The sequence below is a fragment of the Macaca fascicularis genome, chromosome 7 (genome assembly GCF_037993035.2).
Source record: "Macaca fascicularis isolate 582-1 chromosome 7, T2T-MFA8v1.1".
Lineage (NCBI taxonomy): Eukaryota > Metazoa > Chordata > Mammalia > Primates > Cercopithecidae > Macaca > Macaca fascicularis.
Window position 1 is genome coordinate 60,549,395 of NC_088381.1, and position 72,089 is coordinate 60,621,483.

Below are 72,089 nucleotides of genomic sequence, written 5' to 3' on the forward strand. Positions count from 1 at the left end.
TTATCGGAGGATATTTCCTTTGCCCATATCGTCTTCAAAGGGATCCGAAATATCTGTTCTCAGATTCCACAGAAAAAAGGCTAGCAAAGAGATCCACGACATACAGATGTAACTCTGTGAGATGAATTAACAGAACACTAAGCAGTTTCCAGAAATCTTCTTTCCAGATTTCATCTGAGGATATTTCCTTTTTCACCATAGCCCTTCATGGGCTTCCAAATATCACTTTGACAATTCCACAAGAACTGTCTTAGCGAAAGGCTTCTTGAGGGGAAAGCTGTAACTCTGTGAGGTGATTTCACAGAACTCAAAGAAGTTTCTCAGAAAGCTTCTTTCTCTTTGTTATCGGAGGATATTTCCTTTGGCCCTATAGTCTTCAAAGGGATCCGAAATATCTTTTCTCAGATTCCACAGAAATAAGGCTAGCAAAGAGAACCACGAAATACAGATGTAACTCTGTGAGATGAACTAATAGAACACTAAGCAGTTTCTCAGAAAGCTTCTTTCCATATTTCATCTGAGGATATTTCCTTTTTCACCATAGCCCTCTAAGGGCTTCCAAATATCACCTTGCCAATTCCACAAGAACTGACTTAGCGAAGGCTACTTGAGGGGGAAGCTCTAACTGTGTGAGATGATTTCACAGAACACAAAGAAGTTTCTCGGAAAGCTTCTTTCTCTTTGTTATCGGAGGATAGTTCCTTTGGCCCTATCGTCTTCAAAGGGATCCGAAATATCTGTTCTCAGATTCCACAGAAATAAGGCTAGCAAATATATCCACGAAATACAGATGTAACTCTGTGAGATGAATTAACAGAACACTCAGCAGTTTCTCAGAAAGCTTCTTTCCAGATTTCATCTGAGGATATTTCCTTTTTCACCATAGCCCTCTATGGGCTTCCAAATATCACTTTGCCAATTCCACAAGAACTGTCTTAGCGAAAGGCTTCTTGAGGGGAAAGCTGTAACTCTGTGAGATGATTTTAAAGAATACAAAGAAGTTTCTCAGAAAACTTCTTTCTCTTTGCTATCGGAGGATATTTCCTTTGGCCCTATAGTCTTTAAAGGGATCCGAATTATCTGTTCTCAGATTCCTCAGAAATAAGGCTAGCAAAGGGATCCACGATATACAGATGTAACTCTATGAGATGAATTAACAGAACACTCAGCACTTTCTCAGAAAGCTTCTTTCTAGATTTCATCTGAGGATATTTCCTTTTTCACCATAGCCCTCTATGGGCTTCCAAATATCACCTTGCCAATTCCACAAGAACTGTCTTAGCGAAAGGCTTCCTGAGTGGAAAGCTGTAACTCTTTGAGATGATTTCACAGAACACAAAGAAGTTTCTAGGAAAGCTTCTGTCTCTTTGTTATCGTAGGATATTTCCTCTGGCCCTATAGTCTTCAAAGGGATCTGAAATATCTGTTCTCAGATTCCACAGAAATAAGGCTAGCAAAGAGATCCACGAAATAGAGATGTAACTCTGTGAGATGAATTAACAGAACACTCAGCAGTTTCTCAGAAAGCTTCTTTCCAGATTTCATCTGAGGATATTTCCTTTTTCACCATAGCCCTCTATGGGCGTCCAAATATCACTTTGCCACTTCCACAAGAACTGTCTTAGCGAAAGGCTTCTTGAGGGGAAAGTTGTAACTGTGTGAGATGATTTCACAGAACACAAAGAAGTTTCTGGGAAAGCTTCTTTCTCTTTGTTATCGGAGGATATTTCCTTTCGCCCTATCGTCTTCAAAGGTATCCGATATATCTGTTCTCAGATTCCACAGAAATAAGGCTAGCAAAGAGTTCCTCGAAATACAGATGTACCTCTCTGAGATGAACTAACAGAACACTAAGCAGTTTCTCAGAAAGCTTCTTTCCAGATTTCATCTGAGGATATTTCCTTTTTCACCATAGCCCTCTATGGGCTTCCAAATATCACTTTGCCAATTCCACAAGAACTGTCTTAGCGAAAGGCTTCTTGAGGGGAAAGCTGAAACTCTGTGAGATGATTTCACAGAACACAAAGAAGTTTCTCAGAAAGCTTCTTTCTTTTTGTTATCGGAGGATATTTCTTTTGGCCCTACAGTCTTCAAAGGGATCCGAAATATCTGTTCTCAGATTCCACAGAAATAAGGCGAGCAAAGAGATCCACGAAATACAGATGTAACTGTGTGAGATGAATTAACAGAACACTCAGCAGTTTCTCAGAAAGCTTCTTTCCAGATTTCATCTGAGGACATTTCCTTTTTCACCATAGACTTCTACGGGCTTCCAAATATCACTTTGCCAATTCCACAAGAACTGTCTTAGCGAGAGGCTTCTTGAGGGGAAAGCTGTAACACTGTGAGACGATTCCACAGAACACAAAAAGTTTCTCAGAAAGCTTCTTTCTCTTTGTTATCGGAGGATATTTCCTTTGGCCCTATAGTCTTCAAAGGGATCCGAAATATCTGTTCTCAGATTCCACAGAAATAAGGCTAGCAAAGAGATCAACGAAATACAGATGCAACTCTGTGAGATGAATTAACAGAACACTCAGCGGTTTCTCAGAAAGCTTCTTTCCAGATTTCATCTGAGGATATTTCCTTTTTCACCATAGCCCTCTATGGGCGACCAAATATCACTTTGCGAATTCCACAAGAACTGTCTTAGCGAAAGGCTTCTTGAGGGGAAAGCTGTAACTCTGTGAGATGATTTTAAAGAATACAAAGAAGTTTCTCAGAAAACTTCTTTCTCTTTGCTATCGGAGGATATTTTCTTTGGCCCTATAGTCTTCAAAGGGATCCGAAATATCTGTTCTCAGATTCCTCAGAAATAAGGCTAGCAAAGAGATCCACGAAATACAGATGTAACTCTGTGAGATGAATTAACAGAACACTCAGCACTTTCTCAGAAAGCTTCTTTCTAGATTTCATCTGAGGATATTTCCTTTTTCACCTTAGCCCTCTATGGGCTTCCAAATATCACTTTGCCAATTCCAGAAGAACTGTCTTAGCGAAAGGCTTCTTGAGGGGAAAGCTGTAACTCTTTGAGATGATTTCACAGAACACAAAGAAGTTTCTCGGAAAGCTTCTTTCTCTTTGTTATCGGAGGATATTTCCTCTGGCCCTATAGTCTACAAAGGGATCTGAAATATCTGTTCTCAGATTCCACAGAAATAAGGCTAGAAAAGAGATCCACAAAATACAGATGTAACTCTGTGAGATGAATTAACAGAACACTCAGCAGTTTCTCAGAAAGCTTCTTTCCAGATTTCATCTGAGGATATTTCCTTTTTCACCAGAGCCCTCTATGGGCTTCCAAATATCACTTTGCCAATTCCACAAGAACTGTCTTAGCGAGAGGCTTCTTGAGGGGAAAGCTGTAACTCTGTGAGACGATTTCACAGAACACAAAGAAGTTTCTCAGAAAGCTTCTTTCTCTTTGTTATCGGAGGATATTTCCTTTGGCCCTATAGTCTTCAAAGGGATCCGAAATATCTGTTCTCAGATTCCACAGAAATAAGGCTAGCAAAGAGATCCATGAATTACAGATGTAACTCTGTGAGATGGATTAACAGAACACTCTGCAGTTTCTCAGAAACCTTCTTTCCAGATTTCATATGAGGATATTTCCTTTTTCACCATAGCCGTCTATGGGCTTCCAAATATCACTTTGACAATTCCATAAGAACTGTCTTAGCGAAAGGTTTCTTGAGGGGAAAGCTGTAACTCTGTGAGGTGATTTCACAGAACACAAAGAAGTTTCTCAGAAAGCTTCTTTCTCTTTGTTATCGGAGGATATTTCCTTTGGCCCTATCGTCTTCAAAGGGATCCGAAATATCTGTTCTCAGATTCCACAGAAATAAGGCTAGCAAAGAGATCCACGAAATACAGATGTAACTCTGTGAGATGAATTAACAGAACACTAAGCAGTTTCTCAGAAATCTTCTTTCCAGATTTCATCTGAGGATATTTCCTTTTTCACCATAGCCCTCTAAGGGCTTCCAAATATCACTTTGACAATTCCACAAGAACTGTCTTAGCGAAATTCTTCTTGAGGGGAAAGCTGTAACTTTGTGAGGTGATTTCACAGAACACAAAGAAGTTTCTCAGAAAGCTTCTTTCTCTTTGTTATCGGAGGATATTTCCTTTGGCCCTATAGTCTTCAAAGGGATCCGAAATATCTGTTCTCAGATTCCACAGAAATAAGGCTAGCAAAGAGATACACGAAATACAGACGTAACTCTGTGAGATGAACTAACAGAACGCTAAGCTGTTTCTCAGAAAGCTTCTATCCAGATTTCCTCTGAGGATATTTCCTTTTTCACCAGAGCCCACTATGGGCTTCCAAATATCACTTTGCCAATTCCACAAGAACTGTCTTAGCGAAAGGCTTCTTGAGGGGAAAGCTGAAACTCTGCGAGATGATTTCACAGAACACAAAGAAGTTTCTCAGAAAGCTTCTTTCTCTTTGTTATCGGAGGATATTTCTTTTGGCCCTATAGTCTTCAAAGGGATCCGAAATATCTGTTCTCAGATTCCACAGAAATAAGGGTAGAAAGAGATCCACGAAATACACATGTAACTCTGTGAGATGAATTAACAGAACTCTCAGCAGTTTCTCAGAAAACTTCTTTCCAGATTTCATCTGAGGATATTTCCTTTTTCACCGTTGCCCTCTATGGGATTCCAAATATCACTTTGCCAATTCCACAAGAACTGTCTTAGCGAGAGGCTTCTTGAGGGGAAAGCTGTAACACTGTGAGACGATTTCAGAGAACACAAAGAAGTTTCTCAGAAAGCTTCTTCCTCTTTGTTATCGGAGGATATTTCCTTTGGCCCTATAGTCTTCAAAGGGATCCGAAATATCTGTTCTCAGATTCCACAGAAAGAAGGCTAGCAAAGAGATCCACGAAATACAGATGCAACTCTGTGAGATGAATTAACAGAACACTCAGCAGTTTCTCAGAAAGCTTCTTTCCAGATTTCATCTGAGGATATTTCCTTTTTCACCATAGCCCTCTATGGGCTTCCAAATATCACTTTGCCAATTCCACAAGAACTGTCTTACCGAAAGGCTTCTTGAGGGGAAAGCTGTAACTCTGTGAGATGATTTCACAGAACACAAAGAAGTTTCTCGGAAAGCTTCTTTCTCTTTGTTATCGGAGGATAGTTCCTTTGGCCCTATCGTCTTCAAAGGGATCCGAAATATCTGTTCTCAGATTCCACAGAAATAAGGCTGGCAAAGAGATCCACGAAATACAGATGTAACTCTGTGAGATGAATTAACAGAACACTCAGCAGTTTCTCAGAAAGCTTCTTTGCAGATTTCATCTGAGGATATTGCCTTTTTCACCATAGCCCTCTACGGGCTTCCAAATATCACTTTGCCAATTCCACAAGAACTGTCTTAGCGAGAGGCTTCTTGAGGGGAAAGCTGTAACACTGTGAGACGATTTCACAGAACACAAAGAAGTTTCTCGGAAAGCTTCTTTCTCTTTGTTAACGGAGGATATTTCCTTTGGCCCTATAGTCTTCAAAGGGATCCGAAATATCTGTTCTCAGATTCCACAGAAATAAGGCTAGAAAGAGATCAACGAAATACAGTTGCAACTCTGTGAGATGAATTAACAGAACACTAAGCAGTTTCTCAGAAAGCTTCTTTCCAGATTTCATCTGAGGATATTTCCTTTTTCACCATAGCCCTCTATGGGCTTCCAAATATCACTTTGCCAATTCCACAAGAACTGTCTTAGCGAAAGGCTTCTTGAGGGGAAAGCTGTAACTCTGTGAGATGATTTTAAAGAATACAAAGAAGTTTCTCAGAAAACTTATTTCTCTTTGCTATCGGAGGATATTTCCTTTGGCCCTATATTCTTCAAAGGGATCCGAAATATCTGTTCTCAGATTCCTCAGAAATAAGGCTAGCAAAGGGATCCACGATATACAGATGTAACTCTGTGAGATGAATTAACAGAACTCTCAGCAGTTTCTCAGAAAACTTCTTTCCAGATTTCATCTGAGGATATTTCCTTTTTCACCGTTGCCCTCTATGGGATTCCAAATATCACTTTGCCAATTCCACAAGAACTGTCTTAGCGAGAGGCTTCTTGAGGGGAAAGCTGTAACACTGTGAGACGATTTCAGAGAACACAAAGAAGTTTCTCAGAAAGCTTCTTCCTCTTTGTTATCGGAGGATATTTCCTTTGGCCCTATAGTCTTCAAAGGGATCCGAAATATCTGTTCTCAGATTCCTCAGAAAGAAGGCTAGCAAAGAGATCCACGAAATACAGATGCAACTCTGTGAGATGAATTAACAGAACACTCAGCAGTTTCTCAGAAAGCTTCTTTCCAGATTTCATCTGAGGATATTTCCTTTTTCACCATAGCCCTCTATGGGCTTCCAAATATCACTTTGCCAATTCCACAAGAACTGTCTTACCGAAAGGCTTCTTGAGGGGAAAGCTGTAACTCTGTGAGATGATTTCACAGAACACAAAGAAGTTTCTCGGAAAGCTTCTTTCTCTTTGTTATCGGAGGATAGTTCCTTTGGCCCTATCGTCTTCAAAGGGATCCGAAATATCTGTTCTCAGATTCCACAGAAATAAGGCTGGCAAAGAGATCCACGAAATACAGATGTAACTCTGTGAGATGAATTAACAGAACACTCAGCAGTTTCTCAGAAAGCTTCTTTGCAGATTTCATCTGAGGATATTGCCTTTTTCACCATAGCCCTCTACGGGCTTCCAAATATCACTTTGCCAATTCCACAAGAACTGTCTTAGCGAGAGGCTTCTTGAGGGGAAAGCTGTAACACTGTGAGACGATTTCACAGAACACAAAGAAGTTTCTCGGAAAGCTTCTTTCTCTTTGTTAACGGAGGATATTTCCTTTGGCCCTATAGTCTTCAAAGGGATCCGAAATATCTGTTCTCAGATTCCACAGAAATAAGGCTAGAAAGAGATCAACGAAATACAGTTGCAACTCTGTGAGATGAATTAACAGAACACTAAGCAGTTTCTCAGAAAGCTTCTTTCCAGATTTCATCTGAGGATATTTCCTTTTTCACCATAGCCCTCTATGGGCTTCCAAATATCACTTTGCCAATTCCACAAGAACTGTCTTAGCGAAAGGCTTCTTGAGGGGAAAGCTGTAACTCTGTGAGATGATTTTAAAGAATACAAAGAAGTTTCTCAGAAAACTTATTTCTCTTTGCTATCGGAGGATATTTCCTTTGGCCCTATATTCTTCAAAGGGATCCGAAATATCTGTTCTCAGATTCCTCAGAAATAAGGCTAGCAAAGGGATCCACGATATACAGATGTAACTCTATGAGATGAATTAACAGAACACTCAGCACTTTCTCAGAAAGCTTCTTTCTAGATTTCATCTGAGGATATTTCCTTTTTCACCATAGCCCTCTACGGGCTTCCAAATATCACCTTGCCAATTCCACAAGAACTGTCTTAGCGAAAGGCTTCCTGAGTGGAAAGCTGTAACTCTTTGAGATGATTTCACAGAACACAAAGAAGTTTCTCAGAAAGCTTCTGTCTCTTTGTTATCGTAGGATATTTCCTCTGGCCCTATAGTCTTCAAAGGGATCTGAAATATCTGTTCTCAGATTCCACAGAAATAAGGCTAGCAAATATATCCACGAAATACAGATGTAACTCTGTGAGATGAATTAACAGAACACTCAGCAGATTCTCAGAAAGCGTCTTTCCAGATTTCATCTGAGGATATTTCCTTTTTCACCATAGCCCTCTAAGGGCTTCCAAATATCACCTTGCCAATTCCACAAGAACTGTCTTAGCGAAAGGCTACTTGAGGGGAAAGCTGTAACTGTGTGAGATGATTTCACAGAACACAAAGAAGTTTCTCGGAAAGCTTCTTTCTCTTTGTTATCGGAGGATATTTCCTTTGGCCCTATCGTCTTCAAAGGGATCCGATATATCTGTTCTCAGATTCCACAGAAATAAGGCTAGCAAAGAGTTCCTCGAAATACAGATGTAACTCTCTGAGATGAACTAACAGAACACTAAGCAGTTTCTCAGAAAGCTTCTTTCCAGATTTCATCTGAGGATATTTCCTTTTTCACCATAGCCCTCTATGGGCTTCCAAATATCACTTTGCCAATTCCACAAGAACTGTCTTAGCGAAAGGCTTCTTGAGGGGAAAGCTGAAACTCTGTGAGATGATTTCACAGAACACAAAGAAGTTTCTCAGAAAGCTTCTTTCTCTTTGTTATCGGAGGATATTTCTTTTGGCCCTATAGTCTTCAAAGGGATCCGAAATATCTGTTCTCAGATTCCACAGAAATAAGGCGAGCAAAGAGATCCACGAAATACAGATGTAACTGTGTGAGATGAATTAACAGAACACTCAGCAGTTTCTCACAAAGCTTCTTTCCAGATTTCATCTGAGGACATTTCCTTTTTCACCATAGACTTCTACGGGCTTCCAAATATCACTTTGCCAATTCCACAAGAACTGTCTTAGCGAGAGACTTCTTGAGGGGAAAGCTGTAACACTGTGAGACGATTCCACAGAACACAAAAATTTCTCAGAAAGCTTCTTTCTCTTTGTTATCGGAGGATATTTCCTTTGGCCCTTTAGTCTTCAAAGGGATCCGAAATATCTGTTCTCAGATTCCACAGAAATAAGGCTAGCAAAGAGATCCACGAAATACAGATGCAACTCTGTGAGATGAATTAACAGAACACTCAGCAGTTTCTCAGAAAGCTTCTTTCCAGATTTCATCTGAGGATATTTCCTTTTTCACCATAGCCCTCTAAGGGCTTCCAAATATCACCTTGCCAATTACACAAGAACTGTCTTAGCGAAGGCTACTTGAGGGGGAAGCTGTAACTGTGTGAGATTATTTCACAGAACACAAAGAAGTTTCTCGGAAAGCTTCTTTCTCTTTGTTATCGGAGGATATTTCCTTTGGCCCTATCGTCTTCAAAGGGATCCGAAATATCTGTTCTCAGATTCCACAGAAATAAGGCTAGCAAAGAGATCCACGAAATACAGATGTAACTCTGTGAGATGAATTTACAGAACACTCAGCAGTTTCTCAGAAAGCTTCTTTCCAGATTTCATCTGAGGATATTTCCTTTTTCACCATAGTCCCCTATGGGCTTCCAAATATCACTTTGCAAAGTCCACAAGAACTGTCTTAGCGAAAGGCTTCTTGAGAGGAAAGCTGTAACACTGTGAGACGATTTCACAGAACACAAAGAAGTTTCTCGGAAAGCTTCTTTCTCTTTGTTATCGGAGGATATTTCCTTTGGCCCTATAGTCTTCAAAGGGATCCGAAATATCTGTTCTCAGATTCCACAGAAACAAGGCTAGAAAGAGTTCAACGAAATACAGATGCAACTCTGTGAGATGAATTAACAGAACACTCAGCAGTTTCTCAGAAAGCTTCTTTCCAGATTTCATCTGAGGATATTTCCTTTTTCACCATAGCCCTCTATGGGCGTCCAAATATCACTTTGCCAATTCCACAAGAACTGTCTTAGCGAAAGGCTTCTTGAGGGGAAAGCTGTAACTCTGTGAGATGATTTTAAAGAATACAAAGAAGTTTCTCAGAAAACTTCTTTCTCTTTGCCATCGGAGGATATTTTCTTTGGCCCTATAGTCTTCAAAGGGATCCGAAATATCTGTTCTCAGATTCCTCAGAAATAAGGCTAGCAAAGAGATCCACGAAATACAGATGTAACTCTGTGAGATGAATTAACAGAACACTCAGTACTTTCTCAGAAAGCTTCTTTCTAGATTTCATCTGAGGATATTTCCTTTTTCACCTTAGCCCTCTATGGGCTTCCAAATATCACTTTGCCAATTCCAGAAGAACTGTCTTAGCGAAAGGCTTCTTGAGGGGAAAGCTGTAACTCTTTGAGATGATTTCACAGAACACAAAGAAGTTTCTCGGAAAGCTTCTTTCTCTTTGTTATCGGAGGATATTTCCTCTGGCCCTATAGTCTTCAAAGGGATCTGAAATATCTGTTCTCAGATTCCACAGAAATAAGGCTAGAAAAGAGATCCACAAAATACAGATGTAACTCTGTGAGATGAATTAACAGAACACTCAGCAGTTTCTCAGAAAGCTTCTTTCCAGATTTCATCTGAGGATATTTCCTTTTTCACCATAGCCCTCTATGGACTTCCAAATATCACTTTGCCAATTCCACAAGAACTGTCTTAGCGAGAGGCTTCTTGAGGGGAAAGCTGTAACTCTGTGAGACGATTTCACAGAACACAAAGAAGTTTCTCAGAAAGCTTCTTTCTCTTTGTTATCGGAGGATATTTCCTTTGGCCCTATAGTCTTCAAAGGGATCCGAAATATGTGTTCTCAGATTCCACAGAAATAAGGCTAGCAAAGAGATCCATGAATTACAGATGTAACTCTGTGAGATGAATTAACAGAACACTCTGCAGTTTCTCAGAAATCTTCTTTCCAGATTTCATATGAGGATATTTCCTTTTTCACCATAGCCGTCTATGGGCTTCCAAATATCACTTTGACAATTCCATAAGAACTGTCTTAGCGAAAGGTTTCTTGAGGGGAAAGCTGTAACTCTGTGAGGTGATTTCACAGAACACAAAGAAGTTTCTCAGAAAGCTTCTTTCTCTTTGTTATCGGAGGATATTTCTTTTGGCCCTATCGTCTTCAAAGGGATCCGAAATATCTGTTCTCAGATTCCACAGAAATAAGGCTAGCAAAGAGATCCACGAAATACAGATGTAACTCTGTGAGATGAATTAACAGAACACTAAGCAGTTTCTCAGAAATCTTCTTTCCAGATTTCATCTGAGGATATTTCCTTTTTCACCATAGCCCTCTAAGGGCTTCCAAATATCACTTTGACAATTCCACAAGAACTGTCTTAGCGAGAGGCTTCTTGAGGGGAAAGCTGTAACTCTGTGAGGTGATTTCACAGAACACAAAGAAGTTTCTCAGAAAGCTTCTTTCTCTTTGTTATCGGAGGATATTTCCTTTGGCCCTATAGTCTTCAAAGGGATCCGAAATATCTGTTCTCAGATTCCACAGAAATAAGGCTAGCAAAGAGATACACGAAATACAGACGTAACTCTGTGAGATGAACTAACAGAACGCTAAGCTGTTTCTCAGAAAGCTTCTTTCCAGATTTCCTCTGAGGATATTTCCTTTTTCACCATAGCCCTCTATGGGCTTCCAAATATCACTTTGCCAATTCCACAAGAACTGTCTTAGCGAAAGGCTTCTTGAGGGGAAAGCTGAAACTCTGCGAGATGATTTCACAGAACACAAAGAAGTTTCTCAGAAAGCTTCTTTCTCTTTGTTATCGGAGGATATTTCTTTTGGCCCTATAGTCTTCAAAGGGATCCGAAATATCTGTTCTCAGATTCCACAGAAATAAGGGTAGAAAGAGATCCACGAAATACACATGTAACTCTGTGAGATGAATTAACAGAACACTCAGCAGTTTCTCAGAAAACTTCTTTCCAGATTTCATCTGAGGATATTTCCTTTTTCACCATTGCCCTCTATGGGATTCCAAATATCACTTTGCCAATTCCACAAGAACTGTCTTAGCGAGAGGCTTCTTGAGGGGAAAGCTGTAACACTGTGAGACGATTTCAGAGAACACAAAGAAGTTTCTCAGAAAGCTTCTTTCTCTTTGTTATCGGAGGATATTTCCTTTGGCCCTATAGTCTTCAAAGGGATCCGAAATATCTGTTCTCAGATTCCACAGAAATAAGGCTAGCAAAGTGATTCACGAAATACAGATGTAACTCTGGAAGTGGAAGTCACACATCACAGAGCAGTTTCTCAGAAAGCTTCTTTCCAGATTTCATCTGAGGATATTGCCTTTTTCACCATAGCCCTCTATGGGCTTCCAAATATCACTTTGCCAATTCCACAAGAACTGTTTTAGCGAAAGGCTTCTTGAGGGGAAAGCTGTAACTCTGTGAGATGATTTCACAGAACACAAAGAAGTTTCTCAGAAAGCTTCTTTCTCTTTGTTATCGGAGGATATTTCCTTTGGCCCTATAGTCTTCAAAGGGATCCGAAATATCTGTTCTCAGATTCCACAGAAATAAGGCTAGCAAAGAGATCCACGAAATACAGATGTAACTCTGAGAGATGACTTAACAGAACAATAAGTAGTTTCTCAGAAAGCTTCTTTCCAGATTTCATCTGAGGATATTTCCTTTTTCCCCAAATCCCTCTCTGCGGTTCCAAATATCACTTTCCCAATTCCACAAGAACTGTCTTAGCGAAAGGCTTCTTGAGGGGAAAGCTGTAACTCTGTGAGATGATTTCACAGAACACAAAGAAGTTTCTCAGAAAGCTTCTTTCTCTTTGTTATCGGAGGATATTTCCTTTGGCCCTATAGTCTTCAAAGGGATCCGAAATATCTGTTCTCAGATTCCACAGAAATAAGGCTAGCAAAGAGATCCACGAAATACAGATGTAACTCTGAGATATGAACTAACAGAACACTAAGCAGTTTCTCAGAAAGCTTCTTTCCAGATTTCATCTGACGATATTTCCTTTTTCACCGTAGTCCTCTATGGGCTTCCAAATATCACATTGTCAATTCCACAAGAACTGTCTTAGCGAAAGGCTTCTTGAGGGGAAAGCTGTAACTCTGTGAGATGATTTCACAGAACACAGGGAAGTTTCTCAGAAAGCTTCTTTCTCTTTGTTATCGGAGGATATTTCCTTTGGCACTACAGTCTTTAACGGGATCCGAAATATCTGTTCTCAGATTCCACAGAAACAAGGATAGCAAAGAGATCCACGAAATACAGATGTAACTCTGTGAGATGATAAAACAGAACACTCAGCAGTTTCTCAGAAGGCTTCTTTCCAGATTTCATCTGAGGATATTTCCTTTTTCACCATATCCCTCTACGGGCTTCCAAATATCACTTTGCCAATTCCACAAGAACTGTCCTACCGAGAGGCTTCTTGAGGGGAAAGCTGTAATTCTGTGGGACGATTTCACAGAACACAAAGAAGTTTCTCAGAAAGCTTCTTTCTCTTTGTTATCGGAGGATATTTCCTTTGGCCATATAGTCTTCAAAGGGATTCGAAATATCTGTTCTCAGAGTCCACAGTAATAAGGCTAGCAAAGAGATCGACGAAATACAGATGTAACTCTGTGAGATGAATTAATAGAACACTCAGCAGTTTCCCAGAAAGCTTCTTTGCAGATTTCATCTGAGGATATTTCCTTTTTCATCATAGCCGGCTATGGGCTTCCAAATATCACTTTGCCAATTCCACAAGAACTGTCTTAGCGAAACGCTTCTTGAGGGAAAGCTGTAACTCTGTGAGATGATTTCACAGAACACAGGGAAGTTTTTCAGAAAACTTCTTTCCGTTTGTTATCGGAGGATATTTCCTTTGGCCCTATAGTCTTCAAAGGGATCCGAAATATCTGTTCTCAGATTCCACAGAAATAAGGCTAGCAAAGAGAACCACGAAATACAGATGTAACTCTCTGAGATGAACTAACAGAACACTAAGCAGTTTCTCAGAAAGCTTCTTTCCAGATTTCATCTGAGGATATTTCCTTTGTCACCATAGCCCTCTATGGGCTTCCAAATATCACTTTGCCATTCCACAAGAACTGTCTTAGCGAAAGGCTTCCTGAGGGGAAAGCTGAAACTCTGTGAGATGATTTCACAGAACACAAAGAAGTTTCTCAGAAAGCTTCTTTCTCTTTGTTATCGGAGGATATTTCTTTTGGCCCTTTAGTCTTCAAAGGGATCCGAAATATCTGTTCTCAGATTCCACAGAAATAAGGCTAGCAAAGAGATCCACGAAATACAAATGCAACTCTGTGAGATGAATTAACAGAACACTCAGCAGTTTCTCAGAAAGCTTCTTTCCAGATTTCCTCTGAGGATATTTCCTTTTTCACCATAGCCCTCTATGGGCTTCCAAATATCACTTTGCCAATTCCACAAGAACTGTCTTACCGAAAGGCTTCTTGAGGGGAAAGCTGTAACTCTGTGAGATGATTTCACAGAACACAAAGAAGTTTCTCAGAAAGCTTCTTTCTCTTTGTTATCAGAGGATATTTCCTTTGGCCCTATAGTCTTCAAAGGGATCCGAAATATCTGTTCTCAGATTCCACAGAAATAAGGCTAGCAAAGAGATCCACGAAATACAGATGTAACTCTGAGAGATGAACTAACAGAACACTAAGCAGTTTCTCAGAAAGCTTCTTTCCAGATTTCATCTGAGGATATTTCCTTTTTCACCATAGTCCTCTATGGGCTTCCAAATATCACATTGCCAATTCCACAAGAACTGTCTTAGCGAAAGGCTTCTTGAGGGGAAAGCTGTAACTCTGTGAGATGATTTCACAGAACACAGGGAAGTTTCTCAGAAAGCTTCTTTCTCTTTGTTTTCAGAGGATATTTCCTTTGGCCCTACAGTCTTTAAAGGGATCCGAAATATCTGTTCTCAGATTCCACAGAAACAAGGATAGCAAAGAGATCCACGAAATACAGATGTAACTCTGTGAGATGATATAACAGAACACTCAGCAGTTTCTCAGAAGGCTTCTTTCCAGATTTCACCTGAGGATATTTCCTTTTTCACCATATCCTTCAACGGGCTTCCAAATATCACTTTGCCAATTCCACAAGAACTGTCCTAGAGAGAGGCTTCTTGAGGGGAAAGCTGTAACTCTTTGGGACGATTTCACAGAACACAAAGAAGTTTCTCAGAAAGCTTCTTTCTCTTTGTTATCGGAGGATATTTCCTTTGGCCATATAGTCTTCAAAGGGATTCGAAATAAATGTTCTCAGAGTCCACAGTAATAAGGCTAGCAAAGAGATCGACGAAATACAGATGTAACTCTGTGAGATGAATTAACAGAGCACTCAGCAGTTTCCCAGAAAGCTTCTTTGCAGATTTCATCTGAGGATATTTCCTTTTTCATCATAGCCCGCTATGGGCTTCCAAATATCACTTTGCCAATTCCACAAGAACTGTCTTAGCGAAAGGCTTCTTGAGGGAAAGCTGTAACTCTGTGAGATGATTTCACAGAACACAGGGAAGTTTTTCAGAAAGCTTCTTTCCCTTTGTTATCAGAGGATATTTCCTTTGGCCCTATAGTCTTCAAAGGGATCCGAAATATCTGTTCTCAGATTCCACAGAAATAAGGCTAGCAAAGAGAACCACGAAATACAGATGTAACTCTGTGAGATGAACTAACAGAACACTAAGCAGTTTCTCAGAAAGCTTCTTTCCAGATTTCATCTGAGGATATTTCCTTTTTCACCATAGCCCTCTATGGGCTTCCAAATATCACTTTGCCATTCCACAAGAACTGTCTTAGTGAAAGGCTTCTTGAGGGGAAAGCTGAAACTCTGTGAGATGATTTCACAGAACACAAAGAAGTTTCTCAGAAAGCTTCTTTCTCTTTGTTATCGGAGGATATTTCTTTTGGCCCTATAGTCTTCAAAGGGATCCGAAATATCTGTTCTCAGATTCCATAGAAATAAGGCTAGCAAAGAGATCCACGAAACACAGATGCAACTCTGTGAGATGAATTAACAGAACACTCAGAAGTTTCTCAGAAAGCTTCTTTCCAGATTTCATCTGAGGATATTTCCTTTTTCACCATAGCCCTCTAAGGGATTCCAAATATAACTTTGCCAATTCCACAAGAACTGTCTTAGCGAAAGGCTTCCTGAGTGGAAAGCTGTAACTCTTTGAGATGATTTCACAGAACACAAAGAAGTTTCTCAGAAAGCTTCTTTCTCTTTGTTATCGGAGGATATTTCCTCTGGCCCTATAGTCTTCAAAGGGATCTGAAATATCTGTTCTCAGATTCCACAGAAATAAGGCTAGCAAAGATATCCACGAAATACAGATGTAACTCTGTGAGATGAATTAACAGAACTCTCAGCAGTTTCTCAGAAAGCTTCTTTCCAGATTTCATCTGAGGATATTTCCTTTTTCACCATAGCCCTCTATGGGCTTCCAAATATCACTTTGCCAATTCCACAAGAACTGTCTTACCGAAAGGTTTCTTGAGGGGAAAGCTGTAACTCTGTGAGATGATTTCACAGAACACAAAGAAGTTTCTCAGAAAGCTTCTTTCTCTTTGTTATCGGATTATATTTCCTTTGGCCCTATAGTCTTCAAAGGGATCCAAAATATCTGTTCTCAGATTCCACAGAAATAAAGCTAGCAAATATATCCACGAAATACAGATGTAGCTCTGTGAGATGAATTAACAGAACACTCAGCAGTTTCTCAGAAAGCGTCTTTTCAGATTTCATCTGAGGATATTTCCTTTTTCACCATAGCCCTCTAAGGGCTTCCAAATATCACCTTGCCAATTCCACAAGAACTGTCTTAGCGAAAGGCTACTTGAGGGGAAAGCTGTAACTGTGTGAGATGATTTCACAGAACACAAAGAAGTTTCTCGGAAAGCTTCTTTCTCTTTGTTATCGGAGGATATTTCCTTTGGCCCTATCGTCTTCAAAGGGATCCGAAATATCTGTTCTCACATTCCACAGAAATAAGGCTAGCAAAGAGTTCCACGAAATACAGATGTAACTCTGTGAGATGAATTAACAGAACACTCAGCAGTTTCTCAGAAAGCTTCTTTCCAGATTTCATCTGAGGATATTTCCTTTTTCACCAAAGCCCTCTCTGGGGTTCCAAATATCACTTTCCCAATTCCACAAGAACTGTCTTAGCGAAAGGCTTCTTGAGGGGAAAGCTGTAACTCTGTGAGATGCTTTCACAGAACACAAAGAAGTTTCTCAGAAAGCTTCTTTCTCTTTGTTATCGGAGGATATTGCTTTTGGCCTTAGGGTCTTCAAAGGGATCCAAAATATCTGTTCTCAGATTCAACAGAAATAAGGCTAGCAAAGAGATCCACGAAATACAGATGTAACTCTGTGAGATGAATTAACAGAACACTAAGCAGTTTCTCAGAAAGCTTCTTTCCAGATTTCATCTGAGGATATTTCCTTTTTCACCATAGCCCTCTAGGGGCTTCCAAATATCACTTTGCCAATTCCACAAGAACTGTCCTAGCGAGAGGCTTCTTGAGGGGAAAGCTGTAACTCTGTGAGACGATTTCACGGAACACAAAGAAGTTTCTCAGAAAGCTTCTTTCTCTTTGTTATAGGAGGATATTTCCTTAGGCACTATAGTCTTCAAAGGGATCCGAAATATCTGTTCTCAGATTCCACAGAAATAAGGCGAGCAAAGAGATCCACGAAATACAGATGTAACTCTTTGAGATGAATTAACAGAACACTAAGCAGTTTCTCAGAAAGCTTCTTTCCAGATTTCATCTGAGGATATTTCCTTTTTCACCATAGCCCTCTATGGGCTTCCAAATATCACTTTGCCAATTCCACAAGAACTGTCTGAGCGAAAGGCTTCTTGAGGGGAATGCTGAAACTCTGTGAGATGATTTCACAGAACACAAAGAAGTTTCTCAGAAAGCTTCTTTCTCTTTGTTATCGGAGGATATTTCTTTTGGCCCTATATTCTTCAAAGGGATCCGAAATATCTGTTCTCAGATTCCACAGAAATAAGGCTAGAAAGAGATCCACGAAATACAGATGTAACTCTGTGAGATGAATTAACAGAACACTCAGCAGTTTCTCAGAAAGCTTCTTTCCAGATTTCATCGGAGGATATTTCCTTTTTCACCATAGCCCTCTATGGGCTTCCAAATATCACTTTGCCAATTCCACAAGAACTGTCTTAGCGAAAGGCTTCTTGAGGGGAAAGCTGTAACTCTGTGAGATGATTTTAGAGAATACAAAGAAGTTTCTCAGAAAACTTCTTTCTCTTTGCTATCGGAGGATATTTCCTTTGGCCCTATAGTCTTCAAAGGGATCCGAAATATCTGTTCTCAGATTCCTCAGAAATAAGGCTAGCAAAGAGATCCACGAAATACAGATGTAACTCTGTGAGATGAATTAACAGAACACTCAGCACTTTCTCAGAAAGCTTCTTTCTAGATTTCATCTGAGGATATTTCCTTTTTCACCATAGCCCTCTATGGGCTTCCAAATATCACTTTGCCAATTCCAGAAGAACTGTCTTAGCGAAAGGCTTCTTGAGAGGAAAGCTGTAACACTGTGAGACGATTTCACAGAACACAAAGAAGTTTCTCGGAAAGCTTCTTTCTCTTTGTTATCGGAGGATATTTCTTTTGGCCCTATAGTCTTCAAAGGGATCCGAAATATCTGTTCTCATATTCCACAGAAATAATGCTAGAAAGAGATCCACGAAATACAGATGTAACTCTGTGAGATGAATTAACAGAACACTCAGCAGTTTCTCAGAAAGCTTCTTTGCAGATTTCATCTGAGGATATTTCCTTTCTTACCATAGCCCTCTACGGGCTTCCAAATATCACTTTGCCAATTCCACACGAACTGTCTTAGCGAGAGGCTTCTTGAGGGGAAAGCTGTAACACTGTGAGACGATTTCACAGAACACAAAGAAGTTTCTCAGAAAGCTTCTTTCTCTTTGTTATCGGAGGATATTTCCTTTGGCCCTATAGTCTTCAAAGGGATCCGAAATATCTGTTCTCAGATTCCACAGAAATAAGGCTAGCAAAGAGATCAACGAAATACAGATGCAACTCTGTGAGATAAATTAACAGAACACTCAGCAGTTTCTCAGAAAGCTTCTTTCCAGATTTCATCTGAGGATATTTCCTTTTTCACCATAGCCCTCTATGGGCTTCCAAATATCACTTTGCCAATTCCACAAGAACTGTCTTAGCGAAAGGCTTCTTGAGGGAAAAGCTGTAACTCTGTGAGATGATTTCACTGAACACAAAGAAGTTTCTGAAAAAGCTTCCTTCTCTTTGTTATAGGAGGATATTTCCTTTGGCCCTATAGTCTTCAAAGGGATCCGAAATATCTGTTCTCAGATTCCTCAGAAAAAAGGCGAGCAAAGAGATCAACGAAATACAGATGTAACTCTGTGAGATGAATTAACAGAACACTCAACACTTTCTCAGAAAGCTTCTTTCCAGATTTCATCTGAGGATATTTTCTTTTTCAACATAGCCCTCTATGGGCTTCCAAATGTCACTTTTCCAATTCCACAAGAACTGTCTTAGCGAAAGTCTTCTTGAGGGGAAAGCTGAAACTCTGTGAGATGATTTCACAGACAACAAGGAAGTTTCTCAGAAAGCTTCTTTCTCTTTGTTATCGGAGGATATTTCTTTTGGCCCTATAGTCTTCAAAGGGATCCGAAATATCTGTTCTCAGATTCCACAGAAATAAGGCTAGCAAAGAGATCCACGAAATACAGATGTAACTCTGTGAGATGAATTAACAGAACACTAAGCAGATTCTCAGAAAGCTTCTTTCCAGATTTCATCTGAGGATATTTCCTTTTTCACCATAGCTCTCTATGGGTTTCCAAATATCAATTTGCCAATTCCACAAGAACTGTCTTAGCGAAAGGCTTCTTGAGGGGAAAGCTGTAACTCTGTGAGACGATTTCACAGAACAAATAGAAGTTTCTCAGAAAGCTTCTTTCTCTTTGTTATCGGAGGATATTTCTTTTGGCCTTAGAGTCTTCAAAGTGATCCGAAATATCTGTTCTCAGATTCCACAGAAATAAGACTAGCAAAGAGATCCACGAAATACAGATGCAACTCTTTGAGATGAACTAACAGAACACTCAGCAGTTTCTCAGAAAGCGTCTTTCCAGATTTCATCTGAGGATATTTCCTTTTTCACCAAAGCCCTCTAAGGGCTTCCAAATATCACCTTGCCAATTCCACAAGAACTGTCTTAGCGAAAGGCTACTTGAGGGGAAAGCTGTAACTGTTTGAGATGATTTCACAGAACACAAAGAAGTTTCTCGGAAAACTTCTTTCTCTTTGTTATCGGAGGATATTTCCTTTGGCCCTATCGTCTTCAAAGAGATCCGAATTATCTGTTCTCAGATTCCACAGAAATAAGGCTAGAAAAGAGATCCACGAAATACAGATGTAACTCTGTGAGATGAATTAACAGAACACTAAGCAGTTTCTCAGAAAGCTTCTTTCCAGATTTCATCGGAGGATATTTCCTTTTTCACCAAAGCCCTCTCTGGGGTTCCAAATATCACTTTCCCAATTCCACAAGAACTGTCTTAGCGAAAGGCTTCTTGAGGGGAAAGCTGTAACTCTGTGAGATGATTTCACAGAACACAAAAAAGTTTCTAAGAAAGCTTCTTTCTCTTTGTTATCGGAGGATATTTCTTTTGGCCTTAGAGTCTTCAAAGGGATCCAAAATATCTGTTCTCAGGTTCCACAGAAATAAGGCTAGCAAAGAGATCCACGAAATACAGATGTAACTCTGTGGGATGAATTAGAGAACACTCAGCAGTTTCTCAGAAATCTTCTTTCCAGATTTCATCTGAGGATATTTCATTTTTCACCATAGCCCTCTAAGGGCTTCCAAATATCACTTTGCCAATTCCACAAGAACTGTCCTAACGAGAGGCTTATTGAGGGGAAAGCTGTAACTCTGTGAGACGATTTCACGCAAAACAAAGAAGTTTCTCATAAAGCTTCTATCTCTTTGTTATCGGAGGATATTTCCTTAGGCACTATAGTCTTCACAGGCATCCGAAATATCTGTTCTCAGATTCCACAGAAATAAGGCGAGCAAAGAGATCCACGAAATACAGATGTAACTCTGTGAGATGGATTAACAGAACACTAAGCAGTTTCTCAGAAAGCTTCTTTCCAGATTTCATCTGAGGATATTTCCTTTTTCACCATAGCCCTCTATGGGCTTCCAAATATCACTTTGACAATTCCACAAGAACTGTCTTAGCGAAAGGCTTCTTGAGGGGAAAGCTGAAACTCTGTGAGATGATTTCACAGAACACAAAGAAGTTTCTCAGAAAGCTTCTTTCTCTTTGTTATCGGAGGATACTTCTTTTGGCCCTATAGTCTTTAAAGGGATCCGAAATATCTGTTCTCAGATTCCACAGAAATAAGGCTAGCAAAGAGATCCACGAAATACAGATGTAACTCTGTGAGATGAATTAACAGAACACTCAGCAGTTTCTCAGAAAGCTTCTGTCCAGATTTCATCTGAGGATATTTCCTTTTTCACCATAGCCCTCTATGGGTTTCCAAATATCACTTTGCCAATTCCACAAGAACTGTCTTAGCGAAAGGATTCTTGAGGGGAAAGCTGTAACTCTGTGAGACGATTTCACAGAACAAATAGAAGTTTCTCAGAAAGCTACTTTCTCTTTGTTATCGGAGGATATTTCTTTTGGCCTTAGAGTCTTCAAAGGGATCCGAAATATCTGTTCTCAGATTCCACAGAAATAAGGCTAGCAAAGAGATCCACGAAATACAGATGCAACTCTGTGAGATGAATTAACAGAACACTCAGCAGTTTCTCAGAAAGCTTCTTTCCAGATTTCATCTGAGGATATTTCCTTTTATACCATAGCCCTCTATGGGCTTCCAAATATCACTTTGCTAATTCCACAAGAACTGTCCTAGCGAGAGGCTTCTTGAGGCGAAAGCTGTAACTCTGTGAGACGATTTCACGGAACACAAAGAAGTTTCTCAGAAAGCTTCTTTCTCTTTGTTATCGGAGGATATTTCCTTAGGCACTATAGTCTTCAAAGGGATCCGAAATATCTGTTCTCAGATTCCACAGAAATAAGGCTAAAAAAGAGATCCACGAAATACAGATGTAACTCTGTGAGATGAATTAACAGAACACTAAGCAGTTTCTAAGAAAGCTTCTTTCCAGATTTCATCTGAGGATATTTCCTTTTTCACCATAGCCCTCTATGGGCTTCCAAATATCACTTTGCCAATTCCACAAGAACTGTCTTAGCGAAAGGCTTCTTGAGGGCAAAGCTGAAACTCTGTGAGATGATTTCACAGAACACAAAGAAGTTTCTCAGAAAGCTTCTTTCTCTTTGTTATTGGAGGATATTTCTTTTGGCCTTAGAGTCTTCAAAGTGATCCGAAATATCTGTTCTAAGATTCCACAGAAATAAGACTAGCAAAGAGATCCACGAAATACAGATGAAACTCTTGAAGATGAATTAACAGAACACTCAGCAGTTTCTCAGAAAGCGTCTTTCCAGATTTCATCTGAGGATATTTCCTTTTTCACCAAAGCCCTCTAAGGGCTTCCAAATATCACCTTTCCAATTCCACAAGAACTGTCTTAGCGAAAGGCTTCTTGAGGGGAAAGCTGTAACTGTTTGAGATGATTTCACAGAACACAAAGAAGTTTCTCGGAAAGCTTCTTTCTCTTTGTTATCGGAGGATATTTCCTTTGGCCCTATCGACTTCAAAGAGATCCGAATTATCTGTTCTCAGATTCCACAGAAATAAGGCTAGAAAAGAGATCCACGAAATACAGTTGTAGCTCTGTGAGATGAATTAACAGAACACTAAGCATTTTCTCAGAAAGCTTCTTTCCAGATTTCATCTGAGGATATTTCCTTTTTCACCAAAGCCCTCTCTGGGGTTCCAAATATCACTTTCCCAATTCCACAAGAACTGTCTTAGCGAAAGGCTTCTTGAGGGGAAAGCTGTAACTCTGTGAGATGATTTCACAGAACACAAAAAAGTTTCTCAGAAAGCTTCTTTCTCTTTGTTTTCGGAGGATATTTCTTTTGGCCTTAGAGTCTTCAAAGGGATCCGAAATATCTGTTCTCAGGTTCCACAGAAATAAGGCTAGCAAAGAGATCCACGAAATACAGATGTAACTCTGTGAGATGAATTAACAGAACACTCAGCAGTTTCTCAGAAAGCTTCTTTCCAGATTTCATCTGAGGATATTTCCTTTTTCACCATAGCCCTCTATGGGCTTCCAAATATCACTTTTCCAATTCCACAAGAACTGTCTTAGCGAAAGGCTTCTTGAGGGCAAAGCTGAAACTCTGTGAGATGATTTCACAGAACACAAAGAAGTTTCTCAGAAAGCTTCTTTCTCTTTGTTATTGGAGGATATTTCTTTTGGCCTTAGAGTCTTCAAAGTGATCCGAAATATCTGTTCTCAGATTCCACAGAAATAAGACTAGCAAAGAGATCCACGAAATACAGATGCAACTCTTTGAGATGAACTAACAGAACACTCAGCAGTTTCTCAGAAAGCGTCTTTCCAGATTTCATCTGAGGATATTTCCTTTTTCACCAAAGCCCTCTAAGGGGTTCCAAATATCACCCTGCCAATTCCACAAGAACTGTCTTAGCGAAAGGCTACTTGAGGGGAAAGCTGTAACTGTTTGAGATGATTTCACAGAACACAAAGAAGTTTCTCGGAAAGCTTCTTTCTCTTTGTTATCGGAGGATATTTCCTTTGGCCCTATCGTCTTCAAAGAGATCCGAATTATCTGTTCTCAGATTCCACAGAAATAAGGCTAGAAAAGAGATCCACGAAATACAGATGTAACTCTGTGAGATGAATTAACAGAACACTCAGCAGTTTCTCAGAAAGCTTCTTTCCAGATTTCATCTGAGGATATTTCCTTTTTCACCATAGCCCTCTATGGGCTTCCAAATATCACTTTTCCAATTCCACAAGAACTGCCTTAGTGAAAGGCTTCTTGAGGGGATAGCTGTAACTCTGTGAGTTGATTTCACAGAACACAAAGAAGTTTCTCACAAAGCTTCTTTCTCTTTGTTGTCGGAGGATATTTCTTTTGGCCCTATAGTCTTCAAAGGGATCGGAAATATCTGTTTTCAGATTCCACAGAAATAAGGCTACAAAGAGATCCACGAAATTCAGATGTAACTCTGTGAGATGAATTAACAGAACACTAAGCAGTTTCTCAGAAAGCTTCTTTCCAGATTTCATCTGAGGATATTTCCTTTTTCACAATAGCCCTCTAAGGGCTTCTAAATATCACTTTTCCAAGTCCAGAAGAACTGTCTTAGCGAAAGGATTCTTGAGGGGAAAGCTGTAACTCTGTGAGATGATTTCACAGAACACAAAGAAGTTTCTCAGAAAGCTTGTTTCTCTTTGTTATCGGAGGATATTTCCTTAGGCACTATAGTCTTCAAAGGGATCAGAAATATCTGTTTTCAGATTCCACAGAAATAAGGCTAGCAAAGAGATCCACAAATTCAGATGTAACTCTGTGAGATGAATTAACAGAACAGTAAGCAGTTTCTCAGAATGCTTCTATCCAGATTTCATCTGAGGATAATTCCTTTTTCACCATAGCCCTCTAAGGGCTTCCAAATATCACTTTTCCAATTCCACAAGAACTGTCTTAGCGAAAGGCTTCCTGAGGAGAAAGCTGTAACTCTGTGAGATGATTTCACAGAACACAAAGAAGCTTCTCAAAAAGCTTTTTTCTCTTTGTTATCGGAGGATATATCCTTTGGCCCTATAGTCTCCAAAGGGATCCGAAATATCTGTTCTCAGATTCCACAGAAATAAGGCTAGCAAAGAGATCCACGAAATACAGATGTAACTCTGTGAGATGAATTTACAGAACACTAGCCAGTTTCTCAGAAAACTTCTTTCCAGATTTCAGCTGAGGATATTTCCCTTTTCACCATAGGCCTCAATGGGCTTCCAAATATCACTTTGCCAATTCCACAAGAACTGTCTTAGCGAAAGGCTTCTTGAGGGGAAAGCTGTAACTCTGTGAGATGGTTTCACAGAACACAAAGAAGTTTCTCAGAAAGCTTCTTTCTCTTTGTTATCGGAGGATAATTCCATTGGCCCTATAGTCTTCAAAGGGATCCGAAATATCTGTTCTCAGATTCCACAGAAATAATGCTACAAGGAGATCCACGAAATACAGATGCAACTCTGTGAGATGAATTAACAGAACACTAAGCAGTTTCTCAGAAAGCTTCTTTCCAGATTTCATCTGAGGATATTTCCTTTTTCACAATAGCCCTCTAAGGGCTTCCAAATATCACTTTGCCAAGTCCACAAGAGCTGTCTTAGCGAAAGGCTTCTTGAGGGGAAAGCTGTAACTCTGTGAGATGATTTCAGAGAACACAAAGAAGTTTCTCAGAAAGCTTCTTTCTCTTTGTTATCGGAGGATATTATTTTTGCCCCTATACTCTTCAAAGGGATCGGAAATATCTGTTCTCAGATTCCACAGAAATAAGGCTAGCAAAGAGATTCACGTAATAGAGATGTAACACTGGGAGATGAATTAACAGAACACTAAGCAGTTTCTCAGAAAGCTTCTTTCCAGATTTCATCTGAGGATATTTCCTTTTTCACCATAGCCCTCTATGGGCTTCCAAATATCACTTTGCCAATTCCACAAGCACTGTCTTAGCGAAAGGCTTCCTGAGGAGAAAGCTGTAACTCTGTGAGATGATTTCACAGAACACAAAGAAGCTTCTCAAAAAGCTTTTTTCTCTTTGTTATCGGAGGATATATCCTTTGGCCCTATAGTCTTCAAAGGGATCAGAAATATCTGTTCTCAGATTCCACAGAAATAAGGCTAGCAAAGAGATCCACAAAATACAGATGTAACTCTGTGAGATGAATTAACAGAACACTAAGCAGTTTCTCAAAAAACTGCTTTCCAGATTTCATCTGAGGATATTTCCTTTTTCACCATAGCCCTCTATGGCCTTCCAAATATCACTTTGCCAAATCCACGAGAACTGTCTTAGCGAAAGGCTTCTTGAGGGGAAAGCTGTAACTCTGTGAGATGATTTCAGAGAACACAAAGAAGTTTCTCAGAAAGCTTCTTTCTCTTTGTTATCGGAGGATATTACTTTTGCCCCTATAGTCTTCAAAGGGATCGGAAATATCTGTTCTCAGATTCCACAGAAATAAGGCTACAAAGAGACCCAGAAATACAGAAGTAACTCTGTGAGATGAATTAACAGAATACTAAGCAGTTTCTCAGAAAGCTTCTTTCCAGATTTCACCTGCGTATATTTCCTTTTTCACAATAGCCCTCTAAGGGCTTCCAAATATCACTATGCCAAGTGCAGAAGAACTGTCTTAGCGAAAGCCTTCTTGAGGGGAAAGCTGTAACTCTGTGAGATGATTTCACAGAACACAAAGAAGTTTCTCAGAAAGCTTGTTTCTCTGTGTTATCGGAGGATATTTCCTTAGGCACTATAGTCTTCAAAGGGATCCGAAATATCTGTTCTCAGATTCCACAGAAATAAGGCTAGCAAAGAGATCCACAAAATACAGATGTAACTCTGTGAGATGAATTAACAGAACACTAAGCAGTTTCTCAGAAAGCTTCTTTCCAGGTTTCATCTGAGGATATTTCCTTTTTTACAATAGACCTCTATGGGCTTCCAAATATCACTTTGCCAATTCCACAAGAACTGTCTTAGGGAAAGGCTTCTTGAGGGGAAAGCTGTAACTCTGTGAGATGATTTCACAGAACACAAAGAAGTTGCTCAAAAAGCTTCTTTCTATTTGTTATAGGAGGATATTTCTTTTGGCCCTATAGTCTTCAAAGGGATCCGAAATATCTGTTCTCACATTCCACAGAAATAAGGCTAGCAAAGAGATCCACGAAATACAGATGTAACTCTGTGAGATGAATTATCAGAACACTAAGCAGTTTCTCAGAAAGATTCTTTCTAGATTTCATCTGAGGATATTTCCTTTTTCATCATAGCCCTCTATGGGCTTCCAAATATCACTTTGCCAATTCCACAAGAACTGTCTTAGCGAAAGGATTCTTGAGGGGAAAGCTGTAACTCTGTGAGATGATTTCACAGAACACAAAGAAGTTTCTCAGAAAGCTTGTTTCTCTTTGTTATCGGAGGATATTTCCTTAGGCACTATAGTCTTCAAAGGGATCAGAAATATCTGTTTTCAGATTCCACAGAAATAAGGCTAGCAAAGAGATCCACAAATTCAGATGTAACTCTGTGAGATGAATTAACAGAACAGTAAGCAGTTTCTCAGAATGCTTCTATCCAGATTTCATCTGAGGATAATTCCTTTTTCACCATAGCCCTCTAAGGGCTTCCAAATATCACTTTTCCAATTCCACAAGAACTGTCTTAGCGAAAGGCTTCTTGAAGGGAAAGCTGTAAGTCTGTGAGATGATTTCACAGAACACAAAGAAGTTTCTCAAAAAGCTTCTTTCTCTTTGTTATCGGAGGATATTTCCTTTGGCCCTATAGTCTCCAAAGGGATCCGAAATATCTGTTCTCAGATTCCACAGAAATAAGGCTAGCAAAGAGATTCACGTAAAAGAGATGTAACACTGGGAGATGAATTAACAGAACACTAAGCAGTTTCTCAGAAAGCTTCTTTCCAGATTTCATCTGAGGATATTTCCTTTTTCACCATAGCCCTCTATGGGCTTCCAAATATCACTTTGCCAATTCCACAAGCACTGTCTTAGCGAAAGGCTTCCTGAGGAGAAAGCTGTAACTCTGTGAGATGATTTCACAGAACACAAAGAAGCTTCTCAAAAAGCTTTTTTCTCTTTGTTATCGGAGGATATATCCTTTGGCCCTATAGTCTCCAAAGGGATCCGAAATATCTGTTCTCAGATTCCACAGAAATAAGGCTAGCAAAGAGATCCACGAAATACAGATGTAACTCTGTGAGATGAATTTACAGAACACTAGCCAGTTTCTCAGAAAACTTCTTTCCAGATTTCTGCTGAGGATATTTCCCTTTTCACCATAGGCCTCAAAGGGCTTCCAAATATCACTTTGCCAATTCCACAAGAACTGTCTTAGCGAAAGGCTTCTTGAGGGGAAAGCTGTAACTCTGTGAGATGGTTTCACAGAACACAAAGAACTTTCTCAGAAAGCTTCTTTCTCTTTGTTATCGGAGGATATTATTTTTGCCCCTATACTCTTCAAAGGGATCGGAAATATCTGTTCTCAGATTCCACAGAAATAAGGCTACAAAGAGACCCAGAAATACAGAAGTAACTCTGTGAGATGAATTAACAGAATACTAAGCAGTTTCTCAGAAAGCTTCTTTCCAGATTTCATCTGAGGATATTTCCTTTTTCACAATAGCCCTCTAAGGGCTTCCAAATATCACTATGCCAAGTCCAGAAGAACTGTCTTACCGAAAGCCTTCTTGAGGGGAAAGCTGTAACTCTGTGAGATGATTTCACAGAACACAAAGAAGTTTCTCAGAAAGCTTCTTTCTCTTTGTTATCGGAGGATATTTCCTTAGGCACTATAGTCTACAAAGGGATCCGAAATATCTGTTCTCAGATTCCACAGAAATAAGGCTAGCAAAGAGATCCACAAAATACAGATGTAACTCTGTGAGATGAATTAACAGAACACTAAACAGTTTCTCAAAAAACTTCTTTCCAGATTTCATCTGAGGATATTTCCTTTTTCACCATAGCCCTCTATGGGCTTCCAAATATCACTTTGCCAAATCCACGAGAACTGTCTTAGCGAAAGGCTTCTTGAGGGGAAAGCTGTAACTCTGTGAGATGATTTCAGAGAACAAAAAGAAGTTTCTCAGAAAGCTTCTTTCTCTTTGTTATCGGAGGATATTACTTTTGCCCCTATAGTCTTCAAAGGGATCGGAAATATCTGTTCTCAGATTCCACAGAAATAAGGCTACAAAGAGACCCAGAAATACAGAAGTAACTCTGTGAGATGAATTAACAGAATACTAAGCAGTTTCTCAGAAAGCTTCTTTCCAGATTTCACCTGAGGATATTTCCTTTTTCACAATAGCCCTCTAAGGGCTTCCAAATATCACTATGCCAAGTGCAGAAGAACTGTCTTAGCGAAAGCCTTCTTGAGGGGAAAGCTGTAACTCTGTGAGATGATTTCACAGAACACAAAGAAGTTTCTCAGAAAGCTTGTTTCTCTGTGTTATCGGAGGATATTTCCTTAGGCACTATAGTCTTCAAAGGGATCCGAAATATCTGTTCTCAGATTCCACAGAAATAAGGCTAGCAAAGAGATCCACAAAATACAGATGTAACTCTGTGAGATGAATTAACAGAACACTAAGCAGTTTCTCAGAAAGCTTCTTTCCAGGTTTCATCTGAGGATATTTCCTTTTTTACAATAGACCTCTATGGGCTTCCAAATATCACTTTGCCAATTCCACAAGAACTGTCTTAGGGAAAGGCTTCTTGAGGGGAAAGCTGTAACTCTGTGAGATGATTTCACAGAACACAAAGAAGTTGCTCAGAAAGCTTCTTTCTATTTGTTATAGGAGGATATTTCTTTTGGCCCTATAGTCTTCAAAGGGATCCGAAATATCTGTTCTCACATTCCACAGAAATAAGGCTAGCAAAGAGATCCACGAAATACAGATGTAACTCTGTGAGATGAATTATCAGAACACTAAGCAGTTTCTCAGAAAGATTCTTTCTAGATTTCATCTGAGGATATTTCCTTTTTCATCATAGTCCTCTATGGGCTTCCAAATATCACTTTGCCAATTCCACAAGAACTGTCTTAGCGAAAGGCTTCTTGAGGGGAAAGCTGTAACTCTGTGAGATGATTTCACAGAACACAAAGAAGTTTCTCAGAAAGCTTCCTTCTCTTAGTTATCGGAGGATATTTCCTTTGACCCTATAGTCTCCAATGGGATCCGAAATATCTGTTCTCAGATTCCACAGAAATAAGGCTAGCAAAGAGATCCACGAAATACAGATGTAACTCTGTGAGATGAATTAACAGAACACTAACCAGTTTCTCAGAATGCTTCTTTCCAGATTTCATCTGATGATATTTCCTTTTTCACCATAGCCCTCTATGGGCTTCCAAATATCACTTTGCCAATTCCACAAGAACTGTCTTAGCGAAAGGCTTCTTGAGGGGAAAGCTGTAACTCTGTGAGATGATTTCACAGAACACAAAGAAGTTTCTCAGAAAGCTTCTTTCTCTTTGTTATCGGAGGATATTTCCTTTGGCACTATAATCTTCAAAGGGATCCGAAATATCTGTTCTCAGATTCCACTGAAATAAGGCCAACAAAGTGATCCAGAAAATACAGATGTTACTCTGTGAGATGAATTAACAGAACACTAAGCAGTTTCTTAGAAAGCTTCTTTCCAGATTTCATCTGAGGATATTTCCTTTTTCACCTTTGCCCTCTATAGGCTTCCAAATATCACTTTGCCAATTCCACAAGCACTGTCTTAGCGAAAGGCTTCCTGAGGGGAAAGCTGTAACTCTGTGAGATGATTTCACAGAACACAAAGCAGTTTCTCAGAAAGATTTTTTCTCTTTGTTATCGGAGGATATTTCCTTTGGCCCTATAGTCTCCAAAGGGATCCGAAATATCTGTTCTCAGATTCCAGAGAAATAAGGCTAGCAAAGAGATCCAAGAAATACAGATGTAACTTTGTGAGATGAATTAAGAGAACACTCAGCAGTTTCTCAGAAAGCTTCTTTCCAGATTTCATCTGAGGATATTTGTTTTTCACCATAGCCCTCTATGGCCTTCCAAATATCACTTTGCCAATTCCACAAGAACTATCTTAGCGAAAGGCTTCTTGAGGGGAAAGCTGTAACTCTGTGAGATGATTGCACGGAACACATAGAAGTTTCTCAGAAAGCTTCTTTCTCTTTGTTATCGGAGGATATTTCCTTTGGCCCTATAGTCTTCAATGGGATCCGAAATATCTGTTCTCAGATTCCACAGAAAAAAGGCTAGCAAAGAGATCCAAGAAATACAGATGTAACTCTGTGAGTGGAAGTCACACATCACAGAGCAGTTTCTCAGAAAGCTTCTTTCCACATTTCATCTGAGGATATTTCCTTTTTCACCATAGCCCTCTATGGGCTTCCAAATATCACTTTGCCAATTCCACAAGAACTGTCTTAGCGAAAGTCTTCTTGAGGGGAAAGCTGTAACTCAGTGAGATGATTTCACAGAACACAAAGAAGTTTCTCAGAAAGCTTCTTTCTCTGTGTTATCAGAGGATATTTCCTTAGGCACTATAGTCTTCAAAGGGATCCAAAATATCTGTTGTTAGATTCCACAGAAATAATGCTAGCAAAGAGATCCTCAAAATACAGATGTAACTCTGTGAGACGAATTAACAGAACACTAAGCAGTTTCTCATAAAGCTTCTTTCCAGATTTCATCTGATGATATTTCCTTTTTCACCATAGACCTCTATGGGCTTCCAAATGTCAATTTGCCAATTCCACAAGAACTGTCTTCGCGAAAGGCTTCTTGGGGGGAAAGCGGAAACTCTGTGAGATGATTTCACAGAACACAAAGAAGTTTCTCAGAAAGCTTCTTTCTCTTTGTTATCGAAGGATATTTCCTTAGGCACAATAGTCTTCAAAGGGGTCAGAAATATCCGTTCTCAGATTCCACATAAATAAGGCTAACAAAGAAATCCACAAAATACAGATGTAACTCTGTGAGATGAATTAACAGAACACTAAGCAGTTTCTCAGAAAGCTTCTTTCCAGATTTCATCTGAGGATATTTCCTTTTTCACAATAGCCCTCTAAGGGCTTCCAAATATCACTTTGCCAATTCCACAAGAACTGTCTTAGCGAAAGGCTTCTTGAGGGGAAAGCTGTAACTCTGTGAGATGATTTCACAGAACACAAAGAAGTTTCTCAGAAAACTTCTTTTATTAGTTATCGGAGGATATTTCTTTTGGCCCTATAGTCTTCAAAGGGATCGGAAATATCTATTCTCAGATTCCACAGAAATAAGGCTAGAAAGAGATCCACGAAATACAGATGTAACTCTGTGAGATGAATTAACAGAACACTAAGCAGTTTCTCAGAAAGCTTCTTTCCAGATTTCTTCTGAGGATATTTCCTTTTTCACCATAGCCATCTAAGGGCTTCCAAATATCACTTTGCCAATTCCACAAGAACTGTCTTAGCGAAAGGCTTCTTGAGAGGAAAGTTTTACCTCTGTGAGATGATTTCACAGAACACAAAGAAGTTTCTCAGAAAGGTTCTTTCTCTTTGTTTTCGGAGGATATTTCCTTAGGCACTATAGTCTTCCAAGGGATCCGAAATATCTGTTCTCAGATTCCACAGAAATAAGGCTAGCAAAGAGATCCACGAAATACAGTTGTAACTCTGTGAGATGAATTAACAGAACACTAAGTAGTTTCTCAGAAAGCTTCTTTCCAGATTTCATCTGAGGATATTTCCTTTTTCAACAAAGCCCTCTATGGGCTTCCAAATACCACTTTGCCAATTCCACAAGAACTGTCTTAGCGAAAGGCTTCTTGAGGGGAAAGCTGTAACTCTGTGAGATGATTTCACAGAACACAAAGAAGTTTCTCAGAAAGCTTCTTTCTCTTTGTTATCGGAGGATATTTCCTTAGGCTCTATAGTCTTCAAAGGGATCCGAAATATCTGTTCTCAGATTCCACAGAAATAAGGCTACCAAAGAGATCCAGCAAATACAGATGTAACTCTGTGAGATGAATTAACAGAACACTAAGCAGTTTCTCAGAAAGCTTCTTTCCAGATTTCATCTGAGGATATTTCCTTTTTCACCATAGCCCTCTATGGGCTTCCAAATATCACTTTGCCAATTCCACAAGAACTGTCTTAGCGAAAGGCTTCTTGAAGGGAAAGCTGTAACTCTGTGAGATGATTTCACAGAACACAAAGAAGTTTCTCAGAAAGCTTCTTTCTCTTTGTTATCGGAGGATATTTCTTTTGGCGCTATAGTCTTCAAGGGATCGGAAATATCTGTTCTCAGATTCCACAGAAATAAGGCTAGAAAGAGATCCACGAAATACACATGTAACTCTGTGAGATGAATTAACAGAACACTATGCAGTTTCTCGGAAAGCTTCTTTCCAGATTTCATGTGAGGATATTTCCTTTTTCACCATAGCCCTCTACGGGCTTCCAAATATCACTTTGCCAATTCCACAAGAACTGTCCTAGCGAGAGGCTTCTTGAGGGGAAAGCTGTAACTCTGTGGGACGATTTCACAGAACACAAAGAAGTTTCTGAGAAAGCTTCTTTCTCTTTGTTATCGGAGGATATTTCCTTTGGCCCTATAGTCTTCAAAGAGATCCGAAATATCTGTTCTCAGATTCCACAGAAATAAGGCTACCAAAGAGATCCACGAAATACAGATCTAACTCTGTGAGATGAATTAACAGAACACTCAGCAATTTCTCAGAAGGCTTCTTTCCAGATTTCATCTGAGGATATTTCCTTTTTCACCATAGCCCTCTATGGGCTTCCAATTATCACTTTGCCAATTCCACAAGAACTGTCTTAGCGAGAGGCTTCTTGAGGGGAAAGCTGTAACTCTGTGAGACGATTTCACAGAACCCAAAGAAGTTTCTCAGAAAGCTTCTTTCTCTTTGTTATCGGAGGATATTTCCTTTGGCCCTATAGTCTTCAAAGTGATCCGAAGTATCTGTTCTCAGATTCCACAGAAATAAGGCTAGCAAAGAGATCCATGAAATACAGATGTAACACTGTGAGATGAATTATCAGACACTCAGCAGTTTCTCAGAAATCTTCTTTCCAGATTTCATCTGAGGATATTTCCTTTTTCACCGTAGCCCTCTATGGGCTTCCAAATATTACTTTGCCAATTCCATAAGAACTGTCTTAGCGAAAGGCTTCTTGAGGGGAAAGCTGTAACTCTGTGAGATGATTTCACAGAACACAAAGAAGTTTCTCAGAAAGCTTCTTTCTGTTTGTTATTGGAGGATATTTCTTTTGGCTCTATAGTCTTCAAAGGGATCCCAAATATCTGTTCTCAGATTCCACAGAAATAAGGCTAGCAAAGAGATCCACGAAATACAGATACAACTCTTTGAGATGAATTAACAGAACACTCAGCAGTTTCTCAGAAAGCTTCTTTCCAGATTTCATCTGAGGATATTTCCTTTTTCACCATAGCCCTCTATGGGCTTCCAAATGTCACTTTGCCAATTCCACAAGAACTGTCTTAGCGAGAGGCTTCTTGAGGGGAAAGCTGTAACTCTGTGAGATGATTTCACAGAACACAAAGAAGTTTCTCAGAAAGCTTCTTTCTCTTTGTTATCGGAGGATATTTCCTTTGGCCCTATAGTCTTCAAAGGGATCCGAAATATCTGTTCTCAGATTCCACAGAAATAAGGCTAGCAAATATATCCACGAAATACAGATGTAACTCTGGGAGATGAATTAACAGAACACTCAACAGTTTCTCAGAAAGCTTCTTTCCATTTTTCATCTGAGGATATTTCCTTTTTCACCACAGCCCTCTAAGGGCTTCCAAATATCACCTTGCCAATTCCACAAGAACTGTCTTAGCGAAAGGCTTCTTGAGGGGAAAGCTGTAACTCTGTGAGATGATTTCACAGAACACAAAGAAGTTTCTCAGAAAGCTTCTTTCTCTTTATTATCGGAGGATATTTCTTTTGGCCTAAGAGTCTTCAAAGGGATCCGAAATATCTGTTCTCAGATTCCACAGAAATAAGGCTAGCAAAGAAATCCACGAAATACAGATGCAACTCTGTGAGATGAATTAACAGAACACTCAGAAGTTTCTAAGAAAGCTTCTTTCCAGATTTCATCTGAGGATATTTCCTTTTTCACCATAGCCCTCTATGGGCTTCCAAATATCACTTTGCCAATTCCACAAGAACTGTCCTAACGAGAGGCTTCTTGAGGGGAAAGCTGTAACTCTGTGAGACGATTTCACGGAACACAAACAAGTTTCTCAGAAAGCTTCTATCTCTTTGTTATCAGAGGATATTTCCTTAGGCACTATAGTCTTCACAGGCAACCGAAATATCTGTTCTCAGATTCCACAGAAAGAAGGCTAGCAAAGAGATCCAGGAAATACAGATGTAACTCTGTGAGATGAATTAACAGAACACTAAGCAGTTTCTCAGAAAGCTTCTTTCCAGATTTCACCTGAGGATATTTCCTTTTTCACCATAGCCCTCTATGGGCTTCCAAATATCACTTTGCCAATTTCACAAGAACTGTCTCAGCGAAAGTCTTCTTAAGGGGAAAGCTGTAACTCTGTGAGATGATTTCAGAGAACACAAAGAAGTTTCTCAGAAATCTTCTTTCTCTTTGTTATCGGAGGATATTTCCTTTAGCCCTATAGTCTTCAAAGTGATCCGAAATATCTGTTCTCAGATTCCACAGAAATAAGGCTAGCAAAGAGATCCACGAAATACAGATGTAACTCTATGAGATGAATTAACAGAACACTCAGCAGTTTCTCAGAAGGCTTCTTTCTAGATTTCATCTGAGGATATTTCCTTTTTCAGCATAGCCCTCTAGGGGCTTCCAAATATCACTTTGCCAGTTCCCCAAGAACTGTCTTAGCGAAAGGCTTCTTGAAGGGAAAGCTGTAACTCTGGGAGATGATTTCACAGAACACATAGAAGTTTCTCAGAAAGCTTCTTTCTCTTTGTTATCGGAGGATATTTCCTTAGGCACTATAGTCTTCAAAGGGATCCGAAATATCTGTTCTCAGATTCCAAAGAAATAAGGCTAGCAAAGAGATCCACGAAATACAGATGTAACTCTGTGAGATGAATTAGCAGAACACTAAGCAGTTTCTCAGAAAGCTTCTTTCCAGATTTCATCTGATCATATTTCCTTTTTCTCCATAGCCCTCTATGGGGTTCCAAATATCACTTTGCCAATTCCACAAGAACTGTCTTAGCGAAAGACTGCTTGAGGGGAAAGCTGTAACTCTGTGAGATGATTTCACAGAACACAGTGAAGTTTCTCAGAAAGCTTCTTTCTCTTTGTTATTGGAGGATATTTCCTTTGGCCCTATAGTCTTCAAAGGGATCCGAAATATCTGTTCTCAGATTCCACAGAAATAAGGCTAGCAAAGAGATCCACGAAATACAGATGTAACTCTGTGAGATGAATTAAAAAAACACTCAGCAGTTTCTCAGAAAGCTTCTTTCCAGATTTCATCTGAGGATATTTCCTTTTTCACCATACCCTCTATGGCCTTCCAAATATCACTTTGCCAATTCCACAAGAACTGTCTTAGCGAAAGGCTTCTTGAGGGGAAAGCTGTAACTCTGTGAGATGATTTTAAAGAACACAGAGTTTTCTCAGAAAGCTTCTTTCTCTTTGTTGTCGGAGGATATTTCCTTTGGCCCTATAGTCTTCAAAGGGATCCGAAATATCTGTTCTCAGAGTGCCCTGAAATAAGGCTGGCAAAGAGATCCAGGAAATACAGATGTAACTCTGTGAGATGAATTAACAGAACACTAAGCAGATTCCCAGAAAGCTTCTTTCCAGATTTCATCTGAGGATATTTCCTTTTTCACCATAGCCCTCTAGGGGCTTCCAAATATCACTTTGCCAATTCCACAAGAACTGTCTTAGCGAAAGGCTTCTTGAGGGGAAAGCTGTAACTCTGTGAGATGATTTCACAGAACACAAAGAAGTTTCTCAGAAAGCTTCTTTCTTTTGTTATAGGAGGATATTTCCTTTGGCCCTATAGTCTTCAAAGGGATCCGGAATATCTGTTCTCAGATTCCACAGAAATAAGGCTAGCAAAGAGATCCACGAAATACAGATGTAACTCTGTGAGTTGAATTAAGAGAACACTCAGCAGTTTCTCAGAAGGCTTCTTTCCAGATTTCATCTCAAGATATTTCCTTTTTCACCATAGCCCTCTATGGGCTTCCAAATATCTCTTTGCCAATTCCACAAGTACTGTCCTAGCGAGAGGCTTCTTGAGGGGAAAGTTGTAACTCTGTGAGACGATTTCACAGAACACAAAGAACTTTCTCAGAAAGCTTGTTTCTCTTTGTTATCAGAGGATAATTCCTTTGGCCCTATAGTCTTCAAAGGGATCCGAAATATCTGTTCTCAGAGTCCACAGAAATAAGGCTAGCAAAGAAATCCACGAAATACAGATGTATCTCTGTGAGATGAATTAACAGAACACTCAGCAGTTTCTCAGAAAGCTTATTTCCAGATTTCATCTGAGGATATTTCCTTTTTCACGATAGCCCTCTATGGCTTTCCAAATATCACTTTGCCAATTCCACAAGAACTGTCTTAGCGAAAGGCTTCTTGAGGGGAAAGCCGTAACTCTGTGAGATGATTTCACAGAACACAAAGAAGTTTCTCAGAAAGCTTCTTTCTCTTTGTTATCGGAGGATATTTCCTTTGGCCCTATAGTCTTCAAAGGGATCCGTAATATCTGTTCTCAGATTTCACAGAAATAAGGCTAGAAAGAGATCCACGAAATACAGATGTAACTCTGTGAGATGAATTAACAGAACACTAAGCAGTTTCTCAGAAGGCTTCTTTCCAGATTTCATCTGAGGATATTTCCTTTTTCACCAAAGCCCTCTATGGGCTTCCAAATATCACTTTGCCAATTCCACAAGCACTGTCTTAGCGAAAGGCTTCTTGAGGGGAAAGCTGTAACTCTGTGAGATGATTTCACAGAATACAGGGAAGTTTCTCAGAAAGCTTCTTTCTCTTAGTTATCGGAGAATATTTCCTTTGGCCCTATAGTCTCCAAAGGGATCCGAAATATCTGTTCTCAGATTTCACAGAAATAAGGCTAGCAAAGAGATCCACAAAATACAGATGTAACTCTGTGAGATGAATTAACAGAACACTAAGCAGTTTCTCAGAAAGCTTCTTTCCAGATTTCATCTGAGGATATTTCCTTTTTCACCATAGCCCTCTATGGGCTTCTAAATATCACTTTTCCAATTCCACAAGAACTGCCTTAGCGAAAGGCTTCTTGAGGGGAAAGCTGTAACTCTGTGAGTTGATTTCACAGAACACAAGGAAGTTTCTCAGAAAGCTTCTTTCTCTTTGTTATAGGAGGATATTTCTTTTGGCCCTATAGTTTTCAAAGGGATCGGAAATATCTGTTCTCAGATTCCACAGAAATAAGGCTACAAAGAGATCCACGAAATACAGATGTAACTCTGTGAGATGAATTAACAGAACACTAAGCAGTTTCTCAGAAAGCTTCTTTCCAGATTTCATCTGAGGATATTTCCTTTTTCACAATAGCCATCTAAGGGCTTCCAAATATCACTTTTCCAAGTCCAGAAGAACTGTCTTAGCGAAAGGATTGTTGAGGGGAAAGCTGTAACTCTGTGAGATGATTTCACAGAACACAAAGAAGTTTCTCAGAAAGCTTGTTTCTCTTTGTTATCGGAGGATATTTCCTTAGGCACTATAGTCTTCAAAGGGATCAGAAATATCTGTTTTCAGATTCCACAGAAATAAGGCTGGCAAAGAGATTCACGTAATACAGATGTAACACTGGGAGATGAATTAACAGAACACTAAGCAGTTTCTCACAAAGCTTCTTTCCAGATTTCATCTGAGGATATTTCCTTTTTCACCGTAGCCCTCTATTGGCTTCCAAATATCACTTTGCCAATTCCACAAGCACTGTCTTAGCGAAAGGCTTCCTGAGGAGAAAGCTGTAACTCTGTGAGATGATTTCACAGAACACAAAGAAGCTTCTCAAAAAGCTTTTTTCTCTTTGTTATCGGAGGATATTTCCTTTGGCCCTATAGTCTCCAAAGGGATCCGAAATATCTGTTCTCAGATTCCACAGAAATAAGGCTAGCAAAGAGATCCACGAAATACAGATGTAACTCTGTGAGATGAATTTACAGAACACTAGCCAGTTTCTCAGAAAACTTCTTTCCAGATTTCATCTGAGGATATTTCCCTTTTCACCATAGGCCTCAATGGGCTTCCAAATATCACTTTGCCAATTCCACAAGAACTGTCTTAGCGAAAGGCTTCTTGAGGGGAAAGCTGTAACTCTGTGAGATGGTTTCACAGAACACAAAGAAGTTTCTCAGAAAGCTTCTTTCTCTTTGTTATCGGAGGATAATTCCATTGGCCCTATAGTCTTCAAAGGGATCCGAAATATCTGTTCTCAGATTCCACAGAAATAATGCCACAAGGAGATCCACGAAATACAGATGCAACTCTGTGAGATGAATTAACAGAACACTAAGCAGTTTCTCAGAAAGCTTCTTTACAGATTTCATCTGAGGATATTTCCTTTTTCACAATAGCCCTCTAAGGGCTTCCAAATATCACTTTGCCAAGTCCACAAGAGCTGTCTTAGCGAAAGGCTTCTTGAGGGGAAAGCTGTAACCCTGTGAGATGATTTCAGAGAACACAAAGAAGTTTCTCAGAAAGCTTCTTTGTCTTTGTTATCGGAGGATATTATTTTTGCCCCTATACTCTTCAAAGGGATCGGAAATATCTGTTCTCAGATTACACAGAAATAAGGCTACAAAGAGACCCAGAAATACAGAAGTAACTCTGTGAGATGAATTAACAGAATACTAAGCAGTTTCTCAGAAAGCTTCTTTCCAGATTTCATCTGAGGATATTTCCTTTTTCACAATAGCCCTCTAAGGGCTTCCAAATATCACTATGCCAAGTCCAGAAGAACTGTCTTACCGAAAGCCTTCTTGAGGGGAAAGCTGTAACTCTGTGAGATGATTTCACAGAACACAAAGAAGTTTCTCAGAAAGCTTCTTTCTCTTTGTTATCGGAGGATATTTCCTTAGGCACTATAGTCTTCAAAGGGATCCGAAATATCTGTTCTCAGATTCCACAGAAATAAGGCTAGCAAAGAGATCCACAAAATACAGATGTAACTCTGTGAGATGAATTAACAGAACACTAAGCAGTTTCTCAAAAAACTTCTTTCCAGATTTCATCTGAGTATATTTCCTTTTTCACCATAGCCCTCTATGGGCTTCCAAATATCACTTTGCCAAATCCACGAGAACTGTCTTAGCGAAAGGCTTCTTGAGGGGAAAGCTGTAACTCTGTGAGATGATTTCAGAGAACACAAAGAAGTTTCTCAGAAAGCTTCTTTCTCTTTGTTATCGGAGGATATTACTTTTGCCCCTATAGTCTTCAAAGGGATCGGAAATATCTGTTCTCAGATTCCACAGAAATAAGGCTACAAAGAGACCCAGAAATACAGAAGTAACTCTGTGAGATGAATTAACAGAATACTAAGCAGTTTCTCAGAAAGCTTCTTTCCAGATTTCATCTGAGGATATTTCCTTTTTCACAATAGCCCTCTAAGGGCTTCCAAATATCACTATGCCAAGTGCAGAAGAACTGTCTTAGCGAAAGCCTTCTTGAGGGGAAAGCTGTAACTCTGTGAGATGATTTCACAGAACACAAAGAAGTTTCTCAGAAAACTTTTTTCTCTGTGTTATCGGAGGATATTTCCTTAGGCACTATAGTCTTCAAAGGGATCCGAAATATCTGTTCTCAGATTCCACAGAAATAAGGCTAGAAAGAGATCCACGAAATACAGATGTAACTCTGTGAGATGAATTAACAGAACACTAAGCAGTTTCTCAGAAGGCTTCTTTCCAGATTTCATCTGAGGATATTTCCTTTTTTACCAAAGCCCTCTATGGGCTTCCAAATATCACTTTGCCAATTCCACAAGCACTGTCTTAGCGAAAGGCTTCTTGAGGGGAAAGCTGTAACTCTGTGAGATGATTTCACAGAACACAGGGAAGTTTCTCAGAAAGCTTCTTTCTCTTAGTTATCGGAGAATATTTCCTTTGGCCCTATAGTCTCCAAAGGGATCCGAAATATCTGTTCTCAGATTTCACAGAAATAAGGCTAGCAAAGAGATCCACAAAATACAGATGTAACTCTGTGAGATGAATTAACAGAACACTAAGCAGTTTCTCAGAAAGCTTCTTTCCAGATTTCATCTGAGGATATTTCCTTTTTCACCATAGCTTTCTATGGGCTTCCAAATATCACTTTTCCAATTCCACAAGAACTGCCTTAGCGAAAGGCTTCTTGAGGGGAAAGCTGTAACTCTGTGAGTTGATTTCACAGAACACAAGGAAGTTTCTCAGAAAGCTTCTTTCTCTTTGTTATCGGAGGATATTTCTTTTGGCCCTATAGTCTTCAAAGGGATCGGAAATATCTGTTCTCAGATTCCACAGAAATAAGGCTACAAAGAGATCCACGAAATACAGATGTAACTCTGTGAGATGAATTAACAGAACACTAAGCAGTTTCTCAGAAAGCTTCTTCCCAGATTTCATCTGAGGATATTTCCTTTTTCACAATAGCCCTCTAAGGGCTTCCAAATATCACTTTTCCAAGTCCAGAAGAACTGTCTTAGCGAAAGGATTCTTGAGGGGAAAGCTGTAACTCTGTGAGATGATTTCACAGAACACAAAGAAGTTTCTCAGAAAGCTTGTTTCTCTTTGTTATCGGAGGATATTTCCTTAGGCACTATAGTCTTCAAAGGGATCAGAAATATCTGTTTTCAGATTCCACAGAAATAAGGCTAGCAAAGAGATTCACGTAATAGAGATGTAACACTGGGAGATGAATTAACAGAACACTAAGCAGTTTCTCAGAAAGCTTCTTTCCAGGTTTCATCTGAGGATATTTCCTTTTTTACAATAGACCTCTATGGGCTTCCAAATATCACTTTGCCAATTCCACAAGAACTGTCTTAGGGAAAGGCTTCTTGAGGGGAAAGCTGTAACTCTGTGAGATGATTTCACAGAACACAAAGAAGTTGCTCAGAAAGCTTCTTTCTATTTGTTATAGGAGGATATTTCTTTTGGCCCTATAGTCTTCAAAGGGATCCGAAATATCTGTTCTCAGATTCCACAGAAATAAGGCTAGCAAATATATCCACGAAATACAGATGTAACTCTGGGAGATGAATTAACAGAACACTCAACAGTTTCTCAGAAAGCTTCTTTCCATTTTTCATCTGAGGATATTTCCTTTTTCACCACAGCCCTCTAAGGGCTTCCAAATATCACCTTGCCAATTCCACAAGAACTGTCTTAGCGAAAGGCTTCTTGAGGGGAAAGCTGTAACTCTGTGAGATGATTTCACAGAACACAAAGAAGTTTCTCAGAAAGCTTCTTTCTCTTTATTATCGGAGGATATTTCTTTTGGCCTAAGAGTCTTCAAAGGGATCCGAAATATCTGTTCTCAGATTCCACAGAAATAAGGCTAGCAAAGAAATCCACGAAATACAGATGCAACTCTGTGAGATGAATTAACAGAACACTCAGAAGTTTCTAAGAAAGCTTCTTTCCAGATTTCATCTGAGGATATTTCCTTTTTCACCATAGCCCTCTATGGGCTTCCAAATATCACTTTGCCAATTCCACAAGAACTGTCCTAACGAGAGGCTTCTTGAGGGGAAAGCTGTAACTCTGTGAGACGATTTCACGGAACACAAACAAGTTTCTCAGAAAGCTTCTATCTCTTTGTTATCAGAGGATATTTCCTTAGGCACTATAGTCTTCACAGGCAACCGAAATATCTGTTCTCAGATTCCACAGAAAGAAGGCTAGCAAAGAGATCCAGGAAATACAGATGTAACTTTGTGAGATGAATTAACAGAACACTAAGCAGTTTCTCAGAAAGCTTCTTTCCAGATTTCACCTGAGGATATTTCCTTTTTCACCATAGCCCTCTATGGGCTTCCAAATATCACCCTGCCAATTTCACAAGAACTGTCTCAGCGAAAGTCTTCTTAAGGGGAAAGCTGTAACTCTGTGAGATGATTTCAGAGAACACAAAGAAGTTTCTCAGAAATCTTCTTTCTCTTTGTTATCGGAGGATATTTCCTTTGGCCCTATAGTCTTCAAAGTGATCCGAAATATCTGTTCTCAGATTCCACAGAAATAAGGCTAGCAAAGAGATCCACGAAATACAGATGTAACTCTATGAGATGAATTAACAGAACACTCAGCAGTTTCTCAGAAGGCTTCTTTCTAGATTTCATCTGAGGATATTTCCTTTTTCAGCATAGCCCTCTAGGGGCTTCCAAATATCACTTTGCCAGTTCCCCAAGAACTGTCTTAGCGAAAGGCTTCTTGAAGGGAAAGCTGTAACTCTGGGAGATGATTTCACAGAACACATAGAAGTTTCTCAGAAAGCTTCTTTCTCTTTGTTATCGGAGGATATTTCCTTAGGCACTATAGTCTTCAAAGGGATCCGAAATATCTGTTCTCAGATTCCAAAGAAATAAGGCTAGCAAAGAGATCCACGAAATACAGATGTAACTCTGTGAGATGAATTAGCAGAACACTAAGCAGTTTCTCAGAAAGCTTCTTTCCAGATTTCATCTGATCATATTTCCTTTTTCTCCATAGCCCTCTATGGGGTTCCAAATATCACTTTGCCAATTCCACAAGAACTGTCTTAGCGAAAGACTGCTTGAGGGGAAAGCTGTAACTCTGTGAGATGATTTCACAGAACACAGGGAAGTTTCTCAGAAAGCTTCTTTCTCTTTGTTATTGGAGGATATTTCCTTTGGCCCTATAGTCTTCAAAGGGATCCGAAATATCTGTTCTCAGATTCCACAGAAATAAGGCTAGCAAAGAGATCCACGAAATACAGATGTAACTCTGTGAGATGAATTAAAAAAACACTCAGCAGTTTCTCAGAAAGCTTCTTTCCAGATTTCATCTGAGGATATTTCCTTTTTCACCATACCCTCTATGGCCTTCCAAATATCACTTTGCCAATTCCACAAGAACTGTCTTAGCGAAAGGCTTCTTGAGGGGAAAGCTGTAACTCTGTGAGATGATTTTAAAGAACACAGAGTTTTCTCAGAAAGCTTCTTTCTCTTTGTTGTCGGAGGATATTTCCTTTGGCCTATAGTCTTCAAAGGGATCCGAAATATCTGTTCTCAGAGTGCCCTGAAATAAGGCTGGCAAAGAGATCCAGGAAATACAGATGTAACTCTGTGAGATGAATTAACAGAACACTAAGCAGATTCCCAGAAAGCTTCTTTCCAGATTTCATCTGAGGATATTTCCTTTTTCACCATAGCCCTCTAGGGGCTTCCAAATATCACTTTGCCAATTCCACAAGAACTGTCTTAGCGAAAGGCTTCTTGAGGGGAAAGCTGTAACTCTGTGAGATGATTTCACAGAACACAAAGAAGTTTCTCAGAAAGCTTCTTTCTTTTGTTATAGGAGGATATTTCCTTTGGCCCTATAGTCTCCAAAGGGATCCGAAATATCTGTTCTCAGATTCCAGAGAAATAAGGCTAGCATAGAGATCCAAGAAATACAGATGTAACTTTGTGAGATGAATTAAGAGAACACTCAGCAGTTTCTCAGAAAGCTTCTTTCCAGATTTCATCTGAGGATATTTGTTTTTCACCATAGCCCTCTATGGCCTTCCAAATATCACTTTGCCAATTCCACAAGAACTATCTTAGCGAAAGGCTTCTTGAGGCGAAAGCTGTAACTCTGTGAGATGATTGCACAGAACACAAAGAAGTTTCTCAGAAAGCTTCTTTCTCTTTGTTATCGGAGGATATTTCCTTTGGCCCTATAGTCTTCAATGGGATCCGAAATATCTGTTCTCAGATTCCACAGAAAAAAGGCTAGCAAAGAGATCCAAGAAATACAGATGTAACTCTGTGAGTGGAAGTCACACATCACAGAGCAGTTTCTCAGAAAGCTTCTTTCCACATTTCATCTGAGGATATTTCCTTTTTCACCATAGCCCTCTATGGGCTTCCAAATATCACTTTGCCAATTCCACAAGAACTGTCTTAGCGAAAGTCTTCTTGAGGGGAAAGCTGTAACTCAGTGAGATGATTTCACAGAACACAAAGAAGTTTCTCAGAAAGCTTCTTTCTCTGTGTTATCAGAGGATATTTCCTTAGGCACTATAGTCTTCAAAGGGATCCAAAATATCTGTTGTTAGATTCCACAGAAATAATGCTAGCAAAGAGATCCTCAAAATACAGATGTAACTCTGTGAGACGAATTAACAGAACACTAAGCAGTTTCTCATAAAGCTTCTTTCCAGATTTCATCTGATGATATTTCCTTTTTCACCATAGACCTCTATGGGCTTCCAAATGTCAATTTGCCAATTCCACAAGAACTGTCTTCGCGAAAGGCTTCTTGGGGGGAAAGCGGAAACTCTGTGAGATGATTTCACAGAACACAAAGAAGTTTCTCAGAAAGCTTCTTTCTCTTTGTTATCGAAGGATATTTCCTTAGGCACAATAGTCTTCAAAGGGATCAGAAATATCCGTTCTCAGATTCCACATAAATAAGGCTAACAAAGAAATCCACAAAATACAGATGTAACTCTGTGAGATGAATTAACAGAACACTAAGCAGTTTCTCAGAAAGCTTCTTTCCAGATTTCATCTGAGGATATTTCCTTTTTCACAATAGCCCTCTAAGGGCTTCCAAATATCACTTTGCCAATTCCACAAGAACTGTCTTAGCGAAAGGCTTCTTGAGGGGAAAGCTGTAACTCTGTGAGATGATTTCACAGAACACAAAGAAGTTTCTCAGAAAACTTCTTTTATTAGTTATCGGAGGATATTTCTTTTGGCCCTATAGTCTTCAAAGGGATCGGAAATATCTATTCTCAGATTCCACAGAAATAAGGCTAGAAAGAGATCCACGAAATACAGATGTAACTCTGTGAGATGAATTAACAGAACACTATGCAGTTTCTCAGAAAGCTTCTTTCCAGATTTCATCTGAGGATATTTCCTTTTTCACCATACCCATCTAAGGGCTTCCAAATATCACTTTGCCAATTCCACAAGAACTGTCTTAGCGAAAGGCTTCTTGAGAGGAAAGTTTTACCTCTGTGAGATGATTTCACAGAACACAAAGAAGTTTCTCAGAAAGGTTCTTTCTCTTTGTTTTCGGAGGATATTTCCTTAGGCACTATAGTCTTCCAAGGGATCCGAAATATCTGTTCTCAGATTCCACAGAAATAAGGCTAGCAAAGAGATCCACGAAATACAGTTGTAACTCTGTGAGATGAATTAACAGAACACTAAGTAGTTTCTCAGAAAGCTTCTTTCCAGATTTCATCTGAGGATATTTCCTTTTTCAACATAGCCCTCTATGGGCTTCCAAATACCACTTTGCCAATTCCACAAGAACTGTCTTAGCGAAAGGCTTCTTGAGGGGAAAGCTGTAACTCTGTGAGATGATTTCACAGAACACAAAGAAGTTTCTCAGAAAGCTTCTTTCTCTTTGTTATCGGAGGATATTTCCTTAGGCTCTATAGTCTTCAAAGGGATCCGAAATATCTGTTCTCAGATTCCACAGAAATAAGGCTACCAAAGAGATCCAGCAAATACAGATGTAACTCTGTGAGATGAATTAACAGAACACTAAGCAGTTTCTCAGAAAGCTTCTTTCCAGATTTCATCTGAGGATATTTCCTTTTTCACCATAGCCCTCTATGGGCTTCCAAATATCACTTTGCCAATTCCACAAGAACTGTCTTAGCGAAAGGCTTCTTGAAGGGAAAGCTGTAACTCTGTGAGATGATTTCACAGAACACAAAGAAGTTTCTCAGAAAGCTTCTTTCTCTTTGTTATCGGAGGATATTTCTTTTGGCGCTATAGTCTTCAAAGGGATCGGAAATATCTGTTCTCAGATTCCACAGAAATAAGGCTAGAAAGAGATCCACGAAATACACATGTAACTCTGTGAGATGAATTAACAGAACACTATGCAGTTTCTCGGAAAGCTTCTTTCCAGATTTCATGTGAGGATATTTCCTTTTTCACCATAGCCCTCTACGGGCTTCCAAATATCACTTTGCCAATTCCACAAGAACTGTCCTAGCGAGAGGCTTCTTGAGGGGAAAGCTGTAACTCTGTGGGACGATTTCACAGAACACAAAGAAGTTTCTGAGAAAGCTTCTTTCTCTTTGTTATCGGAGGATATTTCCTTTGGCCCTATAGTCTTCAAAGAGATCCGAAATATCTGTTCTCAGATTCCACAGAAATAAGGCTACCAAAGAGATCCACGAAATACAGATCTAACTCTGTGAGATGAATTAACAGAACACTCAGCAATTTCTCAGAAGGCTTCTTTCCAGATTTCATCTGAGGATATTTCCTTTTTCACCATAGCCCTCTATGGGCTTCCAATTATCACTTTGCCAATTCCACAAGAACTGTCTTAGCGAGAGGCTTCTTGAGGGGAAAGCTGTAACTCTGTGAGACGATTTCACAGAACCCAAAGAAGTTTCTCAGAAAGCTTCTTTCTCATTGTTATCGGAGGATATTTCCTTTGGCCCTATAGTCTTCAAAGTGATCCGAAGTATCTGTTCTCAGATTCCACAGAAATAAGGCTAGCAAAGAGATGCATGAAATACAGATGTAACACTGTGAGATGAATTATCAGACACTCAGCAGTTTCTCAGAAATCTTCTTTCCAGATTTCATCTGAGGATATTTCCTTTTTCACCGTAGCCCTCTATGGGCTTCCAAATATTACTTTGCCAATTCCATAAGAACTGTCTTAGCGAAAGGCTTCTTGAGGGGAAAGCTGTAACTCTGTGAGATGATTTCACAGAACACAAAGAAGTTTCTCAGAAAGCTTCTTTCTGTTTGTTATTGGAGGATATTTCTTTTGGCCCTATAGTCTTCAAAGGGATCCCAAATATCTGTTCTCAGATTCCACAGAAATAAGGCTAGCAAAGAGATCCACGAAATACAGATACAACTCTTTGAGATGAATTAACAGAACACTCAGCAGTTTCTCAGAAAGCTTCTTTCCAGATTTCATCTGAGGATATTTCCTTTTTCACCATAGCCCTCTATGGGCTTCCAAATATCACTTTGCCAATTCCACAAGAACTGTCTTAGCGAGAGGCTTCTTGAGGGGAAAGCTGTAACTCTGTGAGATGATTTCACAGAACACAAAGAAGTTTCTCAGAAAGCTTCTTTCTCTTTGTTATCGGAGGATATTTCCTTTGGCCCTATAGTCTTCAAAGGGATCCGAAATATCTGTTCTCAGATTCCACAGAAATAAGGCTAGCAAATATATCCACGAAATACAGATGTAACTCTGGGAGATGAATTAACAGAACACTCAACAGTTTCTCAGAAAGCTTCTTTCCATTTTTCATCTGAGGATATTTCCTTTTTCACCACAGCCCTCTAAGGGCTTCCAAATATCACCTTGCCAATTCCACAAGAACTGTCTTAGCGAAAGGCTTCTTGAGGGGAAAGCTGTAACTCTGTGAGATGATTTCACAGAACACAAAGAAGTTTCTCAGAAAGCTTCTTTCTCTTTATTATCGGAGGATATTTCTTTTGGCCTAAGAGTCTTCAAAGGGATCCGAAATATCTGTTCTCAGATTCCACAGAAATAAGGCTAGCAAAGAAATCCACGAAATACAGATGCAACTCTGTGAGATGAATTAACAGAACACTCAGAAGTTTCTAAGAAAGCTTCTTTCCAGATTTCATCTGAGGATATTTCCTTTTTCACCATAGCCCTCTATGGGCTTCCAAATATCACTTTGCCAATTCCACAAGAACTGTCCTAACGAGAGGCTTCTTGAGGGGAAAGCTGTAACTCTGTGAGACGATTTCACGGAACACAAACAAGTTTCTCAGAAAGCTTCTATCTCTTTGTTATCAGAGGATATTTCCTTAGGCACTATAGTCTTCACAGGCAACCGAAATATCTGTTCTCAGATTCCACAGAAAGAAGGCTAGCAAAGAGATCCAGGAAATACAGATGTAACTCTGTGAGATGAATTAACAGAACACTAAGCAGTTTCTCAGAAAGCTTCTTTCCAGATTTCACCTGAGGATATTTCCTTTTTCACCATAGCCCTCTATGGGCTTCCAAATATCACTTTGCCAATTTCACAAGAACTGTCTCAGCGAAAGTCTTCTTAAGGGGAAAGCTGTAACTCTGTGAGATGATTTCAGAGAACACAAAGAAGTTTCTCAGAAATCTTCTTTCTCTTTGTTATCGGAGGATATTTCCTTTAGCCCTATAGTCTTCAAAGTGATCCGAAATATCTGTTCTCAGATTCCACAGAAATAAGGCTAGCAAAGAGATCCACGAAATACAGATGTAACTCTATGAGATGAATTAACAGAACACTCAGCAGTTTCTCAGAAGGCTTCTTTCTAGATTTCATCTGAGGATATTTCCTTTTTCAGCATAGCCCTCTAGGGGCTTCCAAATATCACTTTGCCAGTTCCCCAAGAACTGTCTTAGCGAAAGGCTTCTTGAAGGGAAAGCTGTAACTCTGGGAGATGATTTCACAGAACACATAGAAGTTTCTCAGAAAGCTTCTTTCTCTTTGTTATCGGAGGATATTTCCTTAGGCACTATAGTCTTCAAAGGGATCCGAAATATCTGTTCTCAGATTCCAAAGAAATAAGGCTAGCAAAGAGATCCACGAAATACAGATGTAACTCTGTGAGATGAATTAGCAGAACACTAAGCAGTTTCTCAGAAAGCTTCTTTCCAGATTTCATCTGATCATATTTCCTTTTTCTCCATAGCCCTCTATGGGGTTCCAAATATCACTTTGCCAATTCCACAAGAACTGTCTTAGCGAAAGACTGCTTGAGGGGAAAGCTGTAACTCTGTGAGATGATTTCACAGAACACAGGGAAGTTTCTCAGAAAGCTTCTTTCTCTTTGTTATTGGAGGATATTTCCTTTGGCCCTATAGTCTTCAAAGGGATCCGAAATATCTGTTCTCAGATTCCACAGAAATAAGGCTAGCAAAGAGATCCACGAAATACAGATGTAACTCTGTGAGATGAATTAAAAAAACACTCAGCAGTTTCTCAGAAAGCTTCTTTCCAGATTTCATCTGAGGATATTTCCTTTTTCACCATACCCTCTATGGCCTTCCAAATATCACTTTGCCAATTCCACAAGAACTGTCTTAGCGAAAGGCTTCTTGAGGGGAAAGCTGTAACTCTGTGAGATGATTTTAAAGAACACAGAGTTTTCTCAGAAAGCTTCTTTCTCTTTGTTGTCGGAGGATATTTCCTTTGGCCCTATAGTCTTCAAAGGGATCCGAAATATCTGTTCTCAGAGTGCCCTGAAATAAGGCTGGCAAAGAGATCCAGGAAATACAGATGTAACTCTGTGAGATGAATTAACAGAACACTAAGCAGATTCCCAGAAAGCTTCTTTCCAGATTTCATCTGAGGATATTTCCTTTTTCACCATAGCCCTCTAGGGGCTTCCAAATATCACTTTGCCAATTCCACAAGAACTGTCTTAGCGAAAGGCTTCTTGAGGGGAAAGCTGTAACTCTGTGAGATGATTTCACAGAACACAAAGAAGTTTCTCAGAAAGCTTCTTTCTTTTGTTATAGGAGGATATTTCCTTTGGCCCTATAGTCTTCAAAGGGATCCGGAATATCTGTTCTCAGATTCCACAGAAATAAGGCTAGCAAAGAGATCCACGAAATACAGATGTAACTCTGTGAGTTGAATTAAGAGAACACTCAGCAGTTTCTCAGAAGGCTTCTTTCCAGATTTCATCTCAAGATATTTCCTTTTTCACCATAGCCCTCTATGGGCTTCCAAATATCTCTTTGCCAATTCCACAAGTACTGTCCTAGCGAGAGGCTTCTTGAGGGGAAAGTTGTAACTCTGTGAGACGATTTCACAGAACACAAAGAACTTTCTCAGAAAGCTTGTTTCTCTTTGTTATCAGAGGATAATTCCTTTGGCCCTATAGTCTTCAAAGGGATCCGAAATATCTGTTCTCAGAGTCCACAGAAATAAGGCTAGCAAAGAAATCCACGAAATACAGATGTATCTCTGTGAGATGAATTAACAGAACACTCAGCAGTTTCTCAGAAAGCTTATTTCCAGATTTCATCTGAGGATATTTCCTTTTTCACGATAGCCCTCTATGGCTTTCCAAATATCACTTTGCCAATTCCACAAGAACTGTCTTAGCGAAAGGCTTCTTGAGGGGAAAGCCGTAACTCTGTGAGATGATTTCACAGAACACAAAGAAGTTTCTCAGAAAGCTTCTTTCTCTTTGTTATCGGAGGATATTTCCTTTGGCCCTATAGTCTTCAAAGGGATCCGTAATATCTGTTCTCAGATTTCACAGAAATAAGGCTAGAAAGAGATCCACGAAATACAGATGTAACTCTGTGAGATGAATTAACAGAACACTAAGCAGTTTCTCAGAAGGCTTCTTTCCAGATTTCATCTGAGGATATTTCCTTTTTCACCAAAGCCCTCTATGGGCTTCCAAATATCACTTTGCCAATTCCACAAGCACTGTCTTAGCGAAAGGCTTCTTGAGGGGAAAGCTGTAACTCTGTGAGATGATTTCACAGAATACAGGGAAGTTTCTCAGAAAGCTTCTTTCTCTTAGTTATCGGAGAATATTTCCTTTGGCCCTATAGTCTCCAAAGGGATCCGAAATATCTGTTCTCAGATTTCACAGAAATAAGGCTAGCAAAGAGATCCACAAAATACAGATGTAACTCTGTGAGATGAATTAACAGAACACTAAGCAGTTTCTCAGAAAGCTTCTTTCCAGATTTCATCTGAGGATATTTCCTTTTTCACCATAGCCCTCTATGGGCTTCTAAATATCACTTTTCCAATTCCACAAGAACTGCCTTAGCGAAAGGCTTCTTGAGGGGAAAGCTGTAACTCTGTGAGTTGATTTCACAGAACACAAGGAAGTTTCTCAGAAAGCTTCTTTCTCTTTGTTATAGGAGGATATTTCTTTTGGCCCTATAGTTTTCAAAGGGATCGGAAATATCTGTTCTCAGATTCCACAGAAATAAGGCTACAAAGAGATCCACGAAATACAGATGTAACTCTGTGAGATGAATTAACAGAACACTAAGCAGTTTCTCAGAAAGCTTCTTTCCAGATTTCATCTGAGGATATTTCCTTTTTCACAATAGCCATCTAAGGGCTTCCAAATATCACTTTTCCAAGTCCAGAAGAACTGTCTTAGCGAAAGGATTGTTGAGGGGAAAGCTGTAACTCTGTGAGATGATTTCACAGAACACAAAGAAGTTTCTCAGAAAGCTTGTTTCTCTTTGTTATCGGAGGATATTTCCTTAGGCACTATAGTCTTCAAAGGGATCAGAAATATCTGTTTTCAGATTCCACAGAAATAAGGCTAGCAAAGAGATTCACGTAATAGAGATGTAACACTGGGAGATGAATTAACAGAACACTAAGCAGTTTCTCACAAAGCTTCTTTCCAGATTTCATCTGAGGATATTTCCTTTTTCACCGTAGCCCTCTATTGGCTTCCAAATATCACTTTGCCAATTCCACAAGCACTGTCTTAGCGAAAGGCTTCCTGAGGAGAAAGCTGTAACTCTGTGAGATGATTTCACAGAACACAAAGAAGCTTCTCAAAAAGCTTTTTTCTCTTTGTTATCGGAGGATATTTCCTTTGGCCCTATAGTCTCCAAAGGGATCCGAAATATCTGTTCTCAGATTCCACAGAAATAAGGCTAGCAAAGAGATCCACGAAATACAGATGTAACTCTGTGAGATGAATTTACAGAACACTAGCCAGTTTCTCAGAAAACTTCTTTCCAGATTTCATCTGAGGATATTTCCCTTTTCACCATAGGCCTCAATGGGCTTCCAAATATCACTTTGCCAATTCCACAAGAACTGTCTTAGCGAAAGGCTTCTTGAGGGGAAAGCTGTAACTCTGTGAGATGGTTTCACAGAACACAAAGAAGTTTCTCAGAAAGCTTCTTTCTCTTTGTTATCGGAGGATAATTCCATTGGCCCTATAGTCTTCAAAGGGATCCGAAATATCTGTTCTCAGATTCCACAGAAATAATGCCACAAGGAGATCCACGAAATACAGATGCAACTCTGTGAGATGAATTAACAGAACTCTCAGCAGTTTCTCAGAAAGCTTCTTTACAGATTTCATCTGAGGATATTTCCTTTTTCACAATAGCCCTCTAAGGGCTTCCAAATATCACTTTGCCAAGTCCACAAGAGCTGTCTTAGCGAAAGGCTTCTTGAGGGGAAAGCTGTAACCCTGTGAGATGATTTCAGAGAACACAAAGAAGTTTCTCAGAAAGCTTCTTTGTCTTTGTTATCGGAGGATATTATTTTTGCCCCTATACTCTTCAAAGGGATCGGAAATATCTGTTCTCAGATTACACAGAAATAAGGCTACAAAGAGACCCAGAAATACAGAAGTAACTCTGTGAGATGAATTAACAGAATACTAAGCAGTTTCTCAGAAAGCTTCTTTCCAGATTTCATCTGAGGATATTTCCTTTTTCACAATAGCCCTCTAAGGGCTTCCAAATATCACTATGCCAAGTCCAGAAGAACTGTCTTACCGAAAGCCTTCTTGAGGGGAAAGCTGTAACTCTGTGAGATGATTTCACAGAACACAAAGAAGTTTCTCAGAAAGCTTCTTTCTCTTTGTTATCGGAGGATATTTCCTTAGGCACTATAGTCTTCAAAGGGATCCGAAATATCTGTTCTCAGATTCCACAGAAATAAGGCTAGCAAAGAGATCCACAAAATACAGATGTAACTCTGTGAGATGAATTAACAGAACACTAAGCAGTTTCTCAAAAAACTTCTTTCCAGATTTCATCTGAGTATATTTCCTTTTTCACCATAGCCCTCTATGGGCTTCCAAATATCACTTTGCCAAATCCACGAGAACTGTCTTAGCGAAAGGCTTCTTGAGGGGAAAGCTGTAACTCTGTGAGATGATTTCAGAGAACACAAAGAAGTTTCTCAGAAAGCTTCTTTCTCTTTGTTATCGGAGGATATTACTTTTGCCCCTATAGTCTTCAAAGGGATCGGAAATATCTGTTCTCAGATTCCACAGAAATAAGGCTACAAAGAGACCCAGAAATACAGAAGTAACTCTGTGAGATGAATTAACAGAATACTAAGCAGTTTCTCAGAAAGCTTCTTTCCAGATTTCATCTGAGGATATTTCCTTTTTCACAATAGCCCTCTAAGGGCTTCCAAATATCACTATGCCAAGTGCAGAAGAACTGTCTTAGCGAAAGCCTTCTTGAGGGGAAAGCTGTAACTCTGTGAGATGATTTCACAGAACACAAAGAAGTTTCTCAGAAAACTTTTTTCTCTGTGTTATCGGAGGATATTTCCTTAGGCACTATAGTCTTCAAAGGGATCCGAAATATCTGTTCTCAGATTCCACAGAAATAAGGCTAGAAAGAGATCCACGAAATACAGATGTAACTCTGTGAGATGAATTAACAGAACACTAAGCAGTTTCTCAGAAGGCTTCTTTCCAGATTTCATCTGAGGATATTTCCTTTTTTACCAAAGCCCTCTATGGGCATCCAAATATCACTTTGCCAATTCCACAAGCACTGTCTTAGCGAAAGGCTTCTTGAGGGGAAAGCTGTAACTCTGTGAGATGATTTCACAGAACACAGGGAAGTTTCTCAGAAAGCTTCTTTCTCTTAGTTATCGGAGAATATTTCCTTTGGCCCTATAGTCTCCAAAGGGATCCGAAATATCTGTTCTCAGATTTCACAGAAATAAGGCTAGCAAAGAGATCCACAAAATACAGATGTAACTCTGTGAGATGAATTAACAGAACACTAAGCAGTTTCTCAGAAAGCTTCTTTCCAGATTTCATCTGAGGATATTTCCTTTTTCACCATAGCTTTCTATGGGCTTCCAAATATCACTTTTCCAATTCCACAAGAACTGCCTTAGCGAAAGGCTTCTTGAGGGGAAAGCTGTAACTCTGTGAGTTGATTTCACAGAACACAAGGAAGTTTCTCAGAAAGCTTCTTTCTCTTTGTTATCGGAGGATATTTCTTTTGGCCCTATAGTCTTCAAAGGGATCGGAAATATCTGTTCTCAGATTCCACAGAAATAAGGCTACAAAGAGATCCACGAAATACAGATGTAACTCTGTGAGATGAATTAACAGAACACTAAGCAGTTTCTCAGAAAGCTTCTTCCCAGATTTCATCTGAGGATATTTCCTTTTTCACAATAGCCCTCTAAGGGCTTCCAAATATCACTTTTCCAAGTCCAGAAGAACTGTCTTAGCGAAAGGATTCTTGAGGGGAAAGCTGTAACTCTGTGAGATGATTTCACAGAACACAAAGAAGTTTCTCAGAAAGCTTGTTTCTCTTTGTTATCGGAGGATATTTCCTTAGGCACTATAGTCTTCAAAGGGATCAGAAATATCTGTTTTCAGATTCCACAGAAATAAGGCTAGCAAAGAGATTCACGTAATAGAGATGTAACACTGGGAGATGAATTAACAGAACACTAAGCAGTTTCTCAGAAAGCTTCTTTCCAGGTTTCATCTGAGGATATTTCCTTTTTTACAATAGACCTCTATGGGCTTCCAAATATCACTTTGCCAATTCCACAAGAACTGTCTTAGGGAAAGGCTTCTTGAGGGGAAAGCTGTAACTCTGTGAGATGATTTCACAGAACACAAAGAAGTTGCTCAGAAAGCTTCTTTCTATTTGTTATAGGAGGATATTTCTTTTGGCCCTATAGTCTTCAAAGGGATCCGAAATATCTGTTCTCAGATTCCACAGAAATAAGGCTAGCAAATATATCCACGAAATACAGATGTAACTCTGGGAGATGAATTAACAGAACACTCAACAGTTTCTCAGAAAGCTTCTTTCCATTTTTCATCTGAGGATATTTCCTTTTTCACCACAGCCCTCTAAGGGCTTCCAAATATCACCTTGCCAATTCCACAAGAACTGTCTTAGCGAAAGGCTTCTTGAGGGGAAAGCTGTAACTCTGTGAGATGATTTCACAGAACACAAAGAAGTTTCTCAGAAAGCTTCTTTCTCTTTATTATCGGAGGATATTTCTTTTGGCCTAAGAGTCTTCAAAGGGATCCGAAATATCTGTTCTCAGATTCCACAGAAATAAGGCTAGCAAAGAAATCCACGAAATACAGATGCAACTCTGTGAGATGAATTAACAGAACACTCAGAAGTTTCTAAGAAAGCTTCTTTCCAGATTTCATCTGAGGATATTTCCTTTTTCACCATAGCCCTCTATGGGCTTCCAAATATCACTTTGCCAATTCCACAAGAACTGTCCTAACGAGAGGCTTCTTGAGGGGAAAGCTGTAACTCTGTGAGACGATTTCACGGAACACAAACAAGTTTCTCAGAAAGCTTCTATCTCTTTGTTATCAGAGGATATTTCCTTAGGCACTATAGTCTTCACAGGCAACCGAAATATCTGTTCTCAGATTCCACAGAAAGAAGGCTAGCAAAGAGATCCAGGAAATACAGATGTAACTCTGTGAGATGAATTAACAGAACACTAAGCAGTTTCTCAGAAAGCTTCTTTCCAGATTTCACCTGAGGATATTTCCTTTTTCACCATAGCCCTCTATGGGCTTCCAAATATCACTTTGCCAATTTCACAAGAACTGTCTCAGCGAAAGTCTTCTTAAGGGGAAAGCTGTAACTCTGTGAGATGATTTCAGAGAACACAAAGAAGTTTCTCAGAAATCTTCTTTCTCTTTGTTATCGGAGGATATTTCCTTTAGCCCTATAGTCTTCAAAGTGATCCGAAATATCTGTTCTCAGATTCCACAGAAATAAGGCTAGCAAAGAGATCCACGAAATACAGATGTAACTCTATGAGATGAATTAACAGAACACTCAGCAGTTTCTCAGAAGGCTTCTTTCTAGATTTCATCTGAGGATATTTCCTTTTTCAGCATAGCCCTCTAGGGGCTTCCAAATATCACTTTGCCAGTTCCCCAAGAACTGTCTTAGCGAAAGGCTTCTTGAAGGGAAAGCTGTAACTCTGGGAGATGATTTCACAGAACACATAGAAGTTTCTCAGAAAGCTTCTTTCTCTTTGTTATCGGAGGATATTTCCTTAGGCACTATAGTCTTCAAAGGGATCCGAAATATCTGTTCTCAGATTCCAAAGAAATAAGGCTAGCAAAGAGATCCACGAAATACAGATGTAACTCTGTGAGATGAATTAGCAGAACACTAAGCAGTTTCTCAGAAAGCTTCTTTCCAGATTTCATCTGATCATATTTCCTTTTTCTCCATAGCCCTCTATGGGGTTCCAAATATCACTTTGCCAATTCCACAAGAACTGTCTTAGCGAAAGACTGCTTGAGGGGAAAGCTGTAACTCTGTGAGATGATTTCACAGAACACAGGGAAGTTTCTCAGAAAGCTTCTTTCTCTTTGTTATTGGAGGATATTTCCTTTGGCCCTATAGTCTTCAAAGGGATCCGAAATATCTGTTCTCAGATTCCACAGAAATAAGGCTAGCAAAGAGATCCACGAAATACAGATGTAACTCTGTGAGATGAATTAAAAAAACACTCAGCAGTTTCTCAGAAAGCTTCTTTCCAGATTTCATCTGAGGATATTTCCTTTTTCACCATACCCTCTATGGCCTTCCAAATATCACTTTGCCAATTCCACAAGAACTGTCTTAGCGAAAGGCTTCTTGAGGGGAAAGCTGTAACTCTGTGAGATGATTTTAAAGAACACAGAGTTTTCTCAGAAAGCTTCTTTCTCTTTGTTGTCGGAGGATATTTCCTTTGGCCTATAGTCTTCAAAGGGATCCGAAATATCTGTTCTCAGAGTGCCCTGAAATAAGGCTGGCAAAGAGATCCAGGAAATACAGATGTAACTCTGTGAGATGAATTAACAGAACACTAAGCAGTTTCCCAGAAAGCTTCTTTCCAGATTTCATCTGAGGATATTTCCTTTTTCACCATAGCCCTCTAGGGGCTTCCAAATATCACTTTGCCAATTCCACAAGAACTGTCTTAGCGAAAGGCTTCTTGAGGGGAAAGCTGTAACTCTGTGAGATGATTTCACAGAACACAAAGAAGTTTCTCAGAAAGCTTCTTTCTTTTGTTATAGGAGGATATTTCCTTTGGCCCTATAGTCTTCAAAGGGATCCGGAATATCTGTTCTCAGATTCCACAGAAATAAGGCTAGCAAAGAGATCCACGAAATACAGATGTAACTCTGTGAGTTGAATTAAGAGAACACTCAGCAGTTTCTCAGAAGGCTTCTTTCCAGATTTCATCTCAAGATATTTCCTTTTTCACCATAGCCCTCTATGGGCTTCCAAATATCTCTTTGCCAATTCCACAAGTACTGTCCTAGCGAGAGGCTTCTTGAGGGGAAAGTTGTAACTCTGTGAGACGATTTCACAGAACACAAAGAACTTTCTCAGAAAGCTTGTTTCTCTTTGTTATCAGAGGATAATTCCTTTGGCCCTATAGTCTTCAAAGGGATCCGAAATATCTGTTCTCAGAGTCCACAGAAATAAGGCTAGCAAAGAAATCCACGAAATACAGATGTATCTCTGTGAGATGAATTAACAGAACACTCAGCAGTTTCTCAGAAAGCTTCTTTCCAGATTTCATCTGAGGATATTTCCTTTTTCACAATAGCCATCCAAGGGCTTCCAAATATCACTTTTCCAAGTCCAGAAGAACTGTCTTAGCGAAAGGATTGTTGAGGGGAAAGCTGTAACTCTGTGAGATGATTTCACAGAACACAAAGAAGTTTCTCAGAAAGCTTGTTTCTCTTTGTTATCGGAGGATATTTCCTTAGGCACTATAGTCTTCAAAGGGATCAGAAATATCTGTTTTCAGATTCCACAGAAATAAGGCTAGCAAAGAGATTCACGTAATAGAGATGTAACACTGGGAGATGAATTAACAGAACACTAAGCAGTTTCTCACAAAGCTTCTTTCCAGATTTCATCTGAGGATATTTCCTTTTTCACCGTAGCCCTCTATTGGCTTCCAAATATCACTTTGCCAATTCCACAAGCACTGTATTAGCGAAAGGCTTCCTGAGGAGAAAGCTGTAACTCTGTGAGATGATTTCACAGAACACAAAGAAGCTTCTCAAAAAGCTTTTTTCTCTTTGTTATCGGAGGATATTTCCTTTGGCCCTATAGTCTCCAAAGGGATCCGAAATATCTGTTCTCAGATTCCACAGAAATAAGGCTAGCAAAGAGATCCACGAAATACAGATGTAACTCTGTGAGATGAATTTACAGAACACTAGCCAGTTTCTCAGAAAACTTCTTTCCAGATTTCATCTGAGGATATTTCCCTTTTCACCATAGGCCTCAATGGGCTTCCAAATATCACTTTGCCAATTCCACAAGAACTGTCTTAGCGAAAGGCTTCTTGAGGGGAAAGCTGTAACTCTGTGAGATGGTTTCACAGAACACAAAGAAGTTTCTCAGAAAGCTTCTTTCTCTTTGTTATCGGAGGATATTACTTTTGCCCCTATAGTCTTCAAAGGGATCGGAAATATCTGTTCTCAGATTCCACAGAAATAAGGCTACAAGGAGACCCAGAAATACAGAAGTAACTCTGTGAGATGAATTAACAGAATACTAAGCAGTTTCTCAGAAAGCTTCTTTCCAGATTTCATCTGAGGATATTTCCTTTTTCACAATAGCCCTCTAAGGGCTTCCAAATATCACTATGCCAAGTGCAGAAGAACTGTCTTAGCGAAAGCCTTCTTGAGGGGAAAGCTGTAACTCTGTGAGATGATTTCACAGAACACAAAGAAGTTTCTCAGAAAACTTTTTTCTCTGTGTTATCGGAGGATATTTCCTTAGGCACTATAGTCTTCAAAGGGATCCGAAATATCTGTTCTCAGATTCCACAGAAATAAGGCTAGAAAGAGATCCACGAAATACAGATGTAACTCTGTGAGATGAATTAACAGAACACTAAGCAGTTTCTCAGAAGGCTTCTTTCCAGATTTCATCTGAGGATATTTCCTTTTTTACCAAAGCCCTCTATGGGCTTCCAAATATCACTTTGCCAATTCCACAAGCACTGTCTTAGCGAAAGGCTTCTTGAGGGGAAAGCTGTAACTCTGTGAGATGATTTCACAGAACACAGGGAAGTTTCTCAGAAAGCTTCTTTCTCTTAGTTATCGGAGAATATTTCCTTTGGCCCTATAGTCTCCAAAGGGATCCGAAATATCTGTTCTCAGATTTCACAGAAATAAGGCTAGCAAAGAGATCCACAAAATACAGATGTAACTCTGTGAGATGAATTAACAGAACACTAAGCAGTTTCTCAGAAAGCTTCTTTCCAGATTTCATCTGAGGATATTTCCTTTTTCACCATAGCTTTCTATGGGCTTCCAAATATCACTTTTCCAATTCCACAAGAACTGCCTTAGCGAAAGGCTTCTTGAGGGGAAAGCTGTAACTCTGTGAGTTGATTTCACAGAACACAAGGAAGTTTCTCAGAAAGCTTCTTTCTCTTTGTTATCGGAGGATATTTCTTTTGGCCCTATAGTCTTCAAAGGGATCGGAAATATCTGTTCTCAGATTCCACAGAAATAAGGCTACAAAGAGATCCACGAAATACAGATGTAACTCTGTGAGATGAATTAACAGAACACTAAGCAGTTTCTCAGAAAGCTTCTTTCCAGATTTCATCTGAGGATATTTCCTTTTTCACAATAGCCCTCTAAGGGCTTCCAAATATCACTTTTCCAAGTCCAGAAGAACTGTCTTAGCGAAAGGATTCTTGAGGGGAAAGCTGTAACTCTGTGAGATGATTTCACAGAACACAAAGAAGTTTCTCAGAAAGCTTGTTTCTCTTTGTTATCGGAGGATATTTCCTTAGGCACTATAGTCTTCAAAGGGATCAGAAATATCTGTTTTCAGATTCCACAGAAATAAGGCTAGCAAAGAGATCCACGTAATACAGATGTAACTCTGTGAGATGAATTAACAGAACACTAAGCAGTTTCTCAGAAAGCTTCTTTCCAGGTTTCATCTGAGGATATTTCCTTTTTTACAATAGACCTCTATGGGCTTCCAAATATCACTTTGCCAATTCCACAAGAACTGTCTTAGGTAAAGGCTTCTTGAGGGTAAAGCTGTAACTCTGTGAGATGATTTCACAGAACACAAAGAAGTTGCTCAGAAAGCTTCTTTCTATTTGTTATAGGAGGATATTTCTTTTGGCCCTATAGTCTTCAAAGGGATCCGAAATATCTGTTCTCACATTCCACAGAAATAAGGCTAGCAAAGAGATCCACGAAATACAGATGTAACTCTGTGAGATGAATTATCAGAACACTAAGCAGTTTCTCAGAAAGATTCTTTCTAGATTTCATCTGAGGATATTTCCTTTTTCATCATAGCCCTCTATGGGCTTCCAAATATCACTTTGCCAATTCCAAGAGAACTGTCTTAGCGAAAGGCTTCTTGAGGGGAAAGCTGTAACTCTGTGAGATGATTTCACAGAACACAAAGAAGTTTCTCAGAAAGCTTCCTTCTCTTAGTTATCGGAGGATATTTCCTTTGGCCCTATAGTCTCCAATGGGATCCGAAATATCTGTTCTCAGATTCCACAGAAATAAGGCTAGCAAAGAGATCCACGAAATACAGATGTAACACTGGGAGATGAATTAACAGAACACTAAGCAGTTTCTCAGAAAGCTTCTTTCCAGATTTCATCTGAGGATATTTCCTTTTTCAACATAGCCCTCTATGGGCTTCCAAATATCACTTTGCGAATTCCACAAGCACTGTCTCAGCGAAAGGCTTCCTGAGGAGAAAGCTGTAAATCTGTGAGATGATTTCACAGAACACAAAGAAGCTTCTCAAAAAGCTTTTTTCTCTTTGTTATCGGAGGATATTTCCTTTGGCCCTATAGTCTCCAAAGGGATCCGAAATATCTGTTCTCAGATTCCACAGAAATAAGGCTAGCAAAGAGATCCACGAAATACAGATGTAACTCTGTGAGATGAATTTACAGAACACTAGCCAGTTTCTCAGAAAACTTCTTTCCAGATTTCATCTGAGGATATTTCCGTTTTCACCATAGGCCTCAATGGGCTTCCAAATATCACTTTGCCAATTCCACAAGAACTGTCTTAGCGAAAGGCTTCTTGAGGGGAAAGCTGTAACTCTGTGAGATGATTTCACAGAACACAAAGAAGTTTCTCAGAAAGCTTCTTTCTCTTTGTTATCGGAGGATATTTCCTTTGGCACTATAGTCTTCCAAGGGATCAGAAATATCTGTTCTCAGATTCCACTGAAATAAGGCCAACAAAGAGATCCAGAAAATACAGATGTTACTCTGTGAGATGAATTAACAGAACACTAAGCAGTTTCTTAGAAAGCTTCTTTCCAGATTTCATCTGAGGATATTTCCTTTTTCACCTTTGCCCTCTATGGGCTTCCCAATATCACTTTGCCAATTCCACAAGCACTGTCTTAGCGAAAGGCTTCCTGAGGGGAAAGCTGTAACTCTGTGAGATGATTTCACAGAACACAAAGCAGTTTCTCAGAAAGATTTTTTCTCTTTGTTATCGGAGGATATTTCCTTTGGCCCTATAGTCTCCAAAGGTATCCGAAATATCTGTTCTCAGATTCCAGAGAAATAAGGCTAGCAAAGAGATCCAAGAAATACAGATGTAACTTTGTGAGATGAATTAAGAGAACACTCAGCAGTTTCTCAGAAAGCTTCTTTCCAGATTTCATCTGAGGATATTTGTTTTTCACCATAGCCCTCTAGGGCCTTCCAAATATCACTTTGCCAATTCCACAAGAACTGTCTTAGCTAAAGGCTTCTTGAGGGGAAAGCTGTAACTCTGTGAGATGATTGCACAGAACACATAGAAATTTCTCAGAAAGCTTCTTTCTCTTTGTTATCGGAGGATATTTCCTTTGGCCCTATAGTCTTCAAAGGGATCCGAAATATCTGTTCTCAGATTCCACAGAAAAAAGGCTAGCAAAGAGATCCAAGAAATACAGATGTAACTCTGTGAGTGGAAGTCACATATCACAGAGCAGTTTCTCAGAAAGCTTCTTTCCACATTTCATCTGAGGATATTTCCTTTTTCACCATAGCCCTCTATGGGCTTCCAAATATCACTTTGACAATTCCACAAGAACTGTCTTAGCGAAAGGCTTCTTGAGGGGAAAGCTGTAACTCTGTGAGATGATTTCACAGAACACAGGGAAGTTTCTCAGAAAGCTTCTTTCTCTTTGTTATCGGAGGATATTTCCTTTGTCCCTATAGTCTTCAAAGGGATCCGCAATATCTGTTCTCAGATTCCACAGAAATAAGGCTAGCAAAGAGATCCACGAAATACAGATGTAACTCTGTGAGATGAATTAACAGAACACTAACCAGTTTCTCAGAAAGCTTCTTTCCGAGTTCATCTGAGGATATTTCCTTTTTCACCGTAGCCCCCTATGGGTTTCCAAATATCACTTTGCCAATTCCACAAGAACTGTCCTAGCGAGAGGCTTCTTGAGGGGAAAGCAGTAACTCTGTGAGATGATTTCACAGAACACAGGGAAGTTTCTCAGAAAGCTTCTTTCTCTTTGTTATCGGAGGATATTTCCTTAGGCACTATAGTCTTCAAAGGGATCCGAAATATCTGTTCTCAGATTCCACAGAAATAAGGCTAGCAAAGAGATCCACAAAATACAGATGTAACTCTGTGAGATGAATTAACAGAACACTAAGCAGTTTCTCAGAAAGCTTCTTTCCAGATTTCATCTGAGCATATTTCCCTTTTTACCATAGCCCGCTACGGGCTTCCAAATATCACTTTGCCAATTCCACAAGAACTGTCTTAGCGAAAGGCTTCTTGAGGGGAAAGCTGTAACTCTGTGAGATGATTTCACAGAACACAGGGAAGTTTCTCAGAAAGCTTCTTTCTCTTTGTTTTCGTAGGATATTTCTTTTGGCCCTATAGTCTTCAAAGGGATCCGAAATATCTGTTCTCAGATTCCACAGAAAAAAGGCTAGAAAGTGATCCATGAAATACAGATGTAACTCTGTGAGATGAATTAACAGAACACTCAGCAGTTTCTCAGAAAGCTTCTTTCCAGATTTCATCTGAGGATATTTCCTTTTTCACCATAGCCCTCTAAGGGCTTCCAAGTATCACTTTGCCAATTCCACAAGAACTGTCTTACCGAAAGGCTTCTTGAGGGGAAAGCTGTAACTCTTTGAGATGATTACACAGAACACAAAGGAGTTTCTCGGAAAGCTTCCTTCTCTTTGTTATCGGAGGATATGTCCTCTGGCCCTATAGTCTTCAAAGGGATCTGAAATATCTGTTCTCAGATTCCACAGAAATAAGGCTAACAAAGAGATCCACGAAATACAGATGTAACTCTGTGAGTGGAAGTCACACATCACAGAGCAGTTTCTCAGAAAGCTTCTTTCCAGATTTCATCGGAGGATGTTTCCTTTTTCAACACAGCCCTCTATGGGCTTCCAAATATCACTTTGCCAATTCCACAAGAACTGTCTTAGCGAAAGGCTTCTTGAGGGGAAAGCTGTAACTCTGTGAGATGATTTCACAGAACACAAAGAAGTTTCTCAGAAATCTTCTTTCTCTTTGTTATCGGAGGATATTTGTTTTGGCCCTATAGTCTTCAAGGGAGCAGAATATCTGTTCTCAGATTCCACAGAAATAAGGCTAGAAAGAGATCCACGAAATACAGATGTAACTCTGTGAGATGAATTAACAGAACACTCAACAGTTTCTCAGAAAGCTTCTTTCCAGATTTCATCTGAGGATATTTCCTTTTTCACCATAGCTCTCTACGGGCTTCCAAATATCACTTTGCCAATTCCACAAGAACTGTCTTACGAAAGGCTTCTTGAGGGGAAAGCTGTAACTCTGTGAGACGATTTCACAGATCCCAAAGAAGTTTCTCAGAAAGCTTCTTTCTCTTTGTTATCGGAGGACATTTCCTTTGGCCCTATAGACTTCAAAGGGATCCGAAATATCTGTTCTCAGATTCCACAGAAAAAAGGCTAGAAAGTGATCCATGAAATACAGATGTAACTCTGTGAGCTGAATTAACAGAACACTCAGCAGTTTCTCAGAAAGCTTCTTTCCAGATTTCATCTGAGGATATTTCCTTTTTCACCATAGCCCTCTACGGGCTTCCAAATATCACTTTGCCAATTCCACAAGAACTGTCTTACCGAAAGGCTTCTTGAAGGGAAAGCTGTAACTCTTTGAGATGATTACACAGAACACAAAGGAGTTTCTCGGAAAGCTTCCTTCTCTTTGTTATCGGAGGATATTTCCTCTGGCCCTATAGTCTTCAAAGGGATCTGAAATATCTGTTCTCAGATTCCACAGAAATAAGGCTAACAAAGAGATCCACGAAATACAGATGTAACTCTGTGAGATGAATTAACAGACACTCAGCAGTTTCTCAGAAAGCTTCTTTCCAGATTTCATCTGAGGATATTTCCTTTTTCACCATAGCCCTCTAAGGGCTTCCAAATATCACTTTGCCAATTCCACAAGAACTGTCTTAGCGAGAGTCTTCTTGAAGTGAAAGCTGTAACTCTGTGAGACGATTTCACAGAACACAAAGAAGTTTCTCAGAAAGCTTCTTTCTCTTTCTTATCGGAGGATATTTCCTTTGGCCCTATAGTCTCCAAAGGGATCCGAAATATCTGTTCTCAGATTCCACAGAAATAAGGCTAGCAAAGAGATTCACGAAATACAGATGTAACTCTGTGAGTGGAAGTCACACATCACAGAGCAGTTTCTCAGAAAACTTCTTTCCAGATTTCATCGGAGGATATTTCCTTTTTCAACACAGCCCTCTATGGGCTTCCAAATATCACTTTGCCAATTCCACAAGAACTGTCTTAGCGAAAGGCTTCTTGAGGGGAAAGCTGTAACTCTGTGAGATGATTTCACAGAACACAAAGAAGTTTCTCAGAAAGCTTCTTTCTCTTTGTTATCGGAGGATATTTGTTTTGGCCCTATAGTCTTCAAAGGGAGCAGAGTATCTGTTCTCAGATTCCTCAGAAATAATGCTAGAAAGAGATCCACGAAATACAGATGTAACTCTGTGAGATGAATTAACAGAACACTCAACAGTTTCTCAGAAAGCTTCTTTCCAGATTTCATCTGAGGATATTTCCTTTTTCACCATAGCCCTCTACGGGCTTCCAAATATCACTTTGCCAATTCCACAAGAACTGTCTCACGAAAGGCTTCTTGAGGGGAAAGCTGTAACTCTGTGAGACCATTTCACAGAACACAAAGAAGTTTCTCAGAAAGCTTCTTTCTCTTTGTTATCGGAGGATATTTCCTTTGGCCCTATAGTCTTCAAAGGGATCCGAAATATCTGTTCTCAGATTCCACAGAAATAAGGCTAGCAAAGAGATCCACGAAATACAGATGTAACTCTGTGAGTGGAAGTCACACATCACAAAGCAGTTTCTCTGAAAGCTTCTTTCCAGATTTCATCGGAGGATATTTCCTTTGTCAACATAGCCCTCTATGGGCTTCCAAATATCACTTTGCCAATTCCACAAGAACTGTCTTAGCGAAAGGCTTCTTGAGGAGAAAGCTGTAACTCTCTGACATGATTTCACAGAACACAAAGAAGTTTCTCGGAAAGCTTCTTTCTCTTTGTTATCGGAGGAAATTTCCTTAGGCACTTTAGTCTTCAAAGGGATCTGAAATATCTGTTCTTAGATTCCTCAGAAATAAGGCTAGCAAATAGATCCACGAAATACAGATGTATCTCTGTGAGAAGAATTAACAGAACACTCAGCAGTTTCTCAGAAAGCTTCTTTCCAGATTTCATCTGAGGATATTTACTTTTTCACCATAGCCCTCTATGGTCTTCCAAATATCACTTTGCCAATTCCACAAGAACTGTCTTAGCGAAAGGCTTCTTGAGGGGAAAGCTGTAACTCTGTGAGATGATTTCACAGAACACAAAGAAGTTTCTCAGAAAGCTTCTTTCTTTTGTTTTCGTAGGATATTTCTTTTGGCCCTATAGTCTTCAAAGGGATCCGAAATATCTGTTCTCAGATTCCACAGAAAAAAGGCTAGAAAGTGATCCATGAAATACAGATGTAACTCAGTGAGATGAATTAACAGAACACTCAGCAGTTTCTCAGAAAGCTTCTTTCCAGATTTCATCTGAGGATATTTCCTTTTTCACCATAGCCCTCTACGGGCTTCCAAATATCACTTTGCCAATTCCACAAGAACTGTCTTACCGAAAGGCTTCTTGAGGGGAAAGCTGTAACTCTTTGAGATGATTACACAGAACACAAAGGAGTTTCTCGGAAAGCTTCCTTCTCTTTGTTATCGGAGGATATTTCCTCTGGCCCTATAGTCTTCAAAGGGATCTGAAATATCTGTTCTCAGATTCCACAGAAATAAGGCTAACAAAGAGATCCATGAAATACAGACGTAACTCTGTGAGATGAATTAACAGAACACTCAGCAGTTTCTCAGAAAGCTTCTTTCCAGATTTCATCTGAGGATATTTCCTTTTTCACCATAGCCCTCTATGGTCTTCCAAATATCACTTTCCCAATTCCACAAGAACTGTCTTAGCGAGAGTCTTCTTGAGGTGAAAGCTGTAACTCTGTGAGACGATTTCACAGAACACAAAGAAGTTTCTCAGAAAGCTTCTTTCTCTTTCTTATCGGAGGATATTTCCTTTGGCCCTATATTCTTCAAAGTGATCCGAAATATCTGTTCTCAGATTCCACAGAAATAAGGCTAGCAAAGCGATCCACGAAATACAGATGTAACTCTGTGAGATGAATTAACAGAACACTCAGCAGTTTTTCAGAAAGCTTCTTTCCAGATTTCATCTGAAGATATTTCCTTTTTTACAATAGCCCTCTATGGGCTTCCAAATATCACTTTGCTAATTCCACAAGAACTGTCCTAGCGAGAGGCTCCTTGAGGGGAAAGCTGTAACTCTTAGAGAAGATTTCACAGAACACAAAGAAGTTTCTCAGAAAGCTTCTTTCTCTTTGTTATCGGAGGATATTTCCTTTGGCCCTATAGTCTTCAAAGGGATCCGAAATATCTGTTCTCAGATTCCAAAGAAATAAGGCTAGCAAAGAGATCCACGAAATACAGATGTAACGATATGAGATGAATTAACAGAACACTCAGCAGTTTCTCAGAAAGCTTCTTTCCAGATTTCATCTGAGGATATTTCCTTTTTCACCATAGCCCTCTATGGGCTAACAAATATCACTTTGCCAATTCCACAAGAACTGTCTTAGCGAAAGGCTTCTTGAGGGGAAAGCCATAACTCTGTGAGATGATTTCACAGAACACAGGGAAGTTTCTCAGAAAGCTTCTTTCTCTTTGCTATCGGAGGATATTTCCTTTGGCCCTATAGTCTTCAAAGGGATCCGAAATATCTGTTCCCAAATTCCACAGAAATAAGGCTTGCAAAGATATCCACGAAATACAGATGTAACTCTGTGAGATGAATTAACAGAACACTAAGCAGTTTCTCAGAAAGCTTCTTTCGAGATTTCATCTGAGGATATTTCCTTTTTCACCATTGCCCTCTATGGGCTTCCAAATATCACTTTGTCAATTCCACAAGAACTGTTTTAGCTAAAGGCTTCTTGAGGGGAAAGCTGTAACTCTGTGAGATTATTTCACAGAACAAAAAGAAGATTCTCGGAAAGCTTCTTCTCTTTGTTATCGGAGGATATTTCGTTTGGCCCTATAGACTTCAAAGGGATCAGAAATATCTATTCTCAGATTCCACAGAAATAAGGCTAGAAAGAGACCCACGAAATACAGATGTAACTGTGTGAGATGAATTAACAGAACACTCAGCAGTTTCTCAGAAAGCTTCTTTCCAGATTTCATCTGACGATATTTCCTTTTTCACCGTAGCCCTCTATGGGCTTCCAAATAACACTTTGCCTATTCCACAAGAACTGTCTTAGCGAAAGGCTTCTTGAGGGGAAAGCTGTAACTCTGTGAGATGATTTCACAGAACACAAAGAAGTTTCTCAGAAAGCTTCTTTATCTTTGTTTTCGGAGGATATTTCCTTAGGCACTAGAGTCTTCAAAGGGATCCGAAATATCTGTTCTCAGATTCCACAGAAAAAAAGCTAGCAAAGATATCCATGAAATACCGATGTAACTCTGTGAGATGAATTAACAGAACACTAAGCAGTTTCTCAGAAAGCTTCTTTCCAGATTTCATCTGAGGATATTCCCTTTTTCACCATAGCCCTCTAAGGGCTTCCAAATATCACTTTGCCAATTCCACTAGAACTGTCTTACCGAGAGTCTTCTTGAGGGGAAAACTGTAACTCCGTGAGATGATTTCACGGAACACAAAGAAGTTTCTGAGAAAGCTCCTTTCTCTTTGTTATCGGAGGATTTTTCCTTGGCCCTATAGTCTTCCAAGGGATCCGAAATATCTGTTCTCAGATTCCACAGAAATGAGGCTAGCAAAGATATCCACGAAATATAGATGTAACTGAGTGAGTTGAATTGAGAGAACACTAAGCAGTTTCTCAGAAAGCTTCTTTCCAGATTTCATCTGAGGATATTTCCCTTTTCCCCGTAGCCCTCTATGGGCTTCCAAATATCACTTTGCCAATTCCACAAGAACTGTCTGAGAGAAAGGCTTCCTGAGGGGAAAGCTGTAACTCTGTGAGATGATTTCACAGAACACAAAGAAGTTTCTCAAAAAGCTTCTTTCTCCTTGTTATCGGAGGATATTTCCTTTGGTCCTATATTCTCCAAAGGGATCCGAAATATCTGTTCTCAGATTCCTCAGAAATAAGGCTAGCAAAGAGATCCACGGAATAGAGATGTAACTCTGTGAGATGAATTAACAGAACACTAAGCAGTTTCTCAGAAAGATTCTTTCCAGATTTCATGTGAGGATATTTCCTTTTTCACCATAGCCCTCTAAGGGCTTCCAGATATCACTTTGCCAATTCCACAAGAACTGTCTTAGCGAAAGGCTTCTTGAGGGGCAAGCTGTAACTCTGTGAGATGATTTTAAAGAATACAAAGAAGTTTCTCAGAAAACTTCTTTCTCTGTGCTCTCGGAGGTTTTTTCCTTTGGCCCTATAGTCTTCAAAGGGATCCGAAATATCTGTTCTCAGATTCCTCAGAAACAACGCTAGCAAAGAGATCCACGAAATACAGATGTAACTCTGTGAGATGAATTAACAGAACACTCAGCAGTTTCTCAGAAAGCTTCTTTCTAGATTTCATCTGTGGATATTTCCTTTTTCACCATAGCCCACTATGGGCTTCCAAATATCACTTTGACAATTCCACAAGAACTGTCTTAGCTAAGGTTTTCTGGAGGGGAAAGCTGTAACTCTGTGAGATGATTTCACAGAACACAAAGAAGTTTCTCAGAAAGCTTCTTTCTCTTTGTTTTCGTAGGATATTTCCTTAGTCACTATAGTCTTCAAAGGGATCCGAACTATCTGTTCTCAGATTCCACAGAAATAATGCTGGCAAAGAGATCCACGAAATACAGATGTAACTCTGTGAGATGAATTAACAGAACACTCAACAGTTTCTCAGAAAGCTTCTTTCCAGATTTCATCTGAGGATATTTCCTTTTTCACCGTAGCCCTCTACGGGCTTCCAAATATCACTTTGCCAATTCCACAAGAACTGTCTTAACGAAAGGCTTCTTGAGGGGAAAGCTGTAACTCTGTGAGACGATTTCACAGAACACAAAGAAGTTTCTCAGAAAGCTTCTTTCTCTTTGTTATAGGAGGATATTTCCTTTGGCCCTATAGTCTTCAAAGGGTTCCGAAATATCTGTTCTCAGATTCCACAGAAATAAGGCTAGCAAAGAGATCCACGAAATACAGATGTAACTCTGTGAGTGGAAGTCACACATCACAGAGCAGTTTCTCTGAAAGCTTCTTTCCTAATTTCATCGGAGGATATTTCCTTTTTCAACATAGCCCTCTATGGGCTTCCAAATATCACTTTGCCAATTCCACAAGAACTTTCTTAGCGAAAGGCTTCTTGAGGGGAAAGCTGTAACTCTCTGAGATGATTTCACAGAACACAAAGAAGTTTCTCGGAAAGCTTCTTTCTCTTTGTTATCGGAGGAAATTTCCTTAGGCACTTTAGTCTTCAAAGGGATCTGAAATATCTGTTGTCAGATTCCTCAGAAATAAGGCTAGCAAATAGATTCACGAAATACAGATGTATCTCTGTGAGATGAATTAACAGAACACTCAGCAGTTTCTCAGAAAGCTTCTTTCCAGATTTCATCTGAGGATATTTACTTTTTCACCATAGCCCTCTGTGGTCTTCCAAATATCAATTTGCCAATTCCACAAGAACTGTCTTAGTGAAAGGCTTCTTGAGGGGAAAGCTGTAACTCTGTGAGATGGTTTCACAGAACACAAAGAAGTTTCTCAGAAAGCTTCTTTCTCTTTGTTTTCGTCGGATATTTCTTTTGGCCCTATAGTCTTCAAAGGGATCCGAAATATTTGTTCTCAGATTCCACAGAAAAAAGGCTAGAAAGTGATCCATGAAATACAGATGTAACTCTGTGAGATGAATTAACAGAACACTCAGCAGTTTCTCAGAAAGCTTCTTTCCAGATTTCATCTGAGGATATTTCCTTTTTCACCATAGCCCTCTATGGGCTTCCAAATATCACTTTGCCAATTCCACAAGAACAGTCTTAGCGAAAGGCTTCTTGAGGGGAAAGCTGAAACTCTGTGAGATGATTTCACAGAACACAAAGAAGTTTCTCAGAAAGCTTCTTTCTCTTTGTTATCGGAGGATATTTCCTTTGGCCCTATAGTCTCCAAAGGGATCCGAAATATCTGTTCTCAGATTCCACCGAAATAAGGCTAGCAAAGAGATCCACGAAATGGAGATGTAACACTGTGAGATGCATTAAGAGAACACTAAGCAGTTTCTCAGAAACCTTCTTTCCAGATTTCATCTGAGGATATTTCCTTTTTCACCATAGCCCTCTACGGGCTTCCAAATAACACTTTGCCAATTCCACAAGAAATGTCTTAGCGAAAGGCTTCTTGAGGGGAAAGCTGCAACTCTGTGAGATATTTTCACAGAACACAAAGAAGTTTCTCAGAAAGCTTCTCTCTCTTTGTTATCGGAGGATATTTCCTTTGGCCCTATGGTCTTCAAAGGGATCCGAAATATCTGTTCTCAGATTCCACAGAAATAAGGCTAGCAAAGAGATCCGCGAAATACAGATGTAACTCTATAAGTGCAAGTCACACATCACAGAGCAGTTTCTCAGAAAGCTTCTTTCCAGATTTCATCTGAGGATATTTCCTTTTTCAACATATACCTCTAAGGGCTTCCTAATATCACTTTGCCAATTCCACAAGAACTGTCTTACGAAAGGCTTCTTTGGGGAAAGCTGTAACTCTGTGAGATGATTTCACAGAACACAAAGAACTTTCTCAGAAAGCTTCTTTCTCTTTGTTACCGGAGGATATTTCCTTTGGCCCTATAGTCTTCAAAGGGATCCGACATATCTGTTCTCAAATTCCACAGAAATAAGGCTAGCAAAGAGATCCACGAAATACAGATGTAACTCTGTGAGATGAATTAACCGAACACTCAACAGTTTCTCAGAAAGC